This window comes from Perognathus longimembris, chromosome 28, assembly GCF_023159225.1.
Source record: "Perognathus longimembris pacificus isolate PPM17 chromosome 28, ASM2315922v1, whole genome shotgun sequence".
NCBI lineage: Eukaryota > Metazoa > Chordata > Mammalia > Rodentia > Heteromyidae > Perognathus > Perognathus longimembris.
In genome coordinates, this window is record NC_063188.1 from 82,745,130 (window position 1) to 82,817,218 (window position 72,089).

The 72,089-nt window shown below is 39.9% G+C and overlaps 1 protein-coding gene across 1 annotated transcript; it reads left to right on the plus strand.

The window, feature by feature from the left end:
* The first annotated feature begins 11,101 nt into the window (after positions 1 to 11,101).
* LOC125343659 (norrin cystine knot growth factor NDP) lies at positions 11,102 to 36,851 on the plus strand. Its single transcript, XM_048336171.1, has 3 exons — positions 11,102 to 11,268; positions 27,163 to 27,546; positions 35,613 to 36,851. Exons 2-3 carry the CDS (start codon positions 27,373 to 27,375, stop codon positions 35,838 to 35,840), a joined length of 402 nt encoding a protein of 133 aa, XP_048192128.1. The 5' UTR covers positions 11,102 to 11,268; positions 27,163 to 27,372; the 3' UTR covers positions 35,841 to 36,851.
* Positions 36,852 to 72,089: the final 35,238 nt, after the last annotated feature.

Consider the following 72,089-nt stretch of genomic DNA (forward strand, 5'->3'; position numbering starts at 1 on the left):
TTCCAAGAAGGGCATGAGCTCTATTCTCTAACTAAATGAAAACCCAAGTAAAACAAATACACTTTGCAAATTGATTTGTTTGTTGTAAGCTATTCAAAAGAATAATATACAAAAATAACCAAAATGAATTTATGAAAATATAGGCAAATTACTTGAAGGACAAATCAGTGGAGTATGGAATACTAGTAATGAACCAAATACCATTTGTCCATGGAATACATTGTCCAAATGGTTCAGGAGGCCATTACCTTCAATGTAACACTTGAATGTATCCTTATTACCATCAAGTTGTCAGCAATGAAGCAAAGATTCTTTCACTCAGGCAGAAGCCTTCAGTGGTCAAGGCTGATTCTAAGTGGATACTTGAGTAGTGGAATCACAATGAGGTGTCTCAAGTGGCAAGCTGAAGGTATTTATAGTCCCAGAAGTGTATTGACTCCATTTTGAGATGCCAGTTTTGGAGAAAAAAACTCCTAGGCACCAATGATCTCACTTGTTTATTGGCAAAGAGTTGTCAATGTGGCTATCAGCCAGTTGTCAATCAGTCACAGCCATTTGGCTCAGTTACAACTTGTTTTACAAGAAAAGCTCAACATGCAGTGAGTGCTATTATAGAATAGTCATCTTAGTCTTAATTACAACATTAAGTTACTTGGATTCACAGGAATCATAGCATGGCAAAGCATACATCATAACAATTGGTAATTTCTTTTTAAAACTGAATAATATTCCATTATCTGGATATACCCTGGTTCATCCATTTAACCAGTGAAGGACAATTTCTTGCTTCCAAGCTTTGGAAACTACAAATAAAGCTGTGAGAAATGTCTGTGTGCATATTTTTGTGTGTCAACTCATGTGGATAAATGTCTGTGAGCATGTTTTTGTGTGTCAACTCATGTGGATAAATACCAAGGTGCCTGACTTCTGGATCACATCTAAGATTTTATTTAGTTTAGTAAAAATTGCTAGACTGTCTTCCTAAATAACAGTACCACTTTACATTGCCATCAGGAGGGAATACGAGTTCTCATTGTTTGACATTTCTTTTTTTAAGTATTTGGGATTTTGTTGTTCTCATTGATTTGATTTTTGTTGTATTGTTTATTTTATGGTGCTGGGGATTAAACCCAGAGCCTTAAGCATATCACGCAAGTACTCTACCACTGACTTTTATCCTCAGCTCTCTCATTGCCATCATTTTCCACCTGTACATATCCTTTTGTGAGGTGTTTCAGGTTTTTTTTTCTCTTTTTAAAATTTGTATCTGTACTGGGGTTTGAACTCATCATGCAGACTAAGCAGGCACCTTTTTCACTGAGCCACATCTTCAGCCCTATGTTTTGCTGGTTAATCTTGAGATAGGGCCTCAATTCCAGCCTGGGTACATGCCCAACTTCACCTATGTGAAGGCTATAATAATAGATATCTACCACCTACTCCAGCATGAGCCACAAGTGCCTACCATTTTTGCCCATTTAAAATCAAATTGTTCATTTTCCTATTGCTGAGTTTTGGGTTCTTTTTATATTTTGGATAAAAGTTATGTTTTTTTTTTATTAGATGTGTTTTTTTCATTTCTCCCAGTCCATGGCTGTTATTTCAGTTCTCTTGGTGCTATCTTTCAAAGAGAAGTTTCCAATTTTAATGAGGCCCAGCTTAGCTCTGTTATCTTCTAGGGTCATGTTTTCAGTGCTATAAGGGCAACTTAAAAAATGTCCAGGCCCAAACCTTAGACATTCTGTTTTAATTGTCCTGGGTAGGGTCTGAACGTTACTAGTATTTTAAAGCTCTCCATTCAAAAGTTCGAAGCACATGTTTAAATCCAGAGGACTTTTTCTGTCTACTTTTAAGCAACAACTTTCCGGGATTAAAAATCAAAAAGGGGAAAGGAGAGAGGAGAGAGGAGAGTGGAGAGAGGAGGGCTGGGAATATGGCCTAGTGGCAAGAGTGCTTGCCTCATATACATGAAGCTCTGGGTTTGGTTCCCCAGCACCACATATATAGGAAAAGGCCAGAAGTGGCGCTGTGATTCAAGTGGCAGAGTGCTAGCCTTGAGCAAAAAGAAGCCAGGGACAGTGCTCAGGCCCTGAGTTCAAGCCCCAGGACTGGCAAAAAAGTCTGTAAACTCAGAAACTGTACAAATATAACAGATTAAAAAAAAGAAGAGAGGAGAGGACAGGGAGGGAGAGAAGAGAAGAGGGGAAGGGAGGGGAGGGGTAGGGATGGGAAGGGAAGGAGAAGGAAGGAAAGGAGAGGTCTTATTTGTTTCCTGGTGATAATCTACCCTCTTCACTTTCCTTTTATATCTTTGACATCTTTATTTATTTGTCTATTTATTTTGTGAATGTTTTTGAAACAGAATATCATTATGTAGTTTAAAATATCCTCCACAGGTTGACAAGCTCTAAATGTCTGGCTCTAGCTCTGAAATCACTCATGAAAAGTAAACTCATATCATGACAACTTCTCTACATCTCAAGTTGGATGACTTAGGAGAAGACATCCTGTTCCAAAATGAAATAATGACTTTAGTTGTACATCTTACCAAACCTGTACTTTTCTCTCTCCACAACGAGGCAGCAATCCCTATTAACATTTCTGACTTTTTAAAACAACTTCTCATATCCAGAAACCAATTTGTGCACTTTAACACCACTGAAACGTATCTGAAATTTGTTTACTCCAACTCCAACATCTCAACGTTGGTGCAAGTTGCTATTTTTATCTTGTCAAGGAAACCTCACTGGCCTCTTTTCTACACTTCCGGTTCCTTCCCATCTTCTTATTTGCTTATGATTAATCTCTAAATAGAAGCCAGAATGAACTATAAATCAAGGGCAGTTGTTGTGGTCTTTGTCTGTGATCTTGGCTAGGTGGGAGGCAGAAGCAGGATGATAGAGATCTAGGCCCAGGCATAAGACCCTATCTGAGGGAAAAAAATAAACTAAAGCAGAAAGGGCTGAGGTTTGGCTCAAGTAGTAGAGTGCTTGCCTAACAAGCATGAGGCCCCGCGTTCAAAAACCTCAGTATTACCTTTTTTTTTTTAAGTTTACAAAAAAGAGTTAAATCACTGTTTTCAACCAATGAATTCCCTTCCAACTGCAAAGGGAAATGTATTAGGGCTGCTGTATCAAAGTACCAAAAGCCTGGTGGGTTTGGACAACAAAAGCAATGTATTGTCTGGAAGTTCTGGAGGCCAGAAATCTGAAAGCAGAATGCCAGCAGGCTTGTGTTGGCTTTGGCAGACATAAGGGAGAATCCTTCTTGGCTTTCAGCTTCTGGTGGTTGCTGGCATCTTTGGTTCTTCAATGCGTCACTTCAGTCACATGGTCATCTCTTCCCTGTGTATCCCACCATCTTCCCTCTGTGCATATATGTGTCTGTGTCTAAAATTCTTTAAGTACACAAGTCATATTGGAGTAGGACCATCCTAATGACTTCATTTTAACTTAATTATAGTTGTGTTTGTGTGTATCTGTGTGTGTGTGTGCGCGTGCACGCGCATGCACATGTGCATGCCAGTCCTGGGACTTGAACTTGGGGCCCTGAGTATTATCCCTGAGCTTTTGTGCTCAAGCCTAGTTGTTCTACTACTTGAGCCACAGCTCTACTTCTGTCTTTTTGGTGATTAATTGGAGATAAGTGTCTCATGGACTTTCCTGTACCAGCTGGCTTTGAACTTCAATCCTTAGAGTTCAGTCTCTTGAATAGCTAGGATTACAGGTGCGAGCCACTAGCTTCGATGATCTTGTTATTTTCAAGTGAGGTTAACATTCTGAATACTAGAGATTAGAAGCTCAACATATCTTTTTGTAGGGAAATAGTTCCATAGACACAGATTCCACCAGCCATAGATTAAAGATGTTTGAAAACTAATAGTAAATGTCAACAACATAGATACATCCATACTTTTTGTTCACCATTATTACCAACATAATAGAGGATAACAACTATTTGAGTAGCATTTACATTGTATGAGGAATTGTAACCCATCTGGAGATGATTCAAAGTATTCAGAAGAATGTGAGATTCCGTACAAACATTGTACTGCTTCATATAAAAGATGTGAGTATCCACAAATTTGGAGGCACATGGAGAGGAGTGTCCCAGAACCAATCCCCTGTAGATACCAAAGGACCACTGGATAGGGCCCCTGCATCCATCACCTGACCCCATGTCCTACCACTTGCCCCTCTCACTCCACTCAGCTATCTTGTCATTTCTGCTACCTGGGCTTGGGCTTGCTCTTTGCATTAAAATACAGTTTGCACTTATACAAACAAACCATGTATGATTATCCTATAAACTCACTCCTTTTTCTGCACTATCCTAGTTATTTGCTCGTTACTGTTTTGTTTTCCTTATTTAGCATTTGTGAGACTCCATAAAGTCATCTTGTGTACCTACTGTCCCTCTCATGGTTGTAGATGCTAAGTGTACTACCTAACAGTCATTCAGCCTTTCATTGCTAAGGGAATCTGTCTATGTTGAGTCTTTTATGCACCCAGCCCTAAACCATTGATCATGATTGGGCCAGGCCAGTGATGGCAACTGTGTTTCTCTCTGCAGAGATTCCCACTGGGTTATTGGGCAAGATATGAATTCAGTGTCTAGTCATTGGGATGTAGAGGAAAACTTTTTAAGTTTTCTTTAGAAGCTTCTTTCTCCTGTTCATTGATAGCTCATACCTGTAATGGCTACTCAACAGGCTGAGATCCAGAGGCTAAAATTTTTTGAAGCCAGCTCAGGCAGAAAAGTCCATGAGACTCCATCTTCAAAGCAACAAGCAAAAAGCAGGGCTGGAGGGGTGGCTCAAGCCTTGCATTCAAGCTGAGCAAGAGAGTGTCCCTAAGATCAAACCCGAGTAAAGGCCAAGGAAGGAAGGGAGGGAAGAAGGAAAGAAGGAAGGAAAAGCTGTCTCCTCTTTGAAGAAGCTGAAAAAAAAACCAAACTCCTTTTCTCCCTTGATTCCTGAATTTTTAAGAGTTCTACTACTTTACCTGTGTCTATGGATTGACCTGCCAGAAGAGAAGGAAAGCTACCAACATAAAGCCTAATGGGAACCCAAGAGAGGTGGGTTGTTATGATAGCATGGAGCCCTTGTTCCACTCTGAGAACTTCCTGCTTCCTGATAAAAGATCACATTTTTATGTTTCAAGATATTGACACTCAAAGTGTTTGTTCCTTGCCTTTCACATGTCCTTACTGACACATAGCTCCACTGTAACTGGAGGAGTTTTGTCTTGTCCAGTGCTGGAGCATCTGGGATAAGGAGAGTATCACATGGTTAAGAGGCAGTCAAATAATTCATTTTTTCCATATCTCAAGGCACTCAAATAATTTGCCTTTTTCTACAACTCACAGTTGATTTTACATTCTTTGCTGTGGCTTTGTGACAATGACTTGTCAATGAGTTGTTTGAAAACTGGCTCTCTTTGTTTAAAAAAAGTTGTTGAATGAAGGAATAGATGAATGAAAGACCCTGTCTGCACCTCTTTTTCTACTTACATAATCTATCCTTTGGCTCAGCCTGGCTTTCTACTCTACTCTCTTTTTTTTTAATCACATCTGGCTCCATCTTCCTAGCCTGGCTCTTCTCTGTTCACCACATTCTCCTGGCTCATCCTAGCATAGGAGGCCCAGCCAAAATATCAGGCTGTCATTCCACATACTCACCTTCCTTCTTTGGTTCCTACTTTTGGCCTTCAAATACAGACTCAGAAAAGTGGTCTATCACCTGGATAGGCCAGTTCTTCTTATTGCAACTTCTGCTTTTCTTGTGGCTCTGAGTACTTTCTATCAGACAATATCTTCATTGTGAGAATTTTTTGCTTCCCTCTTTTATCATAAACATGCTAAAAACCTAGTTTGTGTCCTATTTCTGTTTTTCTCCTCCATGAGTAGCAGGTGGCTACTCTGGGAATTCCTGTTCAGTGGGGGCAGCATGATGCAATGGTTAAGCCATGGCTGTTGGAGACCCTGGAAAAAAAACTGTACATCTTCCATATGGTTGCTGTGTTTGCCACAGGCAAGACAGCTTGACTTCAAATCCTCTATTTGTAAATTAGAGGCAGTAATAGTACCTACCTTACAGAATTATTGTACATCTTTCTAAGAGAGCTATTATATATGGAGAATATTTGACAGAGTCCAGCAGAGAGTAAATACTTACTAGTAAGTTGCAACTGTAGTAGCAGTAGTAAGAGTAGTAGTAGTAGTAGCAGCAGCAGCAGCAGTAATATTGTGTCTGCTGGTACTGGGGCTTGAACCCATGTTCTGGGCATTGTTCCTTAGCTTTATTTTTGCTTAAATCTGGCACTCTACCACTTGAGCCACAGATCCATTTCCAGCTTTTTTCTCTAGTTAATTGAAGTCTCATGGACTTTACTGTCACAACTGGTTTTGAACTATAATCCTCAGATCCCAGCCTCCTGAGTAGCTTGGGTTACAGGTGTGAGCCACTGGTGCCCAAATCAGTTATTATTATTATTACTACTACTAACAAGCATTTTCTTTGTTGGTTGTAGGGCTTGAACTCAAAGCCTGGGTTCTCTCCCTGAGCTCTTTGGCTCAAGGCTAGTGCTCTACCACTTTGAGCCACAGCTCTACTTCCAGTTTTCTGGTGATTAAAGGTAAGTATCTTACATCCTTTTCTACCCTGGCTGGCTTTAAACCATTGTTTTCAGATCTCAGCCTCCTGAGTAGCTAGGATTAGAGAGGTATGAGCCACCAGCATCCAGCTTTACTAAGTATTTTTCTTTCTTTTTTTTGCCAGTCCTGGGCCTTGGACTCAGGGCCTGAGCACTGTCCCTGGCTTTTTGGTCAAGGCTAGCACTCTGCCACTTGAGCCACAGCGCCACTCACTTCTGGCCATTTATCTATGTATGTGGTGCTGGGGAATCGAACCCAGGGCTTTATGTATAGGAGGCAAGCACCCTTGCCACTAGGCCATATTCCCAGCCCCTTTACTAAATATTTTTGAATTAATTAATGCCATAATATTCACTCAGGAGGACAATAAAGATTAGTATTCTCATATATAAATGTAAATGCTGGTGGGCTGTGGTTACACACATAAATACATACATGTGCACAAACACACACACACACAACATCATGCATCTTATTATGTACTCATATAAGAATTTCTTCTATATTGTCTTAGCAGACGATTGCAGATTGACAATGAATATGAAACCATTTATCTGTTTGAACAAACTAGCAGGAAGTGGAGGCTGCATTTCTATTTGTATGCTAATGAGGTTAGTTTGCCTGAATTTGAATAAAAAGTAGCATTCAGGTCAAGATTGCTGGTTGCCAACCTCCAAAACTGTCTCTAACTCAAGCAAAAAGGGATTTACTGGCAAGAGTGGAGTGGAGATGTAGGACAGTTCACAGGATCATCCTGAAAGCTAAAGGTGCAGGCTTATAAAACAGGAGGGGGCAAGTGTGAACACAGACAGAAAGATCAGACTGCTAAGCTGTCCTCAAGGATACTCAACACCACATGGCTGGCCTATGCTGGCCTGCCATTGGCCTGCTGCAGCTTCTGGGCTCTTAATCTCAGTAGGACCACAAGGAATGGCCTTTGAATATCTACAAAGCCTTGATCACTCTTCCAAGATGACTTGTCTGGAAATCCAGGTTCTATAACATCTGGCTGTTGGCAGCTGCCCTGAGGAAGGAAAAGAAACTATTTGATCCCATAAGCACTGTGGCAAGGAAGCAGGTACTGTCTCCTACCAGCCTTAGGTTTATTCATCCTGCCTGCCAGGAAAGTTGAGATGCTGGGCTGCTCTTGGCCACTAGGGTTCCAAGAAATAAAGTATGTTCCTTGGGACTGGGATGCAGTTTAGGGATAGAGAGAACACTTGTCTAATTATGTGTAGAACCCAGGGTTTTAGCCTCAGCACTAAACAAAAAGTGGTCCCTAGAAGGATTTTCCATCCAGCTGCTAGCTGATAGACATCTCCTGCAAACTCTTCCCACCCTGTCTGATAGCATGTGAAGTAGCAGCAGGGATATCTTCATCCCTTTTTTGAATAAATGGAAATTTCAAGAAACCCCTTTTCTTTGGGTAACATTAATGACAGCCAGTGAAGTAACCACATGGCATAGTGACATTTCTAAAAAGGAAAAGAGTTGCTGTTGCCAGATACCTATTGACAGGCTTAGAAACAGGTCCCCTGGAGTCCAATGGGCGGAGGCAAGGCTTCCCCCTTGAAAGGGACAACAGATGGTAGTCTTCGACACCCCAACAGGGTAGACACAGGAGGAAGCCGCCGGGCTCCATCTGGGATCTCTCCCAGAGATCAGTCTGTCTTCTGTGGCCAAGCAGTCAATGTGTTTGCAATCTTTACACTGTGGTGCTCTTTCAGAAAGGCAGATTGCAGAAGGCTGGAAAATTCCATCCAGGAAGAACCCCACCTTTTCATGTCACTTCACAGCAGACAGGGCCCACCCTGAGTACCCCAAGGTGTAACCTGACAGGGTGGAGCAGTGAGTATATGCTGAGAAAACCATCCATGATTTCTTAAGAGATTTGAAAAAGTGGATGGACATCAATCTCTGATATTTGAAAATATTTGCGGCCGAAGGCTTTATTTTCCTTCCCAACCAGACCCACCCAATTGAGCCAGAAAATGTATTTCCTGACTCTATCCGAGTCTGTTACTCAGTGACAAGTCATTTCCCACTTCCGATTATTTCCATTTTTGAAGGCCCAATTTCCATTTGCTTTTTCATCTTTTGCTTTAAGTCATTTAGCCAAGATCATTACCAGCCAAATGCCCAGTTTTCTTTCAGGGCTTTGAACTTGTCATTTAGTCTTCCATGTTCCTACATGAGTTCTGTCTGCTAGTAGTCCAAGGTAGATGAGTTTATCAGGTAGAACAAAAGAAACGGAGCTTCTTTTTATTAAAAGATGGAGACAAATCTCAAACATTTTTTAATGCCAGTCCTGGGGCTTGAATTCAGGGCCTTGATGCTGTCCCTGAGCTTTTTTGCTCAAGGCTAGTGTTCTACCACTTGAGCCATGGCTCTACTTCCAGCTTCTCAGTAGTTTATTGCATATAAGAGTCTTATGATCCGGGGCTGGGAATATGGCCTAGTGGCAAGAGTGCTTGCCTCATATACATGAAGCCTGGATTCAATTCCTCAGCACCACATACATAGAAAAAGCCAGATGGGGCGCTGTGGCTCAAGTGGTAGAGTGCTAGCCTTGAGCAAAAAGATGCCAAAGACCGTGCTCAGGCCATGAGTTCAAGCCCCAGGACTGGCAAAAAAAAAAAAAAAAAGTCTCATGAACCTTACAACTTGGCGGTGGGGTGGGGGGTATCAAGTGGGAGATAATAAGGGATGGGGTAACAATGATTAAAAACAAAAGTACTCATTGTCTTACTTATGTAACTGTAACTCCCCTGCTCATCACCTTTTTAGTAAAAGTCTTTTTTTTTAAGTGTATCATGAACTTTCCTGTCTGGGTTGGATTTGAACCATACTCCTTAAAATCTGAAACTTTTATGAAGTCTTTTATAAACACCAGCCAGTGACTGAAGTAAAATTCTGGAGAAAAACAACAATGTGATTATCAATTTATTAATAAATAATACAGATTTTGAAATTCAAAGTTATCTGAAGTTCCCAAGAGAAATTTCTTAAGTTTTGTGAAGTAAAATTTTCTCTTCTGAGAAAAGTTGGGTTGTTTTTATACTCTTAGTTTAATTCTGCCTAAGTATTAATAAAACAAATTAAATAATTCTGAGGCTGGATCTGACATTTAAAAATATTGACAAATATTTGTATTTTCCACCAAAATACTGGCAATTTTTTGCCTTAATTTTAAGGTCTTTTTCTTTTTCTTTTTTGGTGCTGGTACAGGGACTTGAACTGAGAGCACTGTCTTTTAGCTTTTGTTCAAGACTGGCACCTTACCACTTGGGCTATAGCTCTACTTCCACATTTTTGGTGGCTACTTGGAGATGGGTCTTTTGGACTTTTCTAGGGAGCTGGCTTTTAACTGAGATCCTCAGATCACAGCCTCTGGAGTATCTAAGATTACAGCTATGAGCCACCCACACCCTGCCAATTTTAAGGTTTTTATAAGCAAAATTTATGTAATATTTCCCTTTGTGGTCTTATAGTTCATAACATAGCATTCTCCAGCCTGAAACACTTAACCTGCACACATAGGTACCTTTGTGAATTTTGTACTAATTGTGATGTGGTAAGTTGCCCTTACCTCTTCCTCGCACCCTCCCATGTCTGGACCACATGTTTCTCATTGTTTCTAAATCTGATAGAAAGTTTTATTCAAAATGAGGTAGATGAAGGCGCTTATTAAAGTGCCACAGTGAGTTTAATAAAAGTCATTTAATGGATGAACAAGTAGGAAAGGGAAAAAAAAGCCTCTCACCACCCACACACATTGTAATAAAATAGGGCAGCATTCTGCACTTGCTTTAACAACAGAGCCTGAGAAAGCTTTCTGATGTCCATCTTTCCCCCTCTCTTACTTAGCAATTCAACTTCATCCCCAGCAGCTGCCTGAGTTGTTAAACAGAATGCCACTCTTGTCTTTGTAGTTCCCAAACTCTGTATCTCTATCGCAGATTGGACGTCTTTATTGCAGCCACATGCTTACAAAAGAATTAAACTCAGAATATTCATTTAACTTTGTATTATCTTTCAAATGCCAAAAAATAAAGACAGAAAAAGAAAGACAGGCAGAAAGAAAAACCAAAAACAGCAAACGTCCATGCTCCTTGTTCTATGTTGTTCCCATTGTAAGATGCTAGGTAAAAGGGGGCAGAGTGGTGGGCAGCAGCCGTGGGTCCCCGATAATGAGCGCCTCACATTTCTGTGCCATTTCCTATTTGCTAGTGAGCTGCTGCGGCCGCATGCCTGATTGATATATGCCTGCAATGGCACTTTTCCATTTGACATTCTCGCTCTCTCTCCCTCTCCCTCTCTCTCTCTCTCTTTCTCTCTCCCTCTCTCCCTTTCTCTCTCCCTCTCTCTCCCTTTCTCTCTCCCTCTCTCTCTCCCTCTCTCTCCCTCTCTCTCTCCCTCTCTCTCTCCCTCTCTCTCCCTCTCTCTCCCTCTGTGTTGCTTAAACAACAGTCCTAACTTTTGTGTGTTGCAAATATAAAAGGCAAGCCATGTGACAGAGGGACAGAAGAACAAAAGCATTTGGAAGTAACAGGACCTCTTTCTAGCTCTCAGAAAAGTCTGAGAAGAAAGGAGCCTTGCGTTTCCCCCCCTAAGGTAAGCAGGAAAAACAAGCGCTGACGGCTGGCTTTGCCTAGGAAATTAACTTCTTTTCCAAATCGAGCATTTCATCCTCCTTGCAGACAAAAAGACAACCTTTAAATACCACTTGTAAATTTGCATTACTTGAATTTGCATTCATCAGTCTCCTGCTAGCCTGGTGTTTTGTTTCTTTGGTGGTTTTTTTTCTTTTTAAAATTTTTAATGAACGTGTCTTTGAAGTCTGTAACAGAGAGCGCTGGAGTGTCCCAGAGAAGCTTGAAAAATATCTTGGGGGTTGATTTCGATTTTCTTTTCCAACTTTCTGCGTAGTTAAATGTAACTTGCTAATGGTGCTTCTATTTGACCCTGTGAGATGGGGCAGCGAAGTAGCAGCAGCTTGCGGGACTTGGATTCATGGAGCGCGGTATCTTCCTCACCGCCCTCTTCCCACTTACAATGGGGGCACTATGAACGCAGGCAAGCTTGTGAGGTTAAATGCGCACAGTTTGCTTTTATTACTACTTATGTATGCGGCTGATCTCCTGCCAGGGCTGTGCCGGCAGTGCTCAAAATGACTTTAAACAATAGGCAACATTTATGCCGAGCTCTCTGTGTCACGCTTTGCAGGAATTCTGTTCCTTTGCACCTCTCTCCCATCCCTGCCGCGGGATTTCACTTCTATAGATGCATTCGGGGGAGCACCCGGGAGCAATGAGGTTGGTGTTGCTGTGTGATTTTGATTGGGCAAAAAAGAAAAAAAAAAGTCCGAGGAAATGCATGCTGTTTGCCTTGGCCTTATTGCACGGGGTTATTTTTAGTAGTCAGCTTGTCCCTGCAGTATGATCAAAGCTCCAATGCCCAAAGAGTGGCAGGGGGGCAAAAGGATGCTCCCACTAGCACCCAGACCCAGAATTGGAGACATGACTCCTGCACACACCTGAGGACTATTCAAAGGGTTGTATTAAACTCCTAAATACAAGTTCTATCATTACATGAACAATCTAGCTGGACAAAGTCTGGATATAACTCTTTTCTGGAGGGACGGGAAGTTTGATTGTGTACAGAATGTTAATGATTCAGAACAGCACAGAGACTGAGGCTCCTTGTGTTGGACAAGCCCAGATAAGTCCTCAGGCAAGAGGCAGTTTCCCATCTCAACTGTGATTCAGGTGCTGGAAAGAAAACAAATTTGGCAGGATGAGTGGGAGTCCAGAACCTTTGCTTTGTAACTGTCATTAGAGATGGCTGTGGCAAAGTCTGCCTCTTTTCATTTCTAATATTAGTGCATTTTTAATTACAAGGAACTGGCACTGGCAAATTGCTTCAGCATAGAATATTAAATACTAGGTGCATTTGAAAGTATAGAGATGCCAAAAATGCACTATTGGCTGTGGGTGGCAACTAAGTAGAGTCAGGACTTCAGAAGGTTTCTCAATTGAGCACTTAGATCACATGCAAAAAGATCTGCTCATTTTCTTCTCATAAGTCTCATCTGTAGAAATAAACTTTGGAGTCCAGTTGGCCAGTTTTTATTAAGGTGTGAAGATATGGTTTATGGCCAATTTTCCTGATTTCTTCTAATAACAAGCCTAACTGTAAAAGGAAAACCTGAATGGTAGATGAATGAATTCACCACTCTGGGATAGTCACTAATCAGAAAGCGAATTTACAAAAGGATACTATGGATTGTAATGCTATAACATTTTACAGTGATTTTCTTAAAACTGCTGATGTTAGCAACTCATTTAGGTGATTCCAAACAATTTTCTTAAACTATTATTCAGCTCATTACATGAGAGTATTTGAATGCAAATGCAAAGCATTGCATCATTTATTTTAAAATACATTTGGTTCAGGTAATGGGAGAACTGGCTGAAGCTTTCTTAGGACTGCAAAGCAGCTGACACCCACAGATGGAAATGTGCCTGTGGAGTCTTCAATCTTAATTCGAGTTCCAATGACACTGTCAAGGGAAAAATAAATCATTTTTCAATACATTTAACAATTTCTAACTCATTTATTTTCCCAGGCCTTTGAAAAATGTTGGGAGTTTTCTTAGAATTATAGCCACCAAGGATGGCCTGTGATTTTTATTCTTATTTTAAGCACTCACAATTCATGTACTATTATTTTGACTGGTTAGCAGTCATTTAATAAATATTTAGCATTTTCTATATGCCTGGTACTATGCTAGTCCTGATGGACACAAAGGTGAATGAGACATTGTCCCACACCCTAATTCTCCATCTGTATGCTCTCTCTAGTTAGGTAAAATGTTCTCTCTAGTTTATGGAAATGGACTTTGCCAGTGGGTCAACTGGACAAGAATTTTCTGGTTTTAAAGAACCATTGAAAATCCCTGACGGTGTCTGGGTTTTCTTGAAATGATGCTCCCTTATCAATGGGGCTTTCCTCATTTGGTCTTTAGCACAAGATCCTAGGAATAGCTTAGTTGTACAGCCATTATGACCGAGAACTTGCCAGCTTAGGTAGGAAAAGCCTGGAAAAGAGCAGTTTATCCTTTCTCTGCCCTCTTGAGTACCCTTTGGAAAGGACCATGTGCTTTCTCTATCAGGGATGGGTGTGAGTCACCTCCTCAGCAGCTGACATCAGGGCTATTTGGTGAATCATTGAATTTGAAATATGCTTGGAGGAGGAGGATGCAGTCACTATCTCCCACTACTTACTGGACCTGCTCCCAGGATCTACGAAACCAGTGACCTCTAGGCTTGGCCCACATTCAAAAGTCCCCTGGGAAGAAGTTGTCGGAAGTTGTTCCCCAAACCCAGGTCTCTGTCTGAGCCATACACAGGGTTGCTTTCCAATCACAGTCTGGTGTTTTATCACATGGTTGGATGACTGGGAATAAAATCCCTGAAGACATCATTAGCAGGGACCTTGATTTGGATTCTTATCACTAGATAATTCCCCATGGTTGAATTAAAATGCCTCTGTGTCCCTGGGGTGCCTGACTCCCCCTAACCAGCCCTCAAGTTTCTTGGCCAGCCCTTAGCCTTAGAGCCAATGCTCACCTCTTCCCATGACAGTCAGTTAATGCTACTGTGTCCTGGCAGACCAGCAGTGGCAGTGAGGATGGGGAAGCAGGTAGAAGGACTGAGAAGTGTCAACCTGGAAGGGAAGGCACAGGACCATGGTAGGATGGGTGAGCTCCAGGGCCTGAGATTTCGTGGTCTGTCCAGTGATCAGCTGTCATTTCCTCTTCGTGTATGACACTGTGGAACATATTAAAATTTCTCTGCGATGGTATGTTTGGAATTCCTCTGATGCCCCACCTCACCAACTTACTCAGACAATAAAAGCAAGGTTGTAAGCCTTTGAACAGCTGGCCGGCTATATATTTCCCTTCTTTCTTTCGTATAATCTAATTCAGAAAAGAATCCAGCTAGCCTGGCAGTGCCATGTCTGGGTACTTGTTTCCTGCAAGTTCTTGCTCTACCATCTCCTCTGCTCTCCCTGGGTGGCATGTGGCTTTTTGTTTTCTTTTGCTTACCACCAATCATAGCCCACCCCCTTTTCCCTTAGTCTGAGCTCCTTCCATTGTGAGCTGGCTCTTTTGCTAGTCTGTTTTCCAGACAGCTTGGGTCCTGTTCCATCGGGGAGATCAGGCCACAAGATCTCCACATCTCCATAGTATTCTCAGGATGTCATTCTTGGCACTATTTCTGCTGGGCTGATAGGATATGGGGGCTTTTTGTAGCTCTGAGCCTGAACCCACTTGCAGAGAAGAGCAACCACGTGGCTTAGAGAGAGCAGGGCTGGAGTGACCCGGGTTGGCAAGGATAAGCATACCATCACAATGACCCGGACATGTCAGGCAAAAGCTGGGGGTGGGTGGGAGCACTATGGGAATGGCTGGATACACTTTGGCCCACATTAAGAGAAATGTAGTTATTCTCTGTTGCAAGAGAGAGAGACAAGTGATTTCTGGGGGTGGGAGGGGAGCTCACTGAATCCTAGGGCTCTCCCCCTTTCCCTTCCCCCATCTCTCCACCTCCTTCCCCAAACAGAAATAAAGACACTGAATTGTTGATTTAAGTAGCCTAGGCTTTAAGATCTTTAGTAAAACTCACTTGATGAAAGGAAGAGGGAAGAAATGAACCCTGGGTTGAGCCAAGTGAAAATGCATGGTGCTTTGGAGATGGGGAAGGAGCTTGCCTGCCTGTCTTCCTTCCTTCCTTCCTTCCTTCCTTCCTTCCTTCCTTCCTTCCTTCCTTCCTTTTTCCTGACTGCCTCCCTCCTTCCCTTCTTCCTCCCTTCCTTCTTCCTTCCTACTCCCCCCTCCCTCCTTCCCTTCCTCCCTTCTTTCTTCCTCCCTCCCTCCCTGCCTCCCTCCCTTCCTTCTTCCTCCCTCCCTTTCTCCCTCCCTCTTTCTCTCTCTCCCCCTCTCTCTTTCTCTTTAACAAAGCAGAGCAGTTTTTTGCTGAGCTGGACGTGGAAGGTACTGGACTTGTCAATTAGAGATTTCCATTTAAGACCTACCTTGTGTAGCATCCTTAAAAGAGAAAGAAAGAAAGACAGAGAGACAAGAGAGAGAGAGGAAGAAGAAGAAGAAGAAGAGTAGAAGAGAGAAGTGAGGAGAGGAGAAGAGAGGAGAGGACCAACTTCCCCTGACTGCTACTTCTTGGGTTTTAATATGAATTATTCCATACAAGTCCCCAGGCTAGAGGATCTATTTAAAGACGCCTGGCAGCATGAAGGGAGAAGGTAAAAATACAACCACTCCTTTGTCCATCAAAGGTTTTCTTTGGGAGGACATTAAGAGCATTCCTGTTTTCCTGTCTGCCCCTGCCAGTGGCAGTATTCCAGCGGGTAGTACCCACTCCTCACCCATCAGGTCAGCGACCGAGAACTTCTCTGTTTGATTTCAGAAAGAAACAAAGGGCAAAGAAACCTTCTGAAGCCCCCATGTGTGGGCAGTGGGGAGCGGAGGCTGGGACTGACATCAGTGCTCCCTGGCTCAGCTGTGCGGGGTGCATGCTGCACATTCACATAGCAATACAGTGGCGTTTTAGAGGAAGACTGCCAGTGGCATTGTTTCTTCTACCAGAGGTTCTCACATCTGCAAAGCTGCCTTCTCTTGTCTTCTTCATGCTCACTATCCCCTTCCTCAGAGCCTGATGCTTGGGTTATATATTCCCTTAGACCTGTTTTCCAGTCAAAACCTAACAGCCTAGATGGACTTTACAGTCTAGAATAATGACTCCTTTCTTGTTACAGAGTGCTGACTCAGAAAATTCCAAGAATGGGTAACTTCAATTGGCAATGCATCCTCAGGGCTTAGAGTTAGTACTTCATCCAACTGGGGTCCTGTTCACCCTGTGGTGAAATCTGGACATGAACATTGTGGAGTAGTAGCTGGGTATGAGATTTGCAATAGATATTTTTCCTCTCTTATTCCACAAAAGCTAAAAATCATTCAGATTATTCTCTCTGTTCCAAGGCTTGGTTCTGTCTCAACTTTTTCTTTTAAGCTTTGATCCAACCGATTGCAATATCTTTTTAAAATGAGAGGTCAACAGGCTAAGATATTGAAGAAAGTCTATGAAGAAAAGTCCATGTCAGAAAAAGCTCAGGGGTGACCTTTCTCCAGTGTCACAAATCAACAATGGCCCTAAATGTAGAGTCACTTTGTATCCTTTCATCCATAGGGAATAAAAATAAAAAGAGAGGAGGTCAGGGGAGAAGTAACAAAAGACAAGGGGAGAAGATTGCTTTTGATGTCATTATGCAACTGCCCTTTCAACTTTCCTTTTTCGAATAGTACAACTTCAGAAAGAAAAGGATCTCTCCATTTCACCCACTCCCTCCTAGGAAGGGTCTGAAGTTGCCTTCTCTACCTGAAAAAGAGGTCAAATCCCCAAGTGAAAAACATCCCTCATCTTTTTATAACCAATGTAATGAAAAAAAAATCCCTAGTGATCAACTGTAGGTAAAGTGGAAGTACATGTGTTCCTAACATGGATGCAAAGAGCCCAAACAACCCAATCCTTAATCAAAGTCCAATTTTTCTTTAAAGCTGAATGAAGATATTTTAGGAGTTGATATATTTCTGTGCTCTCTGCCTCCCCACATCTCCACGGTAGAAAATTACTTTTTTACAGAGTTAAAATTTTCTCTTTCAAGGTTTAGTAGCCAAACCTTTGGCACCAGAAGTGGATTGTGACAGGAGAGCTGGTGTGTGTGTGTGTGTGTGTGTGTGTGTGTGTGTGTGTGTGTGTGTGTGTGTTTTAAGCAAAGCCAAATACTACCTCAAATTCAACAGCCTAACAAGTTCAGAGTGGTTAGCAGTATAGGAAAACATTTTTTAAGTGATGTGTGTGTTGACAATGCCTCTTTCCCTTATGCCTACATTCATGAGTGTTCTGATTGAGACCTGGTTGAATTCAGTATTCAGATCCTACCATGGGGCAGTACAGACCAATTGAATGGGAACTGGAAAGACTGAATTGCTTCTATTGTTTATGCTGGACTCCTAACGAAGGGCCTTACAGCTGTTAGGTGAGATCACTACTCACCATTCCAGAACACAGTTTCGGGTGAGGAGATGCAAAAAGACCTTTGGAAACACTTCGCTGGACACTTTGAAGAAAAGCCAACCTGTTCATTTAGCTCTGGGGTAAAAAAGAACCTGAACCCTGAGCTAACACCTCTCACTGCCCTTCCCCTAAGGCCAGGGCACATGAAGCAGTAGAATGACAGAGCATGTCTGCTGGGGTTTCAGCTCAAGGCTCCCCAGAACACCTGGTTATCTTTCAATGTCCACAGGGATGGCATAGCTTCATGTGTTTCCACAGCACTGGGTCTTCTAGGTTAGATGTCTCAGAATTTTCCTGCTTTATTTCCCAAGATTTCTGTGCAAGATGAGTGGTAGTTTGTGTTTCTCTCCTTAAATAGGACCTCCCCATTTCTGGGAGGGAGTGGGGAAAAGAGAGGGGACATTTTCCTTTTAGACATTGTGCTATGCTGTTTTTGTGATTGTTGGTTATGGGGCTTGTACTCAGGGTCTGGGTGCTGTCTCTGGGCTCTTTTCCCTCAAGGCTCTACCACTTGGAGCCACAGTTTCCCCTCCAGCTTTTGACTGGTTAATTGGAGATAAAATTCTCATGGGGACTTTTCTGCCCAGGATGGCTTTGATTCATGATCCTCAGATCTCAGCCTCCTGAGTAGCTAGGATTATAGATATGAACCACCAGCATCCAACAACACTGTGCTATTTGAAAAAAAACAAATCGCAAATGTAATGGCAGGTTTGAGACATCAAAAATAATCCTTCCTCTTTCTGTTTGGGAACTTCCGTGGTTTCCACGCGACCTATTTTAATTCTCTGAAGGGATAAAAAGGAGCTCTGTTGTGTTTAGAGCTACCGATGATTTGTGGCACCATAGAAAGGCCACCCTGAGTATTTTCTGACAGTTCATCACCATATCAGTCACAGCTCATAGTCGGGTGGCTGGATTTACGGAAACAATCCAAACCCCCAGAGGAAAAGACTTCAACAGAAAAGTGCTTCCTGACACTTGGGTAATCAGACCTAGTCATTTCCAATGTATGCAGGATTTATATTCTAAAAGTCAATTTGTTACGTCAACTGTTAAGAAGTCAGAATGAATCTTTCCAAGGAAACTATGAAAGAAAGCTCACAGATGCCTACTATAGGATCCAAGAGCCAAATCTGGTGGTCAACTCTTTGTGACTCAGATCCTAATACAGGGCTTCAGAAATACCTCTTTCCTAGCAGAAGAGGTTCTACAGATCCTTTGGTAAGCAGAAAGTTTTATTTTTGGCCCTTAGGACCTTATGAATTCTCATGTGCAGAGAAGATATCTCTGCTGATCCATCCCTCTCTCTTTATCAAATGAAAGAAGTCTAATTCTAATGCAATCAACAACCATTAATCTTCCTCCCACTCCCCACTTACACATTGGTGAAGATTGGAAAGAAACACTATAAATCTTAAGACAGATTTAGGAGAATTAAAAACTGGTTAACTACCCTCACTAACTACTTTCTGTTGTTACCAGGGTATTATTAATTTATAAATTAGACAATTATAAGCACCAAATGGAACTGGTTATTAAAAGCTATGCTTACTTCAGGCTACTGATTTGGCCTCATCAAGGAGCCTTTGGTGTTGGATCAGGCTCTTTGTTAGGACTTGTTTCAACTCTTGGCAACCATTACTTCCTTGAGGATGAAAGAAGTTTTGCTGTAGTATTAAATTGGTGACTCTACAGCCCCAAGAGTAGATGTTATACTCTGAAAGTTAGAGACTGTTAGAAATGAGTAGAGTGGTAGAAATACTAGACCAGTTTATTCATCTTGGAAATTAGGAGTCCCAGTAAAGTCAAGTGACCTCATCAAGAGCACGTAGCCAGTGATATACAGACTGAGCTCAGAGCTTGAAGGCCATCAGATCAGCCTTCCTTTTACATGACCAGACAGAGAGGTAATATTTCTGACAAGTGAATGCAAAATACCTAGACACAAAGCACTAACTAGATAGGCTAGTAATGGATTGGGGAAGGGAAACATGAAAGTATCAGTAAATGGGAGAGTAGATAACAGTAGGGCTCCTCTGGATTCCCTCACAATGTCTGAAGATGAGGATTTTAGTTGTTAGTCAAACTCAATGTCAGTGCAGTGCAGTCCCTAGTCAGTAAAACTGTTTAAGCCAAGGGACTCTCTCTCTGTCTCTGTCTGTCTGTCTGTCTGTCTGTCTGTCTCTCTCTCTCACACACACAGACACAGATACACACACACACATACACACACACACACACACACACACACACGGGTAGGGTCGCTTGATATTTGGCCCCTCTCCCAAATTACTTCAATTCCCCATCCTTTGTCTGAGTACCTTATGTACCCCAGAATTCTGATTCATTGCCTTTTGCCCGGCTATATTCCTCCTATTTTCTTCCTCCATAATCCTCACGGTGGAGCTCAGCCACAGTTGACTAATCATGCAAGTTGGGAGAACACAGGGTCCTATTACAGACTAGAGAACTATTGTTTACATGCAAGGATGTTGTCTTCTCTCTCCTAAGATAGCACTGTGGGGGTGGTCATTGCCTCCCACTCAAGAACAAACTTCAAGAGATGAAAGGAGGAGTAGGAGCTGCTCTCCCTCCACTGATCTTGTGGCTCTCTACCCTTGGACATCCATGAGTATGGCTGGCTGGGAAGGGGGTGAGGAGGTTGGCAGCTTTCCTAGTGGGTACCGCTGCTGGTTTTGGGTCAACCTAGGCTTGGCTGCTACTCATGGCCTGTAAGATAGGAATACTATTCAGATCCATTCATTGAGGACATGGAATGTTTGTATAGAAAACGAATATGCTGTTTATAGTTTATAAATTAAATGCCTTGGAAGGAAGCATCTGACTTACCCTCCAAGGCTAGTTGACCAGATCCCATTGGATTTCTTTGTCTTTCAGGAAAGGATCTACTTATTCTTTGAATAAAGACTTGGAATTTCTTGTTTTTCCAATCCACGTAGGAAATGTTATCTATTGGCAAGTGTCCTTCCATATAAATATATACATCTTTTATATATGTATATATATATATCTTTGTACACTTATACATTTTTGTTTTGTGGCAATTCCTTTGGCTCTGTGTTCTGCTATCTTTACCTATACTTACCTTGTATCATGTTTTTCAAATTAGCAAATAATTGCTCTGATGCAGAGTCCATTTGAAATGTATTATATTTGACCAGTTTCATTTGATCTCCTTGGAAATGATACAGTGAATGTTGGATATGAATTGGATGCTAAGAGTGTTTATCAAGGTGTCTAAAAATGTACCCAGGAGAACAGGCCAGGACTCTGCTTGGATATTCAATGAGGCAAAAGGATCAAGATCTAGGTTAAGACCTGTTTTCCTCTCAACTTTATCTGTTTTGAGGGGTGTGTGTGTGTGTGTGTGTGTGTGTGTGTGTGTGTGTGTGTGTGTGAATTTAAGCCAGGACCTTGGCACTCTCTGTACACCTGATCTATACCCCCTGTCCTCCATATCTGTTTGCTAAAGTGAAAGGAGTAAGTACACAGTATATGTTAAACATTTGTTAAAAGAGGCTGCAAGTTGGAAAACCTGCATGTATAGCCATATCAAAAATGACCCAGGGAGAATTTAGTTACTGAATCAAGGCAAGAATCAGACCATTCTTGTCACATACCACTTGTCTTAGCCAGGAATCATGCTGGAATCCCTCGTGCAAAACCAGTGCTTTACTCTGTGGTAGGGAGAAGATCAGCTCAAGAATGAGCTGATCTGTGGGCACAATACTATCTCTCACTTTGGAGGCTGCTCTATTATTTCTCTGAGGATGACAGGTGGGGCAATCTGGGCACCAGTTGTTCTTTTCCACTGGTAGCATTTGGAGGACAGCTCCAAAGTCGGACATGCCAGCCTACGTGCCTCTTTTGCCGGCAGAGACTCTACATTGGAGCTAGGAGAATGTGGGCTCTGTGCAGTAGCCAAGTTCACATCTCAGACACTGTACTCTGAGCACAGAGCACCCACCAGTCTACTGAGTTCAGTAGGAAAGTGCATTTCTTGTTCAACCTATCGTTGTTTGTGTTAAAGTTCTATGTCTTGTAGGTAGTCATGAGGCTTAAAAAGAAGCCCACAATATTAAGGTAAGCTGGAACTGATTTAGTTTTGAGAAAATGACAAAAGTTACCATAAAACAGAGATAGTTCAGGGCTTCCAGAAATCTTCCAGAAATCTGGGCTTCCATTGGTGTGGATTTCCTTAATTCCAAATTTTGTCCTTTGTGAGCCTTTCCTGCTACTCAGTATACCAACAAAATGTCAAACCAAGTCAGTTCAAGCTTTTCTTGAACCTTATTTTTATTTCTTCTTCAAAACAACTGTTAATTAATTCAATTTGAACACTTAAGGCAAAAAAACAATACAAAATAAAACCCACCCAAATTCCAGTAGTATAAGAATCTTACCCTCGTGTTTTGAAGAGTCTGTGAGTTCTGTAGTACATTACCATTGCTTGTATTATTGTGTGTGTGTGTGTGTGTGTGCATGTGTGTGTGTGTGTTGGTACTGGGTCTTGAACTTGGAGCCTGGACACTGTCCCTTAAATTTTTTCCCCTCTATCACTTGAGCCATAGCTCCATTTCCAGATTTTTACTGGTTAATTGAATATAAGAGTCTCATGGACTATCCTGCCCTTGATATTCAGAGCTCAGCCTCCTGATAGCTTGGTTTACAGATGTGCACCACTAGCACCCAACCCATGGCTCTGAAGTATTTAATATATAAGTCATGTTTAGTGAGTGTATTAGAATAAAAAATGAAATCTCAGAACTAGGGGGTTGTGAGAAAAGCCATCTTTTCTACCAATGTGGCTTGCTTAAAAATTCCTGCTTTGGCCTGGTGGCTTGGCTTTGGTTGATTGTTCTGGTAAGACAATATCCACAAGTAATTAAAGTAGCAGAGGAGGGGAATAATTAAGATACATTTCAGGTTGCTCAAGAAAGTAGCGGAGAGTGTGAGTAATTAAGGCATTCTACACTCTTCAAAGTAGCCAATCTGTGAGCAGATTGTGAACCGAGTTTGGCCAATTCAAGCAGAGAGGCAGGACGTGCTGCCTTATGAATAAAAAGGGAACAGCCCCCTTGCTCTGTGTGCCTGCTTGCCCGGATTTCAGCTAGTGGTGCACTCTTCTGCCGAAGTAAACTTTGCCTTGCTGCGTTCCTTTCGAGGTGGTATCCTTATTCCTATGTGACACCCCAACATCCTGAGCCATTTCTAACAGGTGAAGTAGCATTTCCTCTGTCACTACTTACTTACTGAATTTATGCATGATACTAGGGCTTGAACTCAGGATTTCCTACTTGCTAGGCAGGCAGTCTGTCATTTGACAACCTCCTCAGCTCTTTTAAAATTTTCTCTAGTTGCTTTGCAGATAGGGTCTCACATTTTCACTTGGGGTGGGCCTCAGTCTGAGATCCTCCTACCTATAGCTATCATATAGCTAGAGTGGCAGACCCACATCACTGTGACCAACTTATTGATTGAGATGGTGTCTTGCAAAAAAAATTTCCCTAAGTTACTTTGAACTGCAATGGTCCTAGAATCTGCTTCCTGAATAGCTGGAATTAGAATGGTGAGCTACCAGATCCAGCCCATTTTACTCTTCACTGAGATTTCCAGGTTTGGCTTATCTGTGAAGAGAAAAACAGTCCATAAAGCAATATTATATGATATTCATTACCAGTATAAAGTTCATAATACTTCCCAAAGTGTTTTGATTCACTCGTCAGGAAAAATGTTTTAACTGTGATTGTAATAAGGGATGGTTGCTATTTAGTGGAAGTAATGTGCAAGAATGAAATGGTCAGCTGGGTGTGCTGGCTTGCAATCTAATAACTCTAGATGCCTGAGTAGCAGAGATCATAGGATAGAGGTTAGAGGCCATCCTAGGCATAAATGTTAGTGAGACTTCATTTTAAACAATCCTGATGCTATCCCAACTATGGGGGAAGCATAATAGCTAGACACAGTGGTATGTGCCAGTCATCCCCAGAGACACAGGGAAGCACAAAGAGGAAAACCACAGCCCTAGCCTGACTAGGGATAAATCAAGACCGTACCTTGAAAATAACACAAAAAGGGGCTGGAGGCTAGCTCAGGTGGTGAAGCAGCTGCCTAATAAACTTGAGGCCCTCAGTTCAATCCCCAGTACTGCAAAAGATATAAAAGCAAAACTAAAGGATCCACCTGGAAGACTTTTTGACTAAGAAAAAAAACTAACCTAACTTTCTGCATTCATAGGAAATAGAAATGGAACAGTAAAATACCTCAAACTGGTACAAACAAGGGAAATAATTAGTTTTTCCATGAACTTTTGGATAAGTAATGTATTTAAGAAAAAGAAAATGTATAAAGTGAAAATTATTTCCTTTAGCTTGTTCCCCAACTCCCACAGGTAACCAATTTTGTTAGTTTCTTGAAAAACTGGTGCTCTACCACTTGAACCACATCTCTAGTCCTGCTATTGTGCTGGAGATGTGATTCAAGTGGTAGAACACCAGCCCAGCAAGCAAGCTGAGCTAACACAAAGCCTAAAATGTAAACCCTAGTGCCAGCTACTACCCCCTCAAAAAACAAAAATTTCCTTGAAGAGGTTCTAGAAATTCCTTCCAGAGGTTCTTTATGTAAACAACAAGTAAATATTCATATATGTATATATTTTTTTAACACCAGTCAGAGCTTCTGCATCCGTCTTTACATAGTTGCCTGGTATTCTGTTGTATGAATGTTGTGTAATATAATTAGTCAGTTCCCTATTAATGAATATTTTGTGTATGTTCAAGTTGCAAACTATATGCTTGTATGATTTCATATGTCGGCATAGTTTACAGAAATGGAACTGTTAGGTCTCAATTATGTATGTTTGCATTTCAAAAAAGATATTGACAAATTTTCCTCAAAAGAGCTTTTTACCAATGTATACTGTACTATCTCCAATATGGGTCCATTTTTTCAAAGCCTTGTTAACAAGGTGCATGATCAGGGTTGAACAAAGTGTTTCCAAGTACCTCATTTTCATTTCTCTTAAAACAAGGGACAGTCCTATGTTCTGCTTTGATGGGTCCTTTCCATATCCTTTACTGTGGAGAAATAGAAATGCTGGCAAATGAACTATACACAACCTGTAGAGATTTGTCATTGATGTTGTTCTTGGTTTTGCCATCATACCACATAGTTTAAAAAATTTGCTTTATGCATCTAACTGCACCTCCTGGTCCTGGCTCTGGAGAAAAGTTGCTGGCAAGGGGAGGAAGCACCAGAATTGTAATGTCTGCTTTTCCCTTCATCCTTCTGCCATTGACTCCTGGGGGAAATATCTGCAGACTGGAGTGATGAAAGAAGAAGTCAAATCAATTCTCTTTCTGAGACTAATTAAAGCTTCAAAGAGACAGATAACCACTTGGGATAATTGAGTCATATTGAAACTCAGGAAATGGTTAGTAATATTGCATCTTCTTACCATGAACCCCAAGATAGTTCTGGCTCTTTAAGCTGAAAATGGTTGTGAATTTCATAGTCATATGCATAGAAAAACCAAGACTGTATAGTTGTTAAGAAAACAAAATATACCCATATTTAAACATTTTATTCAATGTATTAATTGTATATATTAAGAGATTCCTGTAATTTTCCATGTGGTATATAGTGTGTACTATCCAATCCAATCACTCTTCGAAAAAAATTCTGCATCTTTTGCTGATTTGGAACTTTAGGCGCAGGCTTGATCTACTTTAATGAGATGTTGTCATTAGCATACACATAAAGGAAGACTGTGCCAGAATGTATAAAAATAGGGTCTATTCAACTTCAGAATTACCTTCTCCATATGGAAATGTGGTACCTAAATGCATAGATATTAAGGGGTGCTATTTTAGAGCAAGAAAGGATAGCAGATGTCATCTCTGTCAATTTCCCTACCCTACAGGTGAGGAAATGGGCTGGAAGAATTTAAGTGACCTGAGCAAGGTGCCCTAGCTGATTAGTGACAGTGTCATGACTTAACCCAAGTAGGTGCCCTCATTATTAGAATTTACATGACTTTCCTGAAACAGAGGCACTTAGCCTCTACCATAGCCACGGATGCTCTGCTCTGAACCAGCTCTGCCTCAACACACCTTTTTCTACTCAGGATCCATTTCCCCACACGTGGAAGGCAGCCAAGAGCAGTTAGGTAGGTCTAAGGCCACTCCATGAGGGCAAAACAAATTGGCTTGTACCAACTTGAACTTCTAATCTTGATTGTATCAACACTTTGTCCTGTTTGTGTAGGCTGCTTATGAGTAGGAAAGAGGGAAAAAAGAATTGTACTATAAACAAAACAATCAAACTTTGAAATACCTTTGAAAGTTTTTCTGAAGCTTTAATTATCCCATTCTGTTCACTGTGATTATGGCAACTCCCCCTCCAATTTTCCTAAGTGTTTGGAAATATGTTTGATAGTCTTTGTATTCTGGCATAATAAACAACATCCGTGTGGGCCATGCCTGAGGGGTTGTTAGGTGATTTGATGAGATCTCTGGATCCCATTCCTTTGACCAAGAGGTATGGTTAAAAGAACAAAGGAAGTTTCAACAAAATCAGTATAGCATGGTTCTACTTTTATGGTAAGTCTCTGCTCCAATGATCACTTTCATTTGCAAATTACACCATGGGCTCTCGCTACAATGACTCTGAAGAAATGTGTGTCTGTTGAGAAATACACATGTGCTACCATGCTGGAGGCCAGTGAACATAATGTGTATTTCAGATGCAGTTTTCCATTGATACTGGGTGGCATGGATCTTAAACAAAAACAGGATGAGCCCAGAGCACAGAAATGGAACATTAGATGGGTGGGTAGGTGGGTATAGACTTGGAAAGGGAAAATGCATTCCCAAAAGTCAAGGTTTGTGTTCATTAGAACTGACCTGCCTCCACGCTAGCCCTGTAAGCTGATGTTGATACCAAAATTTCTTGAGAAGCTGCACAAACTCTTTTTCTCCCACCAACTAAGAATAAAGATGTGAGGACTTAATTTAGTTATGCTGTGGCCAGAACCACATGTTTAATTTTGACAATGGGATCAAGTCCCTAGGAACATGGACTCTAGCAATTAAAGTCAATATGACCTTCTATGAAGCCACTATGTCTACCTCCAAATTGTTATAAACATGTAACATAAGGTTTGGGGGAAGGGGAGATGGACTAGAGGACAACATATGCTAATGACACTCTAAAATCCAATATTCACCACTCAAAATGACATGGAAATTTTTGACTTAATACCTCCTGGGTTCTATTAGTGTCTCTGGATAAATATTTCTGGGGAAAATCATTTCTGTTTTCATTCCAGCTGTGTACCAGATACTGTGATGATGGATCCCAAGTGCCAAGAGTAAGACAAAACTCAGCCATACAAAGGACAATGACAGCCAGAAAGCTTCAGCCAGATCCTGCTGCCATTGCCTTGAAAAGAACTGGATCCTAAGAGGTGAAGGAATTCCCAATTTTTTGTCCTCGGTCTCCCTCTGCTGTTCTTCTGGAGAAGTTTTTCTTCACAACAATGAGAAATCATGTACTAGCTGCATCCTTTTCTATGCTCTCCCTACTGGCGATAATGGGAGATACAGACAGTAAAACGGACAGCTCATTCATGATGGACTCTGACCCGCGACGCTGCATGAGGCACCATTATGTGGATTCTATCAGTCACCCACTGTACAAGTGTAGCTCAAAGGTAAGACCAAGGTCTCTGGGAGGGTAGTGCACACCCCTACGCCGGAAGCACAAGAGAAGCCATATTTATTAGTCAAGGATGGAGAACAGTGTCCAAAGCTCAAATTAGAGCTCTGTAACTGGCCTGTAGGGCTTATGGAAAAATCCTTTTGTAGTTTTCCATCATGCTTTGCACTTCTGGCAACGTAATAGAACATGTGTATGTTCAATCTCACTAGACGGGTGTCTTCTGTCCCTGGCTGTAAAATTCATGTGAGGTAATGCCCTTTTATCAAGAAAGAAATATAGAATCTACAATTAACTGTACTTCCTACCCCCTTTAGCAGTCAAGGAAAAGGGAAGGCAAGAAACGTGACAGAGTTTCCTGTTGAAATCTTCAGAAACTAGCTGTGGAGTCTTGAGTTAGTCAAGTGATCTGAAAAACTTGAGATGTTAATTTGATCATTCCTCATTTTTACCTTTGTCTATCTAACTCATTCCTGTTGGACATTGGTGGCATGATTCTTGTGGGCTGTCTATGCTCCCATGTTGAGATAGGTGATGATGCTTTAAAAGCCACCAAGAATGGCCAGCTGCATGGACCACCCTGAAGGGAAGCACACTGTAGGATGAAATGGACTCTGAATGAGAGTTTGCAGGAGTGTCACCATCTCCTGAACAGTTACAGGAATGACATTTGTCCACACTTGGTAAATAAGAATTTGTTTAGCAGAACCTCAAGTAATTGTCACGTTCATTCTGAGACTAAAACCATGTAAATCTTTTTTTTAATTACCAGAGTAATTTAGAATTTTTGTTTTGGAATGCCAAGCAATGGAATCAACCAATGGCTGTATAAATCAATTGCCGTACCCTCCATTTAAAAACATTATGACTTCATTCTACTTTTAAATTTTCCATAACTTCTGTGATTATAGCCCAGTGTTTTAGTTAAATTTGAGTTAAATCACTTTAACCATTATAGTAATAAGACCTATGACTGTGGGAAAAGAAATAGAAATTTTCCACTTAAGCAAAATGTCACACTGTGCTTGTAGAACTAAAACAAAAAAAGAGTAATTATACCAATGTAAGATTCTGCAAGAGTCCCTTATTAGGAAAAGGAAACTAGGGCCTAAGAGTGTAGCTTAGTGGTAGAGAGGTTAGCTAACATGTGCAAATCCCTGTGCTTTGTCCCCAACACTTCAAAAACACACATATAAACAAAACAACAAAAATGAGAAAAAATAGGATAAGCATTTTTTGTGCCTGGGTACTGGAGCTTGAACTCAGGACCTGGGCACTGTCCCTGAGCTTTATTTGTCCAAGGCTAGCACTCTACCACTTGAGTCACACATCTACTTCCTGCTTTTTGCTGTTTAATTGGAGAAAAGAATTTCATGGATTTTTCTTGTGCAGGCTGACTTTAAATCAAAATCCTCAGATCTCAGCCTCCTGAGTAGCTAGGATTACAGGCATGAGCTGCTATTGCCCAGTTTAAGATAAGCATTTTTTTCTTGCTGTTCCTGAGGCTTGAATTCTGGTCCTGGGCACGATCCCCTGGCTTCTTTTCTAAAGACTAGCAATCTACAACTCTGAGTCACAGTGCCACATCCAGCTTTTTCTGTGATTAATTGGAGATAAAAGTCTCAGACTTTTCCTGCCCAGCTTAGCCTCCCTGATACAGCAAAGGGAAAAATTAAGGAAAAAATGAAAATAGAAAAGAAATTGTACATCTTAGTAAACCTGACATGTCCACTTCTTAGCTTTTCCTCCAATCTTCTCCTCCTCTCGTTTTGGAAGCAGGCAACACTAATATTCAGTGTGGATTATCCCTTCATTGAGATGTCCTTCACAACCACAGTTCTTTAAAAACAACGAAAGTATTTTAAATAAAGCATGATGACAAGAAGGAAATAAAAATACAGAAACTTCTATAAAAATCTTGAACAAGAGCTGAGGCTTTAGCTCAGTGGTAGAGTACTGGTCTAGCATGCATGTGGTCCTAGTTTCTGCCCCCAACACTTCAGTAACAAAAACAAAACAACTAGACAACATTCTGGAAAGCTTGAGCAACCCAATGGAAGACCTCTTGCCTTAGTAACTCACACATCTACCCAAAGAATGCCAAGTTCAAACTCCCAGCACTTGAACTTGGGCACTCACAGTCTTAGAAACAGACTTCAGTCTCCTACTGTTCACCTTGACTTTTTCCAGCAAATAGCAGTCCAAAATTGTGCTAATAGAAGAAATATTTGTAATTTCATGGGAACAATCTGTTTTCAAATATCCCAACTGTCCCAAATATAGCAATAGCTTTATGTTAATGGTGGTCATAATTATAAACCTTTTTTTTCCTTGACCATAAAATATGCCTGGCAGAATTTCAACTACCCAGAACTTTTTTGGATTACATTTTCTTTAGTATCCAGGAAGAAAACATTTTTCATTTGGAACTATTTTATAACTCTTAACATTCACAGACTCAGGCTGATCTTTTCTCCACTGGGACTCATTTAATGACACTACTTGCCTTTAGAGACCTTGGATAAAATACTTAGCCTATGTCTAGAAAGAAGAGACTAAGGTAGATTTTCCCTCTACAATCATTTTTCCTCAATATCATAATGGGGGTCAGTGTTTACTAACCATATACCTTTTGTTTGTCTGTTGAACTTCCAGACTTACTTGCATCCAGTGTCTGACCTTGTGAAGACAGATGAAGGAAATGTGTGACCCAGGCTTGAGGAGAGGGCACTGGCTTGAATAAACAAGTGCCATGCATCTCAAAATGCATGTCCTGATCACTGATCACTGCCAGTGAACCTGCAATGACAGGTGTTATTATTCCCATTTTACAGATAGGGAAACACAAGACCCCGAAGAAAAATTAAGTAGGTTGATTGATAGCTGGGAATGGCAATCTCTGTTCATCTTTTGCTGCTTGACTCTTCAAATTGGAGGAATGCAAGTAGAATATAGGAGCTACTCTTTAGTGGTCTAATGTTGGGTATGCCAGCAATAATGATTTGTACCCCCATTTTTTTCTAGAAAAAAATACTCCCAAGTTTTTCTGAAAGCCTCCATTTGGAACTATCTACTCCAGCCCTGAATTTGCAGTTGGCCAGTCTGTAACTACCACCTAGAAATTCAGGGAAGGACTGAGATGGGGTAAAGCAGAAAAAGTGGACCTAAAAGCATGATAGTGTAATCACCACTTAAGATGTGCCTGATAACTTTCTTGGTGGTGGTGCCTCATGGGATTGGGCCCCAAAGGTCTTGCGAGTGGCAAGTTCAATTTCAATCTTCCTAGGAGAACCATGTTTGTGTGAGTAAAAGCAATAAAGCAAATAGGCCAAAGATTAGTTAGTTACCAGAAATGAGATACTTAGGAAATGTTTATGGGGCGTGAGGTATCCTCAGCTTTCAAGGGAGAGGGACATGGTTTCCAGTTCCAGCTCTGTAACTTGCCAAATAGGTGACTTTGGGAAAGCAAAGTCATCCTTTAGTGGCTCATTTTCTTCCTGCGCAAAATGAAACTGTATGTTTATCGTGGCTATATATGGGCATTGTTAATATTTGTAAAGCCACCAACAGTTTCCAGAATAGAATGGATGTTTAATAAATATTATTATGATGAAATTATAAACAAGGCAGGTGTTTTAACTCACTTTTCTATTTCTGTTACTACTGAGAACTCAATAACTGTTGGGATTTCCTAGACCTTAAAAGATTAGGAAAATGAGGATGACTGTGGTTCTGTTGAGCACAGGTGGGGCAGCAAAGCAAAATAGCCATAAGCCATTGGGTGCTAAGAGTGAAAAGAGGAACAGATGTGCTGGCTGACCTTTCTTAACCAGGTGGATGGAGGAAGCTGAGGGGTTGAGTTCTGTTCCTCTGGCCAGGAATGAGATTTCAGCCACCCATGCTGGGAAAGGGAGCTGGTACAGTAGGTCTATGAAGTCTGAGTTGGATGAGAAATGGGAGGTGGTAGCCCTAGGACAAAGCATGGAACAACCAATACACAGTAGTAAGAACCCTTAAGAGCCACTGGTGCTGAAGGCGCCTGACAAGCAGCAAAGGAGAGGGTTGAGGGTTTATGTGGCAAAGCCTGTAAAACTTCCCAAGGAAGAAGGGATGGGATATGCTAAGCACTGAGTGCTGGGATGGGAATGGAGGTGTGAGGACTTCCCAAAGCCATCTTCTACTGCTGCTCAAGAAGCTTATAGTATGACAGGAGACATGAGAGAAGTCAGGGATATTGAATTCACAGCATAGTTAACCATTTGAGAGATGTGACTTGGTTTTTCAAATAGGATTCAATTTATATTAAGCACCCACTGGGTCCATGCAGTGTGGAAGGGGCTGGAGACACATAAGGCTTGTAGGTAAAGAAGGGAGAGAGGTTTTAGTGTGCAAAGCCCTCTTTGTATCAGTTGGATTTGTAAACTGAGGGATAGTCCCAGGCCAGTAGGAGTGAGTTGACTACCCACAGAGCCGTTCAAATCTTCCATTCTTCTGCTGCTTTGTCCCATGGTTGCTTTCTTAAAAGTGCTCTTAGCATAGCACAGACCCTTTGGAAGTTGTGCTGGATCCGTGGAGGTGATATGAATAGTCATGCTTCATGAATAAAGTGAGGCAAGAAACTAACAAGTGAACCAGCATGAATTGATTTCTCATCTAGACATTATTATCTTCTAGAGTGGAAATGTGTGTGTGTGTGTGTGTGTGTGTGTGTGTGAACATGTTAAGAATATCAGAGGTCCAATAATAGTTTCATGTTTTTTTTCTTTAAGGAAATGTTTGAATTGTGTCATAGAGTGCAGATAGATGAGATTCCATCAGGCTGAGCAAAGTCCAGAGGACATTCTGAAATTCTGAAAGGACAGGGAAACCATGAAGGCAAGAGCATTTGGAGTAGTTCCTTGGAGTACAATGTATGTTAGCTTGATCAAAGCAGGTAATGAAAGATAAGAACATCTGGAAGACTAAAGATAATACTTCCTACCTGGCTCATGGAAGGCCTTGACTTCTGCTTGTGATTTGGGATTTGCTTGTAAGGGCTACAAGCAGCCCCTGGTGGGGTTTTGTAGACATGTTTGTGCATGGTTCTGTGAAGAAAGTCCAGCTCCTAAGGAAGAGCAGCCAGGTACATTGGAGTTGGCCTGAGTTCCTTCAGTGCTGGAGGTTTTGACTTTTCCAGTGTGCTGCAGGTGGAACTGGACATCCTGAAAACTTTTAGTGAAATAACAGTCTGATAAGCTTATCTGTGAATGGCCTACAATGTGGACTCGGTTATATTAGGTGCAGCTAAATGGTTATTTTAAGCAAGGCTACTTTTGGTTCCCCTGCATATCCATTGTGTTCGATGCTCCACATCAGTTTTGGCCCTTATTAATGAAATCTAGTGACACAGGTTTTGCTATATCCTATGAGTCCAAACCTGTATTTCTACAAACTCCATTTGGGAAGATGACTTTGAATAACTGCTTAATCTCCCTAATGATCTAGATAAGAGATCAGCAAATTTAACATTGATCCAATACAAGGTGTCAAGTATTTTTCCCATCCACTAACAGAGAGAAAGAGAGAGAGCACATAATATATGATGGAGATAGACAACATGTTCTCCTGGCCTATGTGATAATCTCCTCAAACCTGTTTCAGATCATGTTGGTCTATAAATATGAAGAGAGAACAAGTAGGTTAAAATTAAAAGCTTTAATAAAAATCAAGCAACAGCTGGATGCTTATGGCTCACCTGTAATCCTTGCTACTTAGGAGCAGGAGATTTGAGGATTTTGGTATGAAGCCAGCCTGGGGAGAAAAGTCTCTGAGACTTTTATCTCCAATTAACCACCCCAAAGTTAGGAGTGCAGCTGTGGCTCAAGTGGTAGAGCTCTACCCTTGGCCACAAAAGCGTTGGGACAGTTTCCAGGCCCTGAGTTCAAGCCCCATAAGGGATACAACAAAAATCAAACAGCAGGAGGATGAATCATGGTCTGAGGCTCTCCTGGCTAAAAGCATGAAACCCTATCTGAAAAACAAACTAAAAAGCAAATACAAAGAACTTGGGTGTGGTTCAAATAGGAGAATACCTGCCTACAAAGTGCAAAGCCCTGAGTGCAAACTCCAGTATCATCAAAGAAATAATAAAAATAGTTGATCATTAATTTCTCTCAGCCTTTATGGTCTTTCAAAGAAAATCAGTTGATTTAGTCCAACTTATTCTTCCCCTAGCCTTTCCATTTTTTCTTCCAGGCTTCATATTCTTTTTAATGGTTGCTAAGTGGTTATTAGATTTACCTCCAGGATATTCTCAGATAATGATGTTAATCACCTATAATTACCAGAAGTCATCTTTTGCCTCCTTTTAGAAAGCTGTACTGGTCATTTCCTTCTTTTAATCCTTGGGTGTTTAATTCTGCCCTATAAAATGGTATCAGAGATAATAGCTGTGAGTCCTTCATTTGAACTGCTAATTCCCAAAATATTGTAAGGTAATTGCCAAAAGGTTTTGTGTGTGTGTGTGTGTGTGTGTGTGTGTGTGTGTGTGTGTGTCTGTGTGTGTCTGTGTGTATCTTTGGATTTTTCATCTGAACTGTTTTACTTTTTGTACTCTTGCTGTTGGTTCTGGAATTATAGGGTAACTTTCTATTCATGACTTGATAAGAGAATCACCAAGTGTCTCCCATATACACAAGAACCAGTAACCTCAGGTTCCCTACTGCCTTCTTTGCCCTGGTCTATAAGGTTACATAACCTTGTGAGTTAAGACACCCCACCTCACTCATGACTTGTACTCCCAAGATATCAAGATATTTGTATGGTGTATAAAGATAAGTCTCTTGACCTTTAGAGAAAAACTCCTACATTAACACGCAAAATGTATTATATATTTCTTCAGCCAAAGCTTTGTGGAAAAATTGAACATGTTCAGAAGTGTTCCTTGCCATCATTTTAACCTTTTGAACATGTGCTCCATGGCTTTGTGCTGAGCATGACCCTAAAATGTGGTCACCAGCTTTCCTTCTCAAATTATGACCTTAAGCAGAGCATGCTCAGGTATGTATCCACTGCTAAAGTGCATTTTGATAGTATATAACTCCTGGAACAAAATCCTCAGAATTTCTATGTTCTGCTTGGGAAATAATTCTTGTGCCATCCTTACCTGGTGCAGGTCATAGATTTCCTAACTAAAAAAATAGAAAACTTTTATCCATCTCCTTATGGTATATATAAAATGTTGAATAGGTGCTTACATCTATTTATTTTCTGAGATAACTTTGGTAGTTTTTTTAAAAAATCAGATTCCTAAGAGTCTAAAAAACTCCTAAAGGAGTCTACTAAAATCAGATTAAGAGCCACAATAAAAGAACATAAAACCTCTGCTATTCTGGCCCAAACCTTTAGACTTAGAGATGGCCAGAATGAATAAATGAATAATTCTGAAGATGCCCTAAGCAGCTGTACAAATACTTGGCTCCTTTAAAAGTGTCATAACAGAAATCCAGAAATCCATAGATTCCCTGTGTCTATTTCATTCTCATGGCCCAAGTTGTAGCACCCAGAATATTTTTTACTCATTTTTTTCTATTTGATTTCAATTTATAATAGGTGTCTACATCTTGCTAGTGGTAGAGTTGCAGTGTATTGGGCCAATAGTTGAACAATAACCCTTGGGAGAAACTTCTTTTGTCCTTAGGTTTTATCTTCATGATGGTGGGCCTTGTCCAGTGGTTCTAAACCCTCAGTGCGTGCACATCACAATCAACTAAGGAATCCTGAAAATCATGAATTTCTGGGACAAGGATTTTAATTGAAATGGTTTGAGATTGGAGTAGTATTGACTCTGTTTTTTGTTTAGTACTGGGGATGGAACAAAGGACCTTAAATATATTCTAGGCAAGTACTTGACTGCTAATCTATATCCCCAACTCTGATATATTAAGGTTAACCAGTTGATTCCAATCAGGCCGAATCCAGCAGGGATTGGCAAAGGAGCGCTAAGCCCTTTCAGAGGATGCTCTGGTATCTGGCCGAGGGTTTGGCATCTCCACAGGGTAATCATTCCTCCTCTTTCCCTAGATGGTGCTCCTGGCCAGATGTGAGGGGCACTGCAGCCAGGCATCGAGATCCGAGCCCTTGGTGTCCTTCAGCACTGTCCTCAAGCAACCTTTCCGTTCCTCTTGTCACTGCTGCCGGCCCCAGACCTCCAAGCTGAAGGCGCTTCGACTGCGCTGCTCTGGGGGCATGAGACTTACCGCCACCTACCGGTACATTCTCTCCTGTCACTGTGAGGAATGCAGCTCCTGAGACCTACCGCCTAGTGGCTGTGGCTGGAAGGACCACAGAGCAGAAGACAGTTGGACCAGCTAGGGAAGGACTGGCAAGAAAAGGGTTAAGGCAAAGATAACAGCAATTCCCCGGGGACACTGAATATGCTAGTAAGAAAGACTATGCTTCTGGACAGAGAGAACTACTCTGGGAATTGGCTTTTCGTTCCCATCTCTTTTTCCCCACCTGGTAAATTTCTTTTGGTTTCTTTTGAGATTCAGGCACCCCCCCCCATTGGCTCTGAATGCTGTTTGGGGTTGCAACAATTCCACATGAGTGGGAAAGATGTGGAGCCACATGCAAGAGTATGTCAGGCTGACACTGTTTGGTGCATATTAGGGAAGAATTGGTTATGAAAGACAGGAAAATCCAGCTTTTCCTAGGATATCTGGGGTTCTCCTTCCCATCTCTATCTTGTCATTAGGTCTAAAGTTGCCTCTACTACTAAAAGTTACCAATTTCAAATTCTGGACATCAAGCATATGGATATGTTTAGCAAAGTTTATTCATAGATAGCTAACTAATGTCATCATAACTAACAAATGAATTCTTCATGGGACTCAAACTCTTGACAGCTCTAATTATTATTTCACATGTGACATTAGGAAAGTAAAGAAGGCATAAACAGTGTGTCACCTGAATGTTCTTGCAGATAAATTTTGGTCAAATTTTTGTAAAGGAAAAGACTTGCAAAGACTTGCACAGATACGGATCCTGCACTGACTTTGGAAAGGCATCTATGAACTAGGGCCGTGAAGAATGCCCTGTACTCATGCATGCACATTAGACAACCAAGTATTTGTCTATGTGTGGATGTGCTATAGCTTTAGCCATATCTCGGGCATCATTTTCTAATAATCCACTCATCCTTGTGAGGCTTGTTGCCATAGTGGTGGCCTGGCTCATCTTCTGAACATTTGGTTCCAATATATTTTGGTCCTTGATGCTCAAATTTGAAATTATTCTCATGTTTCAAAATAAAAAGAGTATCTTTAATGTTTTAGCCGTGTTACTGTCTCCCCTCCCTTCTCCCTCCTCCCTCTCCCCCTCCTCCCCCTCTCCTCCTCCTCCTCCTCCTCCTCCTCCTCCTTCTCCTTCTTCTCCTCCATTATAACGGATGCAGTGTGGACTGTAAGACCTATGTAGCTGGTATGTGGACATCCATGATATGAAAGAGGTAGATAAGATCCCACAGTACACAGTAGGGACATTTTTTAAAAATGAAATTGATGTTTTAATGGGATAGGAGGCTCTGAAATTCAGCTATTAGTTTCAAATTTTAGTGTAAAGTCTAATATACTCTGGCTTCCTTACATTCTAAAAAAGTTGCCTTTCTTTTAATCTGTTAACTTTTCCCAGAAGAGAGTAAGCAAAGTCTGAACAACCAGCATCACAGAGCTCACAAACAATGGTTTGTGTGTATCAGTGGTCCAGTGCTCCAGGTCTAACTTCAAACGTATTCCTGACACTAGCATACTGCCATATACTCACTATAGGCATGTCCATACCAAACCTCGACTTGGATACTCAGTTTCTAGGGCAACCTTGATACCAAGCTGTCTTGGATAACCAGAGATGGCATTGTCCCCACTGTTAGCCCAGTTAACCTGTGAATTGTTTTTTCATGTAGTGATGATGGGTTTTGTACACTTACTGGTCCCACTTCCACAGTTTTTAGAAAGCCAGCAGGATAAATTTGTACTTGTGGCTTTGAAACAAAATGAAACCTTGACCTTGATTTTTAGCATTCATGGTGATAAAACCAGCCAGTCCACTAAACTGGAGATTCACCCTCTTTGAAAACAAATGTGAAATAGCCATTTGGACCATTTTATGAATGGAAATTTTGTCATAAAGAACTTAATTTAGTACTGAAAGTTAAATGGTTATACTTGTTTTGTTTTGAGAGTCTCACTATGTAGCCCAGACTGGCCTCAAACTCACTATCTTGTAGCATTGTCTCCCAAATGCAGGTATTACAGGTAAGAATCTCCATGCTATGCTAACTGGTTATAATTCTTTTTTTTTCTTTATTGTCAAAGCGTGATACAGAGGGGTTACAGATTCATATGAAAGGCAGTGAGTACATTTCATTTCTTGTTTTACTTGTTACCTCCTCCCTCATTTCCCCCCTCCCCCCACCCCCACCCCCTTCCCCTCTTCCCCCCAAGAGTTGTGCAGTTGGTTTGCACCAAATGGTTTCTAAGTTTTGCTTTTTGAATGGTTTGTCTTTTTGTTCTTTGTCTCTCAATTTTGGTATTCCCTCTCCCTTCCCCAGTTCTATTACCCATACAAAGAGTATCTAGGGTACTCGGATGTAATACACTGGTAGCGAGGGTACAGCCACAGGAAGGGAGTACAAGAGAAACAAAACTAAACAAAACTCTTGTCATACTTATGACTACTCTTTCATGTTGCTGATTTAAAAAGTGGAAATAATAGTTTGAGCCCTAAACTGTCTCAGCTTTACAATTTCACTTTGAGAATTTGTAACATAGCCTCCCATTTCTTTCCTTCCTGTGAATTTGTTACTGGAGGGAAAATTAAATGACTCATAACTTCCAAATTCTCTGGAAGACATAGAAAATGTCTCCTTCAAATCCCATTACATGGTCTTTTGTCCCAGGGAAATGAACAGAAGTATACGCATGGAGTATTAAAGAGTGTAGGACAGTGGGAGTGGAAAGGCAATTAGAAAGTACCCAGACTCTGCTTTTCCTATGAAGTAACACACTCAATTTTAGATTTGGAAGTATGGTCCAAACTTTCTGATCCCCATAGCTATGGATTCTTTGGGGATCTTTCTGAAAAGGGAGAAGGAGCTGGAAAGAGTGTAGGGGTAGAAGTCAAAGCTGAAAAGAAAAGGGACAAAAAATGTTATGTATTCCCCCAAAGACCCTCAAAATAGCCCTGGGAACTCAGAAAATTGAGACATTATTGGATATTAAGTTACTATGGAATTTATATTATATCTTAAAAAATTAAACATATTTAGCCTTATTTTAGTGTTTACCCCTAAGGATGGAGAAAGAAGCAAATGAAAACATTGATCAGTTTCAAACACTATTCCTGGAATGCCTAAGGAATGTTCTTTTGCCTTTCTCATCTAGTCTGCATGAAAAGAGGGGAAACTGAAATGTTATCATCTTTGTAGGTGATACTTAGAAATCTATATAATAATTCATAAGGCTAGAGAAAAGGCCTCTTGTAAATTTGAGCTTACCCTCATAATTTATAAGCATTTAATGAGTTGCTATTGCAGTGGAAAATAAAGGATTTTTTAAAATCTTGATTTTGTTGACATCCCAGCTTCTCAGACAATTCTTTGAGTAAGCTCCTGAACTATTTACAAAAGCTTAGAATGAAGAACAAATCAACCCTTCTTGCTCCTGAGGAGATAGTGGTTGAATTTCTTTTCAACTGGTTTTTGCTAATCACCCCTAGAATATTATTTTGTCTTAGAGCAGGCTGCATGCACACCTGAACTCAGGACTGTTCAGTGTAAGTGGAGTTCATCATGAACTTGGAGAAATCAAGGTCTGAATTTGCTTTCAGTTACTTCATTGAGTCCTGTTGAAACACATAACCAAGCAAGGGAGCCACCCAAGATGGAAGCCCAAATGTGTTGAGTGGAGTGTAGAAATGGGAGTTCTTTACCAGAAGGCTTACATTAGAAAAGAAATCCACATTGCTGATGTTGTACTCTTTTGGACTTCCTATTCCCTCAGGAGTTACAACAATAGAGAAGCTTAGAGCAGAGAAGATTGTGCCCTTGGCTGTGTTGTTATACTCTTGGGAAGAATGCTTTACTTAGTAATGCCTGTTTTCATGAGCAAGCACGTACCCAGCCTGGCTTGCTGAAGAAGTTCAGCATTTCATGAGAAAAGGACACTTATCACATGCCAACAAATCAATACTAGAGAGCTCTTCCTCTAAGTCTGCACTATATTAATAAAGTATTTTGGTCTATTCTATCATAAGATGATGACAACATGGACCATTTCTTTGAAGTCCATAGTAGATGTGAGTTGAAATATCTCAATGTGCTAGAAGTGATGGTATATGCCTGTAATCTTAGCTAATTGGATTGCAGATATGAGGAGGATATCCCAGTTCAAAGCCAACTTTGGGCAAAAGTTAATGAGACCTCATCTCAACAAACAAGCCAGTCAAGCTTACACCAGTCATCCCAGCTACTTAAGAGGTATAGATCATGATTGCCAAAACAAAATATATGAAAACTTACCTGAAAAATAACCCAAGAAAAAAAGAGCTAAGGACATGGCTCAAGTGGTGGAGTATCTGCTTAGCAAATGTGAGATCCTGAGTTGAAACTTAAGCACTGCTAAAAAAGAATTTTAAAAAAGGACTAAGGCAATTCGGTGCTCTCACACACCAATGCCATCTTCTCTTGTGATAAACAGAGCATTTTCAATTGGACAACTATGGTGGACATAGAAATGCATCAGCAGGTTCCTATTTAAGGAAAAGTTCGCTGCCCCGCCCATCCATCGATCTCTTCAGGAACTGACTCAGCCTCAGAAAGTCACCTTGACCAAGGAAATGCCAGATGGAAGCCTGGAGAATGAAATCTGGATCACTTGGCCTAGTGGAGTGACTCTGATGAAAGATCCTTGATTCACATCTATGTGTGGGGTATCCTTTCTACCTGCACTTACTTCTCTCTGTGGCCTTCTGTTAGTGCTGATCCCTCATGAACACTCAGCACTACAAACCCCAATCAGTAACTTTTTTGTATATATATATATGTATATATATATATATATATATTTGGTCATGGGGCTTGAACTCAGGACCTGGGCATGATCTCTGAGCTCTACCACTCTGAGCCACAGCACCACTTCTTATTTTTAGATCTAAGCTATTTAGTCTCATTGGGTGATCCATATTGAATGTATCAAATCAGTATTTCAGTTTCCTTTAAATATAAAGTTAACAATATGTGCCAATACCTACTATGCATCAGACAGAATCCTAAACACTGGAGAAAAGGATGAGTCCTATGTGAGCAAGTGAGAGGGGGGAGAGATGGCATGTGCTACTGATATTTAGAAATAACCCACAAAGAAGTCATCTGTGGTGCTTCAGTTTAATACAGCTGTTGCAATATAAAGAAATAAGACTTTATAATAACATTTGCATTTGTACAGAATTGGCATACAGTAGCTCATTCAGTTCTCAGAATACACTTACAGTGTAAATTATTATAAAAGTTTGTAGACAAGAAATTGGGGTCCATCTTTTGGCCTCAAAATCTGTGGTTTCTTTGTTAGGCTCCAAAAATTATTTTTCTGAATTTTATGCCGCTATCAGAAATAATGACATTGCCCCATTCATAAGGAAATGGAAGGAGTTGGAAAAAATTATACTAAGTGAAGTGAGCCAGACCCAAAGAAACATGGACTCTGTGGTCTCCCTTATTGGGAATAATTATTACAGGTTTAGGCAAGTCATAGCAGAGCATCACAAGAGCCCAATAGCTATACCCTTATGAACACATAAGATTGAAGCTAAGTGAAATGAACTCCATGTTATGGAAACGACTGTTATATCACTGTTGTAATTACTTTCAACATGTGATGTGAAACCGTAGCTCCTATTATTGATGACCCTCTTGTATCCCCTTCCTGTGGTTGTACCTGCACTATCTCTGAATCTTATCTGAGTACATTGGAAACCGTGTATACTGGTATTAGAACTAGGAAACTGAAAGGGAATACCAAAATCGAGAGACACAGGGTAAAAAGACAAACGACTACAAAAGCAATACTTGCAAAACTGTTTGGTATAAATCAACTGAACAACTCATGGGGGGAAAGGGAAAGGGAAAGAGGGAGGGGGAGGGGAGAATGAGGGAGGAGGTAACAAACAGTACAAGAAATGTATCCAATGCCTAACATATGAAACTGGAACCTCTCTGTACATCAGTTTGACAATAACAACTTAAAAAAAAGAATTAAAAAAATGGTCTGAGATGTAGCTCAGTGGCAAAGCACTTGCCTAGCAAATGCAACATCCTGGGTTCGATCCACAGAACCAAAAAAAAAAAACAGTTAAAAAATCTTACAGAACTAGATTTTTAACATTTATTTATGCAAGTCCTGGGGCTTGAATTGAGAGCATAGGTGATGTTCCTAAGCCTTTTTTTGGACTCAAGGCTAGTGCTCTACCACTTGATCCACAGCTCTACTTCTGGCTTTTTTGGTGCTTCATTGGAGATGATGCTCATGGAATTTCCTGCCTGGGCTGGCTTTGAATCATGTTCTCAGATCTCAACCTCCTGAATAGCTGGGATTAGAGGAGTGAGCCACTGGACATGGCTTTAATTTTTAATTTTAATATCTGACCACTTATCACCTTCCCCCTCCCATTGGTTTCCTCCAATATTCTCTCCTTTTACATTTATGTCATTTTGTTTTAGGTGGCGATTCCATACATGAGAGAAAGCACGTGTTGCTTGTCCTTCTGAGAGACTGCTTTATTTCACATAACATGATGATCTCTACTTCCCCACCCCCCCTTTCCTTCATATGATGTAATTTCCTTCTTAATCCATTCATCAATTGATGGGAGTACATTGTCTTTCTAGATTTTATTAATGATTCTTTTGGTCTAAAACATGTGGACATTAAGACAAACCTGTGCTGATATCAGATTCTCATTTGCATGCAAAGATCCCAGAAAGCAATAAGCTCTATTGACACAGAGACCACACACAGCCTTGAACCAATAGGATTGAATCAAAGATGCCATTCTGCCATGAATTCCTGAGGAAAATAAACACATTCTAAGTTTATATGTGAAACAAGGCTGTGCTTGTGAGTTTAAAACCCTATAGTATTCGGTTGTAATCTTCTGAATAACTTTAGTATCCTCATGTTAGTGTATATAGTAAAAATTTTAGTCACTCTTAAAAATTATTAAGATTTACCAGCAATGCCCAACGTATGATACTGTAACCTCTCTGTACGTCAGTTTGATAATAAAAATTTGAGAAAAAAAAAAAAAGATTTACCAGAAGCTGAGATCTGAGGATCACAGTTCGAAGCCAACCCAGGCAGGAAAGTCTGTGAGATTTTTATCTCCAATAAACTACTCAGAAAAAGCTAGAATGATGCTGTGGCTCAAGTGGTAGAGCACTAGCCTTGAATACAATGAGACTCAGAAACAGCACCCAGGCCCTGGGTTCAAGCTCTAGCACTCTCTCTCTCTCTCTCTCTCTCTCTCTCTCTCTCTCTCTCTCACACACACACACACACACACACACACACGCACACACTAAGATTTAGACATAGATCTCTAGAAGCAGTTTGACCTGAGTGACATGTTGCTGTCATTGTGATCATAGTTTGATGGTGACATTTCCTCATTTATCTCATTTAATCATCTTATTATCTCTGGGGGTGCCCATCATCTTCACTGTCTAGATACTATTGCTAAGTTAAGTTCTATGGCTTCTAATCACTCTTTTTCTATTTAACTTCTTTTGGATTCCATAGATCTTCATTTCCTTTAAAATAATCACCAAAACACATCTTGCCATCACTATCACAATGTGTCTGCATATACGTGGGCTCTAAAACTAAGTTTAAATAAGGACGCTCTCTCCTTGTGTTTGCTGACATTCTAAACCCTGGTTGTGGTTTTAAATATATTTTAAACAATATGTTCTCTTCAGACTTTGGTCTATTCTAGGAGTGTGTTTCCCCACCCCCATAAGCCTAATATATCCATTTGTTTTCCCCTCTGTGTTAAGACAGTTGCCTTCTCTTTCCCCTATTAGGTGCTACTCTATTTGCAATTTATGAATTTTTAGGTAGCCATTGTTGGAAAAAGCTATGAGAGCTATGAGAAGCCACAATACTAACAGTTTCTGGTTTGAGTGAAACACAGAAGGCATTTATTTCAACCCTCTTGGGTTTGTGTGTGTCAGTCTGGAGGCTTAAACTCTGGGCTTTGTGCTTTTGCTTGGTTGTTTTGCTCAAGGTTGGTGCTCTGCCAATTGAGCCACACTTTCACTTGCTGCTTTTTGCTAGGCAATTGGAGATAAGTGTGTCTCCTAGGCTTTTCTACTGAGGCTGGCTTTTGAACCTTTATTCTCAGATCTCAGCCTCCTGAGTAGCTAGAATTACAGTTGTGCGCCAGCTACCACCACTTGGTAACTGGGTTTATAGGCTTTTTGGGACCTCTTTGTCATTGGGCAATGCTGTGTTCTCGATTCTTCTTGCAGAAATGATTTTTCACTTTTTCTTTTTGCAGCAATGCTGAAACCAACACTGTAAAGTTGTCTGGATATTTGTCCATTCTTACCTGTCAGTTCACAGTGCTCCTAGTTGTATTGTTCAGAGCAGACTGTATGGACCTGGCTGTGGTTCAGCCTTGAAGCAAGTTATTTAGCTTTTGTGTGCCTCAGATTTCACACTTCTAAGTCAAGGATGATGAAAATCTGCATATGGCTTCTTGGCACTGTTTCTAGGATTCAATAAATTAATACATGATGTGTACAGCAATTTTTCCCACTCATGCATTCACAGTTTCAAAAGGCTGCAACTTCTCAAATGCAGCCTTCGTTAAGCAGAGTATCATTCCTATCTCTATTTTCTTTCAGAAAAAATATTAGGCATTCTTGAAATTTCTTGTTATATTACTCTATAATAAAATTATCATTTTTAAAGGTTGTAACACTGCATGGATAGAAAAATAAACAGAGCTCAATGTTATTTTGTAGCTTAATCTTTAACTGTATATTCTGCTTTCAAATTTCACTCATTCTAGTGACAGGAAATAGCTGAGGCCATCTTAAGAGTTCATCTCTGGAAGTGGAGCTATGGCTCAAGTGGTATAGTGCTAGCCTTGAGAAAAAGAGCTCAGGGACAGCAGCTTGGTCCTGAATTTAAGCTCCAGAACAGCACAAACAACCCCCCCAAAACTATAAAACAGAAATAAAAGGTTTAATTCCACAGTGCCTAAGGTCTTAGACTGAAACAACAAAAACAATCAGATATACAAATGCTTTTCTTAGGAAATTATTTGTATATAGATATAAGAATTTCATTTCTTCCCATAATCCACTTTCCTAAATATACAAACCTTCACCCTTTAAACATTCCTCTCAAAGGCATAAGCTAGTCAGCTGCTCAGAAGTGTATTCTAGTTGCAATCTGATGAAAAATTCTTATGAAAGGAAATCTTTTGTTCAATTTATTTTCTAGGGTTGGTGATGTTAAGGATTGAACCAAAGATGTGGCTCATGCTCTGTCTAGTGATGAGTTACATCTCCAGTCCCAATCTTAAAAAGTCACAGTTCAAGGTCCTAACCCCAGTTTTAAATTTAAGAATATGGAGAGACTAGGAGTATAGCCCAAAGTTAAGAAATATTATAGCAACCCAAGGCCTCTTGCATGCAAGGTAAGCACTATTAACCTACATTTTTTTCTCTTTCTTTCTTTTCTTGGGGGGTGGGAGGGGGTACACTACTAGGGCTGAACTCATTGCTGATCGCTTGTGCTCAGCTTTGCTTACTTACAGCTTGCACTCATTCACTGGAATCATGCCTCTAGCCTGGTTTATGGCTGGTTTACTGGAGTTGGAGTCTCATGGACTCTTCTGCCCAGGGTGGCTTCTAACCACAGTCCTTCAGGTCTCATCCTCCTGCATAGTAGGGCATCTCGCTCCTTTGAAGAATTTTTAAACATTTGAATATAGTGATTTTTTTAAGGAACACGTATTAAATTTCTTTCTTTTCCTCCTAACTCAGTCTCCCACTGTCCCCTAATGTTTCTTTTTCCTTTTTGAGACAGTCTCCCTATGTAGCACAGGCTGGTCTCAAGCTTATGATCTTCCTGCCTCACTCTCCCAATGCTGGGATTACAGGCATGTACCTCCACACTTTTCTTCTCATTGAAACAGGCCTGAAGCGGCAGATGCATAGCAAAAGGCTGGGGGGGGGGGGTTGGTCAGCCATCCATTTGCCTTTATGTACTGGGGCCCTGGCAGAATGCCAGAGGTATCTAAAGAAAAGAAGGAAAGATGCATGCTTTTAGGCAGAGTGATCATCCATAATTAAGTTGCTTAGTTTCAAGTCATCAAAGGAAAATTTCAAATGCCCTGATAGCAAAAGCCACTGGTGTTAAAAACAGAAGCAGCACCCTGCAGGGAAAAGGATGCAGTAGAAGAGAGAACATTTGGAAAGACAAAGGCCAAGCCTTGGGCTCTGTGTGAGAGGAAGCAGGCAAGTGCTTTGTTGTGTCTGAGACTTGGAATCTATCTCCTTGTCCTGTGCTGACAAGCAAGAGCATTTAGCCTTGCTTTGAGTACTGTGTGGTTTCAAATAGGAAAATGGATATAAGATGAGAAGCCAGTGACATCATTCAGATCATCATCCCCTGCATTCAGTATGAAATTGTACAGTGTATACAGTGTCTAACTGCATCTTCTCAACAACTCCACCATTAGCCACAATTGACAGATCAGGAAAATGAAGCTTAGAGAGGTGGCATGATTTGCTTGAGATTCTTGTTCCTTTGTCAATTCCTATACCTCCCCTTTCTGAAACTACCTAGATTTGACCCTCACACAGGGCACTTTCTGAATGGATGACTATATCAGAGGGCTTGTGTCCATCAAGGCCCATCCCAGTCTTAAAGAGAGATTTAAAAGATCCTTGGGGAATTGTCCAATTTGTAGGGACTCCAATGACTCCTGCTAATTACTAGGGCCTCTCTAAATTTCCTAAAGGAATTTTCAACCAGAATTTTCTTTGTCTTGAATCCAAAGTATTTGGTGAAATTGGCCGGGCTTGGGCTCTCTACAATAAAGATCAGCTTGGAGTAGTGTATTTTTATTCCTTGCAATAACATGAAATAGAGGCAAGAGGTCAGGTCATCACTATCATCTTCCTAGAGAGTTTATTGCTGTCATCTTCCTGTCCAAACAGGAGGGCCCCCTTTTGTTATGGATGAGAGGTGCCTAATGGTGAAAATCACAAACCTAGCACAGAGCAAAGCAGAGTCCAAATCTTTCACACTGAAGCTAATAATATTGGCTATTTGATACCTGCCTTCCCCCACCCACTGCCCCCCACTTCCCACCATCATCCCTCAACCCCAGCACTCATGGTCAAGTTCAGGATAGGTTCACTGGCAGAGTGAATTTCCTAAGCTGAAAAACAACAGGGAACCTGCCCAAGAAATCAGGCCAACACAGCTTCCAATGGGCACAGCCTACTTTGAAACAGGAAAAAGCTCTACATGGTGTGCATCTTCCCAGAAATAGAGCCATCACAATGCGAAGCATGCCAAACTGGCTTACTGTTTCCTTCAGAGGGGCAACCGTTTTTAGAATGTTGGTCCCCCAAATAATTCTATTGTCAGAGCAAGAAGCATTTTATGCAGTGTGCACACTGGCAAGATATTTAGTATGTAGCCTTTAGATGGTGCTAATGGTCTACTGTTACAGCCAGCAAACTTTTGTCCTTAGAATCAAGGAAGTAGATGAGATCTCCAGAGGCTAGCTGTATTCTCATCCCACGGCCCAGGGCCAGGGTATACATCCACCAACACATCTGGGGTAATCTGAATTCAAAGAAATTTCTGGGGCTTTGGGTGTCATAGCAAGGTTTTGTGGTAATGCTCATTGTTCTAGTTTATTTGAGGCAGGTCTAATGCAATCTATGGCACAAGTCAATGCTTTCAATGTGATTATACATCCTCAGCATTCCGATTTATGTTACATTTTTGTGCATTGACTGGAGCTTGGGAAGATCTTGGTTCCTTATGTCCTATTTTGTCACCTGATCGTGTAAAGCAGCCATTGGATCTGTGATACCATTTTCCCTAGGAAAACCTTATTTATTCACATAAGAAAGAACTGGGAGCCAGGTGCCAGTGGCTCACACCTATAATCCTAGCTACTCAGGAGGCTGAGATCAGAGGATTGCAGTTTGAAGCCAGCCTGGGCAGAAAATTCTGTGATAAGAGTGGGGAATAATACATCACATAGCAACCTTGCTGTAGCAGGCATTTATGGCTTCTTTTCTTTTTCACACATTATGACTTCCTGAGGCTCTATCATTCTCTTAGTCCAGTCCAAAAAACAAAACAAAACAAAAAAACCCAATGCTTTGTTCCTCAGTGAGTGACAGGTTATGTCACAGTGGCATTGAGATGCCCTGAGTATTATTGGGATTTTCTACACAGGAAGGTAAACAATGCCTTGCCTATTCCCAGGGGTGGTTCCACACATGTAGAAACTGACAGAGGTCCCCCAGGCCCCATGTAGTACTTAAAATAATTGTGTAATGTTTGTGGGGACGTGTGTGTGTGTGTGTGTGTGTGTGTGTGTGTGTGTATGTGAGACAATGATAGGAGAAAGACTTAGAAACTGAAAGGGCCATGTGTCAGGCCAATTCTCATCTAGATCATCTGGTAAGAAAAAGGCTTGGGACATATTATACTGGGTTTTAAAAGTTAAACATCTGAGCAGCTTAAGGTAGACTTTAACTAGGCAGCATGCTTTCCATAGACTGTGGCATACAATATAAAGTTTGTAATTAATGTTTGTTAATTTCTATGCATTTTAATATTCTTTTATAATTATGAGTGTTTTAATAAATTCATTTTTACAAACAATAAAAAAGAAAAAGGTGGGGCTGGGGATATGGCCTAGTGGCAAGACTGCCTGCCTCGTATACATGAGGCCCTGGGTTCGATTCCCCAGCACCACATATACAGAAAACGGCCAGAAGTGGCGCTGTGGGTTAAGTGGCAGAGTGTTAGCTTTGAGCAAAAAGAAGCCAGGGACAGTGCTCAGGCCCTGAGTCCAAGCCCCAGGACTGGCCAAAAAAAAAAAAAAAGAAAGAAAAAGGCTTAGGAAAGCTACACTACTGTTCTTATAATTATGTCTGTAATTCTTTTCTGATACCAAAACATTTTCCAGAAAGATCATGTCAGAAGCAAGATTAGATCCAAAGAGAGGAAACTTTAAGAAATAACTTTTGACTCCATTTCAACCCATATACAATTTTAAAAGAATTTGCAAGTAATTTCTAACTTACAGAAGTGTCTCAAGAAAAACACAAAGACTGTACCAATAACTACCATACTGTTCTGTTTCTATACTTTTTTTTTACTTTTTCTTGTTTGGATTTTTTCTTTTCTTTCTTTTTTCTTTTCTCTTCTTTTTGTCCAAGATGGGGACTCAAACTTGGTACCTGAAGCTTTTGCTCACTGGTCGGTATTCTACCACCCACTGTTTTGTTTTGTTTTATTTTTTTATAATGTGTGCCAGTACTTGTGCTTGAACTCAGGGCCTCATGCTTTCACTTGGCTTTTTCCCGTCATGGTTAGTACATTACCAATTGAGCTACAGCTCTGCTTTTGGCCTTTTGCTGGCTAATTGGATATAAGAATCTATCAGATTTGTCCACCAAAGATGATTTTGAACTGAGATCCTCACATCTCTAGCTCCTGAGTACCTTGGAATATAGATATGAGCCACTGGCACATGGCTGAATTTTGACTGTCAAAAATTCTGTATATGAATAAGTCATGCAAGAGTTGTCTTTTTGTGTCTGATTTGTTTCACTTATAATCATGACTTCAAGGTTCACCCATGTTGCGACAAGTATCAGGATTCCTTCCATTTTAGGGTTGTCCTCCACTATGAATACATATGACATTTTCTTCATCCATTCACTCATTGATGGATCCTGAGATTATTTTCACCTCTTAGCTATTGTGAACAATGCTGCAATGGATATAGTAGTACAGATGTGTCCTTGATATATTGACTTTATTTCCTTTGGCAATATAGACAGAGTGCAGTTTCTGGGTCATACTCTAGTGCTATTTGTAATTTTTTGAAAGCCTCTACACTGCTTTCCATGATGTCTGTACTAATTTATAGTCCCACCTGCTGGCATTGCACCAAGTTTCTTTTTCTATATCAACACCAAGCACTTACTATCAAGTGTCATTCTGGTAATGCACATCCTAACAAGTAGAGAGTGACATTTCATTATGCGTTTGATTTTCATTTCTATGATGATTAATAATGTGGCACTCTTTCCATGTGCCTGCTTTCATTGAGAAAATGTCTATTGTGAATCATTTGTTTATTTATTGTTATTAAGTTGTATTGATACTGACAAACTGTAACACCTGGATCAGATCCTTTGTCTGTATGATCTCAAAGAATGAGTCTATGAACACAGAGGGAGGAGCACAATGACAAAGATTTATTGAAGAAAATGATAAGCAGAGCTCCTGCTAAACAGAAGGGGTCCCAAAGGAGGGCACTGTGTTGTGCCGGGGTTAATACAGTGTCTCTAGGAGAGAGCTATGTGACTCTCAAGATCATTGGACAGGCTGTGGGCCATATCAGTGCCCATAGCGAATTAGAGGCTCCACATAGCCTGCATGGCTCTCTAAGAGTCCTTGTTTAGCCACTATGACTGGGTGTCCATTCTAGTGCACACCTATGGGTCTAATCAGTCCATTATTCATGTGCAAGCCTTCAGATAGCACATTCATAATAGCTCAAAGTCATGTGCTGTCTAAGGGCCTGTAACAGGACTGGTCAAGGCCATGGTGAGAAATTCCCTATGAAAGGGAAGCTTTAGCCCTGATTATACAGCCAGGCTCTATTTGTGTTCTCAGTATATTCCCTTATATATTTTAGATATGACATTATTATTAGATAGATGATTTACAAATATTTTCTCCCATTGAATAGGTCGGTTTTTGCTGTTTCATTTGTAAAATAAGAACTTTAAAAACTTAAAAGTTCTTAAATTTTGAAGTTAATTTTATAGGTTATACACAGTGCTTTTATGATAAGAATGTCTTTAATTAGTTAGCTGATTAATGACCATCTAATTCATAAATCTGGCAGATCAAATTTTACTACATATTTAACACCAGTTCTACCTTTAGTTAATCAAATTACTCTCCTGTTTTGAAATTACACTTAGAGAATTGTCTCATTTTACAGAAGCAGATTCACAAATCTAACAAGAAAACCTTCCTTACTGTTTTTCACATATTTTTTGTAGTAGAGGATAGAATCTAGTGTTTTTTTACATGTGAAGCAAATGTTTACTGCTGAATTACATTCTAAGCCTTCTAATAAATTTAGTAGACTAAATGCTCTTATGCATTTCAAAAATGCTTAAGAAACAAAAGAGTGATTTATTTGGAACAACAAAACACTTCAACCCTCATCAGTACACTTGTCTAAACACAATGTACCCAAAGTATTCTCATTTTTCATTCCTTTCTAATGTTACCTAGTTAAGCAAGAAAATTACCATCTTAGTTAAACTGAGGCTTCTACATCAAAACTCTAAACTGGGGAAATCTGGCCAGAGGTTCATGGGCCCTGCAGATTGAAATACATCTGGGATTTACTTGACTCTGATATGTTAAGACACACAGACTAGGGGAAATGACTTCCTGGAAAGATGATAATTTACTTACAGATCCCTATGACTAGAGTCACGCACACACCACACAGTGCCCCATGGAAAAGCATCCAGTTGGTCAGGAGGCAGACAGAAAAAGAATATTTCAAAAAGAAGGAATTGATTTCTTTTCATAATACTTCTTTACACATTTATGAGGTGAACAAAGAGCAATTTGTCACAAAGTCAACTCCACAGCTATCATCTGTTAGTATCTATGAATCCAAACCTATCTCCTATATTGGTAGAGATTGTAAACATATTAAATAACTGGAGAGGACAACCATAAAAGATAGCAGAAAATTTGCAAATAAAGACCTCTGGATATTAAATTGTGACAAAACTTCTGTTCAAATCAGTAAAACTCTACCTTTCTTGATAACTAATATTGACAGTGCCATTAAGTTGTCTTGGTCTCTCATCAGAATGTATTCAGCCTGTAATTAAATAAAGGCTACTTGGTGTTTTTTTCCCCAATCTGTTGGGAAATCATTCTCTATGTGGGGAGAAAAAGATCTTTGCCTTTAACCTCCAAACATTATTTCTCTTTCAGCAATTAGAGCCATCCTTTCCCTGCTCCTAATTGTAGGCCTCCAAACTTTGGAAAATAGGATTAAATTTTACTTTATTTTTAGACAAAAGCCTGTTACGTTTGTACACAAGCTTCATATACTCAATCACTGTGTCTGGAAAATGTTCATAGAATCATATAGATTTGGAAGGACCTCATGCTCATTTGAGTAATTGAACCAAGCCCTTTGGTCTGTATTTTGTTTGTTAGATAGGATCTCACTAAACTTTGCCCAGGTGTGCTTCTAACTCCAGATCCTTCTCATCTGCCTCTGCAATAGCTGGGATAACAGACATGTGTCACTACACCCAGCTTGTGATTGATTACTTTCTACTGTGTGAAGAAATTAAAGCAAATAGTTACATAAATTCTCCTTCATGTTTTTTTTTTCTGGTGGGAATGGCATTGTTTTAGCTTTTTGGGTTTGTTATTGTTTTTGTTTTATTTTGTCTTGTTTGTTTGTCTTTTGGGGGGCTAAAGGGAGACACAGAAATAGAGGTACAAAGGTTGGACAAATGCAGTGCTGGTGTTCAGTAGGCACTATGTTGAAAATGAATGATACAACTTGTGGGTGGGTACAGGAGGAGGAAACTTGGAAAGGGCAAAGGAAAGGGTGACATTGTCAAAAAAGAAATGTTCTCATTACCTGACTTATGAAACAGTACCACCTCTGTACATCACCTTAATAATAACAAAAAAGTAAACCCAAAGCAACCTATCCATTGGATTTTTATTAGATCTAAGTTTGGATCACAGAATTTCCTGGCACCCTTGCTTTATTCAAAAGACATCCTTGCTCTCATAAAAATTCCAAAAGTTAAAATTGCAAAAATGTTGTATCACCAATTATTATGCCCTGAATTTCTACAGACTCTTTTCCCATGAAAATATATGACCCCTATGATCACTGAAACCTTTTCTCTTTAATTAAAGTGCACATTAAATTCACTTTCCTTCATCTGAACTAGGTACCACATTGTTCACTTTCTGATAAATTATCAGTAAGTACTTTGCTGTTCTAATGAACTCAGGACATTTGAAATTAGTAGATGATAATTCACAGACTGGTTTTTTTTCCAACTTCAATTTTAATTTAAATGATCTCCAAGAAAAAGATCAGAAATCTAGTATTTTGGCCTTTAAAGACTTGTCCCAGAAACTTTTTTTCTATGTGAAAAGGAAAGACTTCACAATTACAAATTTGCCTCTAGGGATTATACAACCAGTACATGGGAAATTATCATGTGATATCTATTGTTCCTAAGTCAGGAAGAAATTTTTTTTTTTTTGGCCAGTCCTGGGCCTTGGACTCAGGGCCTGAGCACTGTCCCTGGCTTCTTGCCGCTCAAGGCTAGCACTCTGCCACTTGAGCCACAGCACCGCTTCTGGCCGTTTTTCTGTATATGTGGTGCTGGGGAATCGAACCTAGGGCCTCGTGTATCCGAGGCAGGCACTCTTGCCACTAGGCCATATCCCCAGCCCCCAGGAAGAAATTATTTGATGTTAAAGTAGGACTTCTAATTTTTAAAAACATTGTCTAGAATACTCTATCAATTCATTGTGTTTCTGACACGTCTTTCTACAATATTGATAAATAGGAAATAACTGATACAATTTTACAGAGCATTACATAAGGTTAGATGCAAGTAGATTATTGTAAATGAAGCCCAAATGAGCATCTGTTTGAATACATAGCTGTTCATCTTTTCTTTCTCAGTTCCTCATTATCTTTGTGAAAAAGGAAACATTAAAGCAAGAAATAAGTTAATCTGCCCATTAACATCTTAAAGATAAGTGTATCTTGATTTGATTCTGAGACATTAATCTCCTCTTTGAGGTAAATAATCAGACAGATAAGTAGATGCAAGACAGCCTGATGTGGAGTTCTCACACCATGGTCTGACTACAATGGCACACTTTCATTTTCAGAGTAAAAGCTGTTTGTATGTATGAAGGTGACACAAGTGTCTTTGTTGTATATATGATATGTCATCATAGTTTAAAAGAAATGCCTTTCTACATTTCAATCGCTATGATTTATTATGTAAAAACTTTAGTGAAGATTTTGGGTAATTCCATGTTCATTGAACAATAGTGACTCTTTCTTTCCACTTAGAAAATCAGCACAAAAATGTATAGCCACTAAGTAATTAGATACAGTGATTAAGAATATGGCGATGCAAATAAAATAAAATAGCTAGGAATAACTTTAACTAAAGGACTGAAAAACCTCTATTATGAAAACTTTGAAAACCTGAAAAGGGAAAGTTAAAGTAGAACAAAGAAAGTGGAAAAACCTTCCATGCTCCTGGATTGAGAGGATTAACATCGTGAAAATGGCAATACTGCCAAAGGCTATCTACAAATTTAATGCAATACCCATCAATATCCCAACACTATTCTTTAATGAAATAGAGGAAGGAATCCAGAAATTCATATGAAACAATAAAAGACCCCCAATAGCAAAACAATCTTTAGAAGGAAGAACAGTGGAGGAATATCAATACCAAACTTCAAACTCTATTACAAAGCAATAGTAGTAAAAAAAAAACAAAAAAAAAAACAGCTTGATATTAGCACAAGAACATGCCTGAGGACCAATGGAATAGAACTGAAGACCTAGAAATGAACCCATAGACATGTGGTCACCTAGTCTTTGATAAGGGAGACAAAAAATAGGATGAAAGAAAGATAGCCTCTTCAACAAATGGTGCTGGCAAAATTGGCTCAACACCTGTAAAAAAGTGAATCAAAACCATTATATCACCTGCACCAGAATCAATTCCAAGCGTATCAAAGCCCTCAAGATAAAATCAGATACCCTGGAAACATTGCAAGAAGGAATTGGAGAAACACTTGGGCTCCTTGGCACAGGACGAAACTTCCTTAATAAAGGCCCAGAAATGCAACAAATCAAAGAAAGATTGGACAAGTGGGACTGCATCAAACTGCAGAGCTTCTGCACGCCAAAGGACATAGCCAGCAAGATAAATAGAAAGCCCTCAGATTGGGAGAACACCTTCATTGGCCATACAACAGATAAGGATCTCATTGTTACGAGGTAAGAAATGTTACGGGGTTTGAGGGAGGAGATTCCACATCCCTTCAAGAGTCCACCACTCAGAGACAGTCTCAAGCAAAAAAGATGGATTTCTTGGGGAAGCAAAAAGCAAACTGACCGGCCAGGGATGCAGCACAGACTCGGGAGCTGAACTGTGACAGTGAAAAGTGTGCTGACTGGCCAGGGACACAGTGCAGACTCCGGTGGTAACACCATGACCCTGATCATTCCTCAAATTGAGGTTTATAAAGGTAAAAGCGTAGCACAGATGTAGGAAGTTGACACAGGGGGTAGAGCAAATAACAAGCAAGTTAAGCAAGCCATTTACAGAAGCAGAATTTTGGGGTCAGGTTGACCTAATCTACTTCCCCCAACATTTCCTACTATGTTTCCCTAGTCAAGATGGAGTCAGCTGTACTCCCTACAACACTCATATCTAAAATATACTTAGAACTCAAAAAATTAAGCTCCCCCAAAACAAATCCTCAAAGAACGACTGCCCCATTAATAAGTGGGCTAAAAACTCAAAGAGAGACTTCTCTGAAGAGGAAATGAGAATGGCCAAGAGACACATGAAAAAGTGTTCAACATCCTTGGTCATAAAAGAAATGCAAATCAAAACAACATTGAGATTCCACTTCATCCCAGTTAGAATGTCCACTATCAAGAAAACCAATAACAACAGATGTTGGCAGGAATGTGGCCAAAATGGAACATTACTACACTGTTGGTGGGAGTGTAAAGTTATTAAACCACTCTGGAAAGCAGTGTGGCGGTTCCTCAAAATGGAAGGTCTGGGAAACACAGGGCTGGGAACATGGCTTAGCGGTAGACTGCTTGTCTAGCATGCGTGAAGCCCTGAGTTTGATTCCTCAGAACCATGTAAATAGAAATAGCTAGAAGTGGTGCTGCGGCTCAAGGACAGTGCTCAGGCACTGAGTTCAAGCCCCAGGACTGGCAGAAAAAAAAGCTAAACACAGAGCTCCCCTATGACCCAAAAAATAAAATTAAAAAAAAAGAGCTAAACATAGAGCTCCCCTACCACCCAGCTATCCCACTTCTGGGCATTTACCCAAAGGATCACAAACAAGGCCTAATTAAAACCACCAGCACACCCTGTTAATAATAGCATTATTTATCATAGCTAAAATATAGACCCAACCCAGATGCCCTTCAGTAGATGAATGGATCAATAAATTATGATACACACACACACACACACACACACTCACACACACAATGGAATTCTATGCTGCTATCAGAAAGAATGACATTGCCCCATTCCTAAGGAAACAAAAAGGCTTGGGAAAAATCATACTGTGAAGTGAGTCAGAACCAAAGAAACATAAAGTCTCCCTTATTGGTAATAATTAGTGTATGTCTAGACTAGTCCTAGCAGACGATCACAAGAGCTCAATAGCAATATCACAGAACATGCCGCTAGGAGAAATGACCTCCAAAATATGGAAGCAAGTGGTTTATCATTGAGGTTATTATTTTCAACATACTATGTGAAATTATTTTTTTTCCTTTGTTCATCTTCCCTATGATTTAGCCCCTGTTGTTACTGTACTTGATTCTGGTACACTGGATATTATTATTTTATATATACATATATATATATATTTACACATATGTCTGTCTGTTTGAATTAGGGAAGAGAAGGGAAGGGAAGGAGAACATTAAAACAGTAAGACAAAGGATAAAAGGCAAAGCAATAGCAATACTTACAAGAAAATATGTTGTAAACTAATTGTACAACTGGGGTGGATGGGGGAGGAGAGAATATGGCAGAAAAATGAGGGAGGTGGTGTCAAGTTGGACAAGAAATGTACTCACTACCTAATGTATATAACTGTACTTCGCTTTGACTAAATAAATAAATTTCAAAAAAATATGGAGGTGATAGGAATGCTTAAAAGGAGGGAAAAAACGTTTAGATCAGTATGGAAATCTTGTGAACAAAAGGAAATTTCTGTAAACCCAAGAAAAATGTTTACTCACAACACTTATGTATTCCCTGGGCTCCATCTCCATCGCGTGTGTGTATGTGTGTGCGCTGCGTGCACGCGCACGTGTTAGTAATATAGTTTGGACTTAGGGCCTGGGTGTTGTCTCTTAGCAAGCGCAAGCACCTGTCTGTGTAGTTACATGGGAGGCTAAGGTAGGTAGTATTATAATGTGAGGCCAGCCTTGGCAGGAAAAGCTGAAAGACTTCTCAACAGAAGAATCTGCAAGGCCTAAAATGGAAGGATCATGTGTTAGCTACATGCCTAGACAAGAAGCAAAACCCTATATAAAAAATATCCTGTGCAAAGAGGAGCCAGAGGAGTGATTGGAGAAGAGTGCTCATCAAGCAAGAGCAAGGCCCTGAGTTCAAATCCACAAACCACAAATAAGTAAATAATATCTTAATGACCAAGTGAAAAATTGCCATTATTTGGAGACTACATAATAAATAATTTCCAAAACATTTTCAAGGAAATCCTTGTAAATTACTATAATTAGTGAATAAATTTATTGCAGAGGCTCAATGAAAATGCCCCAACACAGTCTTCTTTATATACATGTCATAACTTGTGAAAATTGAAATTTGTTTTTTTGTTGTTTTTTTTTGGCCAGCCCTGGGCCTTGGACTCAGGGCCTGAGCACTGTCCCTGGCTTCTTTTTGCTCAAGGCTAGCACTGACACTTGAGCCACAGCGCCACTTCTGGCCATTTTCTGTATATGTGGTGCTGGGGAATCGAACCCAGGGCCTCGTGTATCCGAGGCAGGCACTCTTGCCACTAGGCTATATCCCCAGCCCTGAAATTTGTTTTGTTTTAGCATTTTGAACAATTACTATTTATTATTTCAGTAATAACATATGATAGTTGATTATAAGAAAAAGCCACAGGTTTCAAACATGCTTCTTAGGCCTAAAGTTCATTAAGTTCTTTGTATTATGAGTCTGTAGGTTTCACCATAATTATATTCTTCTTTTTTTATTTTTATTTTTATTTTTTTGGCCAGTCCTGGGCCTTGGACTCAGGGCCTGAGCGCTGTCCCTGGCTTCTTCCCGCTCAAGGCTAGCACTCTGCCACTTGAGCCACAGCGCCGCTTCTGGCCGTTTTCTATATATGTGGTGCTGGGGAATCGAACCTAGGGCCTCGTGTATCCGAGGCAGGCACTCTTGCCACTAGGCTATATCCCCAGCCCCAATTATATTCTTCTAAAAAAAATTTATGCTTTTGTTGTGGTAGTAGAAATTGAGCTCTGGGTCTTGGGCTTGCTAGGTAAATATTCTACCACTTAAGCCTTTTTACTGCTCCTTATTATTTTCAAGATAGGATGCTGGCCTGGACTGTGATCCACCTATTTATACTTCCTACATCGGTGGGATTACAGGTGTCTGGCATGGTGTCCAGCTTTTTATTCATTGAGATGAGGTGTTATGAACTTTTCTCCTGGGCTAACCTTGGCTTATGATACCCCAGTCTCGGCTTCCCAAGTACCTAAGGTTACAGTCACCATCCCATGTAACTGGAGAAACTTTTGGGATTTTTAAAAAATTCTTTTCCTGTCCATTTTTCTCTTTTCCTTTGAAAATCCCAGTTACACACATTTATAATACTTGACATTTTCTCACAATCTCAAGAATGTATAATTTTACTTTTATCTTACTCTATTTCATTTAGAATAGTTACTATTATGTCTTCAGGTCTATCAATCTACTTCTACAAAGTCCAATGTGTTATTAAAGTTATCCTGAGTATTTCCCATCTCAAATTCTAGCATTGCAGTTGAGTCTTCTCTATTTCTTCCAGATCTCTACTTATCTATTTCTCCAATATATGAAGTTTGTCCACAATTGCTTTCCTGCACTTGTATATTATTCTATATTTTCTCTCATTTGTGGCTATGTTCTGATGCATTGCTTTTTCTCCTCATTTTGTATCACAATATCCTGCCACTTTTCATGTTTGATAATTTTTAATTGGCTGCTTGCCATTGTGAAATTTACCTTGTTGCTGGTTATGTGGTTTGCGCCTCTCTCTCTCTCTCTCTCTCTCTCTCTCTCTCTCTCTGTGTGTGTGTGTGTGTGTGTGTGTGTGTGTGTGTGTGTGTGTGTGTGTGTATGGTGGTCCTGGGACTTGAACTCGGAGCCTGAGTACTGTCCCTTTAGTTTTGTGGTCAAGGCTAACACTCTTACCATTGAAACCACATCTCCACTTTTGGTTTGTTCGTGCTTAATTGGAGGTAAGAGTCTTACAGACTTTCCTGTTCTGCTGGCTTCTAACTACAATCCCAGATTTCAGCCTCTTGAGTTGCTAGGATTACAGATATGAGCCACTCTACTGGAACCAGGCTAAAAAGAGAATGCAGGCGTTTTTCTAGGATTTACTTAAGTTACTTGAAAATAATTTATTTTAAGGCTTTGAAGCTTTCTAAAGATGGTAACTGAATAGCCTTTTGGGTAACTCTGCTTTTGATATATGAATCAGCTAATACCATGTGATCTCTCTATTCAGTGCTCCATCAATCAGGAAGTTTTCTTCTCTGAATAAAGGGAACACAAACTATTGTGGATCTTACACTTTTCCCTCTGTTGTTTGTTGAGTTACTGTTTTCCCCAGTCTTCAGTAGTTCCCTGCGTACATGAGCAGATCTGCTCTCAGCTGAAGAGTCAAGGAGGCCCTAAAAAGGTCTTTGGGCGGGGCTGGGGATATAGCCTAGTGGCAAGAGTGCCTGCCTCGGATACACGAGGCCCTAGGTTCGATTCCCCAGCACCACATATACAGAAAACGGCCAGAAGCGGCGCTGTGGCTCAAGTGGCAGAGTGCTAGCCTTGAGCAAAAAGAAGCCAGGGACAGTGCTCAGGCCCTGAGTCCAAGGCCCAGGACTGGCCAAAAAAAAAAAAAAAAAAGGTCTTTGGGAAAGCCATTTTGAGCATTCTCTTCCTTGGTTTTCTGTCCTGCAAACTCAACCCAAGGAAATAAACAGACTTCATCTGGGTTCCCCCTCTCTGCACTGCCGCCAGGATATTCTGTCTGAACAGCAAGTTGAGATAGTCCCAGGGTTTGTCTCCATTGTTTACCTTCTCTCAGATATCACCCCCTTGCACAGCCTATTGTCCAATCTATAATTTTAAGCATTTTCCATTAAAAAGGGTTTCATGTCTTTGCTTTTCCATTTTGAATGGAAGTCAAACATAAAAATAAATGTATTTTAATATGCATCATAATGAGGATATAATAAGTCCTTTTGACAGATCAGTGAATCTATATGTCACTGACAGATATCCATATAATGTATCATAAATATGATGCTATAAATTGGTGGCCCAAAGAATTAATCAGTAAAATGTAATGGAAAATTCTTTAGTTATTTCGGGAGATAATTGATTTCTATCTCCACTAGATATCACACCTAAAATAAATTTCAGTTGGCAAAAAGAATTAACTATAAATCAAAAAGGAACAAACCCAGAAAAAATGGATATGAATATTTATTTAATCCCTTCACTCACAGTTCCTAAATTAAAATTAAAATCTGTTAGATAACACAGAAGAGTAGACAAATCTGATAGAAATAAAAATTACATGTTAAGAATTATGAATAAAAGAGCTGAGGGCTGGTGGCTCCCACTTAACAATCCTAACTATTTGAAAGGCTGAGACTGTGAGAATTATGGTTTGAGACCAGCCAGGATGGGAAAGTTCTTGGAAACCCTTATTACAGCTGGGTGAAGTTGTCCATCTGTCATCACAAGCTAGTAAGAGGCTGAGTTGGGAGGCTATTTGTACCAGGCAAACCTGAGCAAAAACATCCTCAAGATGTCTTAATGTGATTGTGGAGATGACAGAAAGCCTAAAAGTAGGAAGATTCCAACTCAGGCTTGTGCTAGGTGGGAAGTAATACTCTATTCTAAAAGTAACCCGTGAAAATTGGGGCTGAAGGCGTGGTTTAGTGGTAGGGCACTAGCCTAGCAAACAGGAGACCTTGAATAGGAGGATCTTCTCCAGAGCTTTACTGACACTTGCTGAGATATTTGATAAGATCCACAAGTCATACACATAATTGCCACACTAAACTGATGTCCTCATCCTTCAGTTGGTGTGCAGAGCATGCCACTTGGATGATTTGAGAATTTTCTGAACTATCAAGAACTGGTTCCTGTTGGCTTAGCAGTTTATTTTTCAGTCTATCTTTTCTCTTGGTTTTTACCCTAAATGTTAAAGAAAAAGTGAGTTGTACCTTCTACACTTTACTCTTTATACTTTTAGAACAATAGATGTATAAAAATGATTAACAGGTGCATTATAAAAAGGACATGAAGATAAAAATAAATTATCCTGCAAGAAACAATGGGATAAGAAAATTAACAAAAGGCACAAACACATTTTGTATTGAAGAAGATACAAAAATGACATATCATCACATGGAAAATTTCTCAGTGCTGTTAATACCAGGGAAGAATAAATTTAAACTACAATGAAACAATCCTGTACACTTACCTTATTGGCAAAATTAAGAAATAGTGATGTGGAGAAGTTGGATCTATTACACACTGTTGGTGGGAACGCAACATGACACAAGCACTGTGGAGAAAAATCTGGCAGACAGATTCTTGAACAACTAGACATGCAATTACCATTCCACCCAGTAGTTAGGTATTTAACATTCTTAAAATAATGGAATGAGAGTATTAAGAAGAAAGTTATGTTTATGAGAGGTTACTGTTAGGGGAAGGTGACTGATATGGTGATATGGTTATAAAGAGATAGCAAGAAGAACTTTGTACAGATGGAACTGATTAACATCTCAGCTGTGGTGGTTGTTACAAGAATGTACATATAGGATAACATTGCACAGGCAAGAAAATATACACACAGAAATGCATATAAAATGGGAAATCTGGGCTGGGGCATGGCTCAGTGGTAGAGCACTTGCCTAGCATGTGTGTGATTCCCAGCTTGTATCACTGATACTGAAAAACAAAAAATCATAAACAAACAAAAAAACACACTCTGTACATCAGTTTGATAATAAAAATTTGAAAAAAACACAGAATAAAATTTTGTGAATTAGACCATTGTCATTTTTTTCTGGTGGTATGAGTGGAAACCAAGGCCTCATGTATGGGAGGTAATGAGTTATGCCACTAGCTTCATATTAAACTGGATTTGTACTCTCTTTATTCAAGATGTCATCAGTGAGGAAAACAAAGTTCTTTCCTGGACATTTTTAAACTTTCTGTGAAGCTATAAGTACTTTAAAAAGTTAAAAAAAATTCCTACATGGGATTCTATATAGGTCATATTATCTATGGAACATAATGTATGCCATATATTTAAAACACATAAGTTTTCTGGCATCCACATGAAAACATAAAGATAAATAGATGCAATTTACAATAAAGTTGATTTAAGCCTACATTTTTGAGATGTTAACATTTCATTATGAAATTGTTAGTAACAGATTTTACTTTACCTAAAAAAATTTTCCAGCACCAAGATTTGAACTCAACTTGGTCCCTCAGCTGATCCTTTACCATTTGAGCCATGCCTCCAGTCCAATATTTAGTTATTTTGGTTAATTGAAGATGCCATCTCACAAACTTTTCTGCCGAGTTTAGCTTCATAGTGCGATCCTCTGAATCTCAGACTCCCAAGTAGCTAAGATCATGTATGTGAGCCACCATTACCCACCTTTTACTTTCATTATCAAAATCTGGTGAGCTTTCACTTACAGAAAATTTCAGCTTGGACTGGCCTAATTTCAAGAGCTCAGAAGGCACAGGTGTCTAGTGGCTACTAAATTAGAGGGAACAGATCTAAAGCATGAAAACACATTCAGAACCAAATCTTGAAACTAAGAAGTTGCAGGGCACAATCTACATATTTGGGGGAAATTTTATAATAAACAAAGTCAATCAATGAAATTTGAAATACATGAATATGCCCAATACAATGGCAGAGAGTCAATATCTATTGTCAAGAGAACTTAAAATTTAAAAAGAAACATAAAAATCTACAACTAAACTATTAGAATAAGATAAATACAATGACTCAACAAATATATGAGATGATGACAATTGAATTGATGATGAGATTTCACTTTATAACTACCAAATCAGCAAAAGTTAAAAAAACAAACTTTTCTTTTTCTGGCAAAAACTAAAGGAAAAGATTCAGGCATTTCTGTTCAAAATGAAGAAGATAAAGTCATTGTGGAAAGTGGCTGCCTTAAAAAGTATGTAGCTGGGCACTGGTGGCTCACACCTGTAATCTTAGCTACTCAGGAGGCTAAGATCTGAGGATCATGGTTTGCAGCCAGCCCAGGCATGGAAGTCCATGAAACTCATATCTTCAGTTAATCACAAAAAAATGCCAGAAGTGGAGCTGTGGCTCAAGTGGTGGACTGCTGGCCTTGAGATAAAGGACTTCAGGGACTATAGGCCACAGTCCAAGCCCCAGGACCAGAAAAAAAGTGAGTATGCCTTTTGACTGGATGCTCTGGTCTTGGCAGTCTCTTCCTTAGAAAAAAATTCCCAATGTTTAATAGTATTTGTAGGGGGGCATCTATTGCTGTGTGGTTCATAGCAGTAAAACATTGGAAACAAATGTAACCAGAAGGGGGATGTTTGAATATGTTATGTTTATGAGCTATGGACTGTAATCAAGCCACCATAAAGAGCTGGTAGAGTGCCTGTTTCGCATACACAAGGCAATTGTCCAATCCTCAGGATGGAAAAGAAAGAAGTAAATAATATAAAGCATTACTTAACTTGGAGGGACTTTTATAGGAACACTAAGGGAAATGTACATGTAAAAATAACTGTACAATATAGTGTACTTTCATGACATACACTGTATATCTGTGAGTATATATATATGATTACATAAACTTGGCAAGAAATATAGAAGCATTTAGTTTTTTATCATTAAATATAATGATGGCTATGGTTTTGTCAGAAACAGTATTATACTGAAAATGTTCCATGCAGTCTTAGCTTCTCCAGAGCTTTTATCATAAAGGGATGTTGGATCTTGTCAAAAAGACTTTTCTGCATTTATTGAGAAGATCACATAATTATTCTTACTTCTCTTGATGTGCTATATTACATCTATCTACTTATATATGTTGAACCAGCTTTCCATACCTGAGATAAATCTCATTTGATCATAATGTATGGAATTAGCCCAGATGTACCTCAAAGGACGAATGGGACCCAAAAAATGTGGTATACATACACAATAGAACGTACCATTTGTAAAGAAATGAAAAGGCTTAGCTGGGTGCAGGTGGCTCATGCCTGTAATCCTAGCTACTCAGGAGGTTGAGATCTGAGGATCATGGTTCAAAGCTAGCCAGGGCAGGAAAGTCCGTGAGACTCTTATCTCCAGTTAACCACCAGAAAACTGGAAATGGTGCTGTGTCTCTTGTAGTAAAGTGGTAGCGTTGAGCTGCAGAGTTTAGGGACAGTGCCCAGGCCAAATTCATGCCCCACAGCCAAAAAAACAGAAAGAAGGAGAGAGAGAGGGGGGGGAGGGAGAGGGAAAGGGAGGAGAGGGAGAGGGAGGGAGGGAAAGAAAGACAGAAAAAGAAAGAAAGAAAGAAAGAAAGAAAGAAAGAAAGAAAGAAAGAAAGAAAGAAAGAAAGAAAGAAAGAAAGAAAAAAAGAAAGAAAGGAAGAAAGGAAGGAAGGAAGGAAGGAAGGAAGGAAGGAAGGAAAAGAGAAAGAGAGAAAGAAAGAAAGAAAGAAAGAAAGAAAGAAAGAAAGAAAGAAAGAAAGAAAGAAAGAAAGAAAGAAAGAAAGAAAGAAAGAAAGAGAAATGAAAAGGCTTGGAAAAATTATGTTAAGTGAAGTAAGTCAGGCCCAGAGAATCAAAGGTTGCATGTTATCCCTCATATATGGAAACTAGAATTAGCCTATAAGGAAACATGTTTGGTGATGTAAACCTGTAAGTGATTACAGATGTATTAACTGAAATACTGTACATTCAAAGGAGAACTCAAATAGTGTAATTCCTTGAAAAGGCAAAGTCAAAGTCCAATAAAATCAGCACCAGGAAATGGGTCCTTGCAAGGGATGGGATGGGGCCAAAGGGAGAGGGGTAGATGAATAAAGAAGAGAAGGGAGTAATAATGCATACAAGAATTCAATACACTACAAAATCAAGAAAGTAATGGAAATGGTGGCTTGGGAGGGATGGGTGAGAATGTTGAAAGAGGTGACATAGGTCAAGCTGTACTAAACTCATAAACTGCTTTGTTAAATGGCAACACCTTTATATAATTACTTAAAGATAATAAAAAAGGAATTAAAACAAAAAATATGGAAGGACACAGATTAGGTAGTCAATATGGTAACTGAGAGAGAGGGGGGGGGAGTATGCACATTTGAAGAATGATTGTGGAAAAGAACAAAAAGACGATGTGAAACTGGCCCCAGTGGCTCACGTCTGTAATTCTAACTACTAAGGAGGCTGAAAGCTGAGGACTGCAGTTTGAAGCCAGTCTATGTAGACTCTTATCTCCAGTTCTTTAGCAAAAAGCCAGAAGTAGAGGTCAAATAGTAGCTCAAATAGTTGAGTGCCAGCCTTGAGCAGAAAAGCTAAGTGAGAGCATGAGTCCTGTGTTCAAGTCCCAGTACTGGCAAAGCAAGAAAGCAAGCAAGCAAGAAAGAAAGGAGGGAGGGAGGGAGGGAGGGAGGAAGGCGGGGAGGGAAAGAGGGAGAAAGAAAGGAAGAAAGAAAAGGAAGAAGAAAGAAGTAAGAAAGGAAAGAAAGAATAAAATAAAAGGAAGAAATGAATGCAAAAGCCAAGAAAATATGCAAATCAGAACAAAAAGTTTGCATTACTAAAAATAAATATACATGATGACATATATGAATTTACCTGAAACAAATGTATATTTCAAATTTCTTTATAAAAAAAATTTCACACATTTAATACCCGTACTTAAAGCACCTATGAAATTTGAAGTTGATGCTTACAACTGTCTTTTGTTTTTAGAGAGTTACTAAATAAAAGAAGTATTGTTTTTCTCTAGGAAGGATTTCAGGATCATATGGTTTATAACTTCTGTTCTTATTGCCAAGAACACATCAGAAGCCCTATCTATAAACTCCATCCTCTGGAAGTGGCGTCATGGCTTAAAGTGGAAGAGTACTAGCCTTGAGCAAAAGAGCTCAGGGACAGCACTCAGGCCCTGAATTCAAGCCCCCCAACCCCCCCCAACACATATACACACACACACGCACACACACGCACAATACACACACACACACACACAATGAAAATCCATCCTTAGCTTTAAGTTCACATATACACATACATTATCTCCATTACCTTGTCTCAGGCATAGATATCTGGCTAACTTAAAAAAATTGTTGTTGTTATGATCAGAATTAGATTTCTTGCAGTTGTTACTGATTGAAGCAACTGGACAATAATATAATGAAATTTGTCTTAGATAACATTTTTCATTGCTCTGGATGGTTTGAATCTGAGCAATTACCTTGAATCTCAAGTAAACAAGCTCTGTTTTCCCTCTAGAATTAAAGTAAAACCTGCTTTTTCTCAGGATAGTTTTATCAATCTCTGTCATATGCTATTTACCATAATGAAGCCCCAGATATGAAGTGCCTTGGGCATCAATGTCACTGAGAATGACTAAAAGGGCGCAGCCCTTGCCAAATGAAAGGCAGGCATCAACAGACTGGCAAACTATCATAGGGAAAACAGACAGGATATTTACACCTGAAGCCCACAGGCAGAGTATGCAAGTAGTTGTGGCTCTTTACTGTGAAATTCCTTACTGCTGACGAAAATCAAACCTAATGGGAAGCCTTCTTCAGGGAAATCAACATGCTCTATCGTGATTACAGACAGTGGGACTATTTGCCATTATTTTCATATGGAAATAAAAGGAAAATGTGACCAAGAAAGACACAAACATAATTCAGGCACAGTTTTAGAAAAATCAACCCAGGAAATCTCTGTGTGTGTGTGTGTGTGTGTGTGTGTGTGTGTGTGTGTGTGTGTGTGTGTGTGTGTATGTGTGTGTGTGTGTACTAGTACCTAAAATTTTGCCTATGGCTTGTGCTTTATCACTTGAACCACACCTCCAACCCAACCTTTTGCTGGTAAAAGAGACCCTTCAGGTCTCAGCCTTCTTAGTAGATAGGAAGTATATGCAACTGGGTTCTGCCACTAAGACTTAATGTTTAAGTAACATTTGGAGCTGAAGCTAGGTTAAAGGGAGAAATATTTTTGCTTTATTGGTATTTTTTTAATCGTGAGAAAGGGTTTTTTAGGGGGGAGCAGAAAAAGACTAGACTGGAAATAGGAACTAAAGTAAAGAGTCACTAAAAACTCTTGGAGTCTAGGTAGTTGCCCTCTTCTCATTCTGTTTCTACCCTCCTTCCTCTGGTCCACTTAATTATAATGTTTGTGGGATGCGCACGTGTGTGTGTGTGTGTGTGTGTGTGTGTGTGTGTGTGTGTGTGGTATTTGTCATCATGGAACACAAAATATATGCAATCTCTAACTTCCTATTTCTCAGTAGTAAATAGGGCAAGAATAACTGTAACTCAAAGCAATAGTATAAAACCTAAGGAAAATGAGATTTGTGAAGGGCCTAGTACGTTTCTTGGCCCAGAGTGAATATTAATTACATTGTTAGGCAAATAGATCATTTGAACACTTAAACTCTGGATATATTTTAATCAAGTTCAATGGCACTGTACAAATTGTACACTGAATTAAATAGTTCTCATAAGTCAATTGAGCAATGCATCATAGCAGGCACTGCGAGCATACGTAATGAATTACAGGTTGGAGTTGGAAAATTGTTTTCACTTTCCAAAAAGGGAAGCAAGATGGTGTTTTGGAAGCCAGGGAATAAAGTGCTAGATGAGATCTCTCAACAACTAGATGAGATCTGCTTGAGATATCTCAATCAGATAGACTCAGATATAAGGAAGTCTTAGTCACCGAGTGACAGAATGAGCTCAACGAACAAGCCATGTTGTGTTTTCTTTGCTGGCAGCTGTAATGTGATTCTAAGCAAGGGATTTCTAGACCTAGTTAATTTCTCATTCAACAAAGTATTGGACAAAGTCACTCATTACATCTCTGTGAACAAAATTCGTGAAGGAATAGAAAAGGTTCTTATGTCAGATTAGAAGCTAAATGATTTTTAATATTTATTCTGTTCTATCACATTCACATTCACAGCTTATAAGTAATACTGCAATATTTTTCTTACCCTCTTTAAGGTAAAATATGGGCATTATGTACCTTAAAAGAGCATGAAGTAAATGTATGAGGAAATGTCTCTAAGAAGATAAGCTTGTGATTTTTACAGGCACTTAGAGACATTATAGATTAAAAATAAGGATAACACATAGTAAAATAAGGAGATTAAGTATAATAGGTACTGGAAACTGAGTGATAATTGGCAAAAAAAACAAAACCCTGTATGCTTATATTGCTTGATATTTGATATTCTTTTCCTTAGGTAGGATTTATGGCCTATATGCTTGTGGTTTTGAGATCTTAGTAAAACATCCAGAACAGAGCCTAAGAACAGCAAAGAGAATGCATGTGAGCCTAATCTTTGGTTAAGGCCTTCCCCTCTTATGTGTAAGGCTCACATACAGTCCAGAGGCTTTAGGATCTCACTGAACCTTTCCTATTGAAAGTAGCAAAGTCTAGGCAAAAAATTACCAGGACTCCATCTCAATCAATAAGCCAGGTGTGGTGGCATGTGCCTGTAATTTCAGGCACAAGAGAAACATAGGTAACAAGACTGTAGTCTAAGGGCTGGGGATATAGCCTAGTGGCAAGAGTGCCTGCCTCGGATACACGAGGCCCTAGGTTCGATTCCCCAGCACCACATATACAGAAAATGGCCAGAAGCGGCGCTGTGGCTCAAGTGGCAGAGTGCTAGCCTTGAGCGGGAAGAAGCCAGGGACAGTGCTCAGGCCCTGAGTCCAAGGCCCAGGACTGGCCAAAAAAAAAAAAAAAAAGACTGTAGTCTAAGAGCAGCCCTAAGCAGAAGTATGAGATTCTACCTAAAAAATAAAACAAAAAGGGCTGGGTGTATGGTTCCATTGCTAGAGGGCCTACCTAGGAAGTGCAAGCTCCTAAATTCAAATTACAACCCAGCAAAAAATAAAAATAAAAATAAACTGTCACAGTTATTCTATTCTTGCTAATATGGAAAGGAGCTGAAGAATGAAGGAATAGTCAAAGAAGAGTCACTTAACCAGGAGAACAAAAGCCATAAAATTATTTATTTTTATTCTTGCCAGAAAAAATGAGATCAAAGGTCAACTTAATAGTAATATTTAAATATACAAGACACAGATGAGAGTGAAGCTTATTTTTCCTTCACACTGAAAGCCTATAATAATAATGAACTTAGGTATGCTGGAAGAAAAGGAAGATTTAGAAAAGATTTTCATGAACATATATTAATTATAAAAGGGGATTTCCTGGTAATATTTCCATAAGTGCATGCAATGAATCCTGATCATATTCACCCCCTTCCCTCTCTCTCCCTCATTCCCTCTCCTTAAAACAATTTGGACAGTTTCATTGTACTGTTTTCATACATGAACATAAAGAACTTTGACCATAATCACCCTTACTCACCCTCTCTTTGCCCTCCTCCCTCCCAATGCTACCCAGCCTGATTTACTTTCCTGTGGTTAATTTTTTCTTATAATAATTGTACAGAATAGCTTTACCTGTGATATATTATAATTTAGTCAGATAGCTCTCTCTTTATGGGTCCTCTTACCCTCCTCTTGTTCAACACCTTTCAGTGAGTTTCCTTATGCCATCATCATCATGAGCAGATATAATATATTTCAATGATTTCTCTCCATCATTCTCCTGCTCTCTCTTTTCCCTTATGTCCTCAGAACAATCTCACAGTTACATGCACATTCTCTTTCCCTCTCTCTTTTTCTCCCTCTCTCCCTCCCTTCTCCCTTCCCTCGTTCTCTCTCTCGTGTCCTTATTTATGTGCATATATGTCTATGTATATGTATGTCTTTTGTCTGGATTTTGCTGACCAGTGAAAATGTGGTGTTTGGCTCTTGGAGCTTGGCTTCTCTGTGTTAACATAATATTCAACTCTATCTACTTTCCTGCAATGCTTTCATTTTTCTTTATGGTTCAGTAATGGATAAAGTAGAATTTTTGATGAATAAAAATCCTCTAATAAACTCTTGAATGGAATCCCCAATGTTGTTTGAGTCTTCTATGGGAGTTTTCTGTAAATAATTACAAGACCTCTGGCCCGGACATTGGAAAACCTTTAACCCTTAGTTACTAATCAGTTCCATGACATCAGACAAGATACTGAGCTTTTCTGGATTTTAATTTTTCTTCTCTATGAGGTGATGGCTTTGAACTAAAGAGGGAGGGCATTGATTCTTCTTTGCTGAAATGATTTTGATTTCAAATTAAGAAATAAGCTACATTTCATTGGTGGGCTGTTTAACAGCTTGCAATAATAATTTTCCTCTGAAAAACTAAAGGTCTTACATTTTCTTCTTGTTTCAATAACACCATTGTGAAAAAATAATGCAAAATATGTTTTCCCCTAAAGTCACATGGAAAACATATATTTACACTCAAAGGTCAATCTTGGTTGCTTCCCACAGACAGAAATACTATCTGATTTCTTAAAGCTCTTTACAACTGCCCTGTACATTTCCCCAGCACCACGGAAAGGTGTGGGCTCAGCTAGTAAAAAAGTCTGAGTAATTTTACCCTGCGTTTGTTGAATCCACGGTTGTAGAACTTGTGGATAGCTAGGGGATAATTGCATATGCATATAGCTATGAATTTGAGTCAATGAATATTTATTGGGCAGTTTTTGTGTTGAGAATACAAAGTTCATGCTTCATCAGGTAGAGGGAAAATTAGTGTTTGTTGGAGGTCAACAACACCTCCGAAGATGGTAATGTGCCAAGTGTGAGGCTGACCCAGGAGCTCTAGGAAGGCTTCTTGGAGGACGAAGCATTGGAAGTGCATCAAAAAGAATGTGTAAGAAAGCATTCCATTTAGAACAATGTTTTAGATGGATTTCTACTGCCACATAAACTGTGTAAGATCCAGGTGTGATCTAAGGAACATTGTTTGAAGCCACCCTGGGCAAGAAAGTCTGTGAGGTGCCAATTAACCACCAAAAAGTCAGAAGTAGTACTGTGGCTCAAGTGGTGGTGCACTAATCTTGAACAAAAAAAGCTCAGGGACAAAGTCCACGCAAAGTTCAAGCACCAAGACTGGCACAAAAAAATGTGTAAGAGTAAGTAATTTATAAAAAAAAAAAGTGTATTTGTCTAGGGTGTTGACTCAAGTCTGTAATCCTAGTGACTTGGGAGGCAGAGATCAAGGGATCATGGAGGATTAAACATGGCAAGGGCAATAAAGACTTTCTTGAGACTCTTTCTTGACTAATGACTGGGTATTGTGGCATGCACCTGTCATCTCAGCTATACAGGTAAGCAAGAGCCTACACTATCCAGGATACAAAGTGGGACTTTATCTTGAAAATAACCAGAGCAAAAATGGGCTAGAGGTGTGTGCAAGTGGTAAGAGTGCCTGAGTAGCAAGCATGATGCCCTGAATTCAAGCCCTAGCTCTGAAAAATCAAAGAAGGGAAGGGAAAAAGAAAATAAAAAGAGAAGAAAAGGAAAGGAAGGGAAGAGAAGAAGAGAAAGAAGAGGAGAGGAGAAGAGAAAGAAGAAAGAAGAGAGGGCAGGGGAGGAGAGGAGAGGAGAGGAGAGGAGAGGAGAGGAGAGGAGAGGAGAGGAGAGGAGAGGAGAGGAGAAGATTTGACACATGGTTCTAGAGTCTGAGAAGCCCCAGAGCACACCCCCATGCTATGTGCTAACATGGCAGAATGCATCCTCTTTCAAAACCGAACAACCATGTTAGCTTGTGTCTCTCTTCCTTTTCTTATAAAGCCACCAGTCTCATTTTAATGCAAATATGTCCTAGATATTGTATAAAGCATTCTTACACAAAAAGTATTCATTGTTTCTGTGAAATTTAAACTTAATTGGACATCTGGGTTTTTATTTACTAAATATGGCAACAGTAATTCT

Excerpts from the sequence above, each read along its gene's own strand:
- LOC125343659 (XM_048336171.1), top strand. The coding sequence starts at position 27,373 with ATGAGAAATCATGTACTAGCTGCATCCTTTTCTATGCTCTCCCTACTG. Across the intron at positions 27,547-35,612 it reads TGTACAAGTGTAGCTCAAAG|ATGGTGCTCCTGGCCAGATG; the intron begins GTAAGACCAAGG and ends CTCTTTCCCTAG.